This window comes from Ctenocephalides felis, unplaced genomic scaffold (genome assembly GCF_003426905.1).
Source record: "Ctenocephalides felis isolate EL2017-DRISC unplaced genomic scaffold, ASM342690v1 CF-g0.4_SCAFFOLD_01886, whole genome shotgun sequence".
Classification (NCBI taxonomy): domain Eukaryota; kingdom Metazoa; phylum Arthropoda; class Insecta; order Siphonaptera; family Pulicidae; genus Ctenocephalides; species Ctenocephalides felis.
The window spans coordinates 119,372,125-119,444,213 of record NW_020538040.1 but is presented as its reverse complement, the minus strand read 5'-3'; the positions used below and the strand labels follow the sequence as shown (position 1 = coordinate 119,444,213).

Below are 72,089 nucleotides of genomic sequence, written 5' to 3'. Positions count from 1 at the left end.
TAATTCGCCAAAACGAGTTTTGAAAACTAAATTTATAATATATTATAATATTTTTTATTATTTATATAAAATCTAGAATACTTCATAAATTGTGATAAACAATTTAACTTAACTAGGGATACGGAAACACAAAAAGCGTATTTATTTTGCAATGTGATATCTGTAGAAACAAATAACCGATTAATAACTCTGCAAATTAGAAAATAACAACTCTGTTTATTGCATAATCTGCTTATTCAATTTTTTCTTTGTTTGAAGTTACCGTGAAATCGAAAAGGAAATTATCTAGTGTTCAATCCCATAAACGCAAACCTGCGAAAGATTAAATTAATTATTGGGCATTATTAACGAAAAATTGCAAGCTGATTTAGTTTAAACAAATTTTAATCAGGAAAATAAAAAATGCGGAGTCAGTGCTTAGAAAATGACATGTTTATTCCGAAAAATTGAATTGTAACTTTTGTTTTTGTTGCAAATGTTTTGCATCTGATGAACTTTGAATGTTGAAGACATTCGTGGTTAGGGTTATGGAAATGGAACACACATGAAAAATTAAAGCAAAATTTACTCTGGATCAAAAATCTTAAGGTCTTTTTTTATACCTAGTGGCGTCATATACTCTAAATTTAATAATAATTAACTATGCAGAAGTAATTCATATCACAAATAATTAGTTTTTTTTTTCAAAATAATCAAGAAATGTGTAATTTCTTTGCATTTTTCACTGATTTTTGGACAATATTTCTAAATTGCGTTAAAAATGTAACTTTAAAACCTGATACTCTAAATATCACGGTAAAGCAAGAAATTAAAATTTAAAAAAATCCAACATGAAATACGAGTATTATGATTGAAAATAAAAAGCTAGTTTTTTTTAGCTCTGTTGGCATAAGTTGTTCAATAGAATAAATTGCATAATAAATAAGTAAAATGTTTCAAAACCCAAATATTAATATTATACATACGTTAAAAATAATTGAAAATTTAAAAATATTTGATTATAATCAAATAATTAAAATCTAGTAATTCCTCGATTTACTAAATAAATTTAAAATCAATGTATGTTATACGCTTTTAGATTATATCTAATTTTTTGTATACTAAATCCAGAATAATTAAAAATTAATTGTTAAAAAATGTGTAAATATTTATATAATTTTAATGACAAACTGTTAAAGAAAAAGTTGCATGCGGGCGTTATGGACTTTAGGACCGGCCTTGTCTGTATGGTACAAAAAAGCATTAAATGTAGCTCCAATTACATCGCATAAAACTTTGAATAATCTAGAGTTAGTAGCGCTGCCTCAAATATGATTAACAATTTTTACAACGTGTTTAGCAAATCTGGTGGAAGCGTTTTTACAGACAAAGCGAAATGGTATATCAGGCCATTTTCCTCAATGAACTCTTTTAGCGTTTGAAATACGTCTTCGCCGCGGGTAGTAGTGGACAAAGACTTGCAGAACAAATATTCCTCCTTTTCATCGTCATCTTTAAAATATCGTGTAAATATCAATAATTGTGAACACAAAACAACATCTGTGGACTCGTCCACTTGCAGCGCAAACATAGGACTTTCCTTAAATTTGTTTACCCTACTATTATTTTGTTTATTGATATTTTAATCCTATTTTGTGCCATCCCTTGTTACCCCTCTAGAATCTCCGTTTTACCCCTGCGGGGGTAATTACCCCCAGGTTGGGAACCACTGCCATAGAGCATAGATAAGTGTTGAAGATAAGGGTGCTGGCACACAATATTCCTCCCTCCTTTAGGAGATAATAGTTCTTACCAAATTCAGACATTTTTATAACAAAACATGAACTATAATCTATATGAAATATTTACATGACATGGCAAACATTAAGATTTACATGAAAAATTGAAAAAACATTATCATTTAAATTTAGAAAAGTATTATAACTAAAAATTTAAAATTGAATCACATTATAATTAAAATTAGAATTTTAATGTTACTTTTTGTTAAAAGTATTACAGTTAAAAATTAGAAATTAGTAAAACATTATAAATAAAATTACAAATTGGAAAAGTATTACAATTAAATAGTACAAACTAAAAACATATTTAAAATTAGAATTTAGTTTAAATTAGTTATTAAAATACATAAAGTTGAAGTTATAATTGAATTTTTTTTTTATTTCCGTATAAATTACAATCTGTCCCCAAGAGACATTCAGTAATTAGATTGTTGGTAGTAAAAATGGATGCTTAAAAGGATACCCAGTAGTAAACCTTTTAGTTATGATATGTAACAATTATGGCAAAATATTTATAAATATAGATACTAAAACCTATTGTAAGTCTAAACATGCATAAATAATATATGACTATAATTACATATACATATAAATAATTCTTACATAAACTAGCTTTACTTATTCTGTTAATTCGAGTAATGATTGTCTTTTTAATCTGTGATTATATGTGGTATTGTACAGTTCGTTTGCTAGGACGTTGGGGTGACTGCTTATTTTTGTTTTATAGTTTTGTGCTATTTTGTTTATCTCTTCATTTACTGTGTTGACGTTTGCGTCTTGTTGTATTAGCCATGTAGGCATGTATTTCGGTGCAGAGAGAGCCTCGCGCAGGATTTTGTTTTGAAATCTTTGAATGATTTGGATGTTGCTCCTTTTAGCTGTACCCCATAGTTGGAGGCCATATGTCCAAACTGGCTTAAGGATAACCTTGTAGATAAAAATTTTGTTTGAAGTGGAGAGTTCAGATCGTCTTTGTAGCAGCCAGTAGAGAGTTCTACGGAGGTGTTTCAACTGTCCTCGCTTTTTGAGGATGTGTGTTTTCCAGTTAAGTTTATTGTCCAAATACATACCCAGATATTTAGCAAAGTTTTGTCTTGGAATTTCGTTACCGTATATGTAAACAGGTGGACATGTACTCCTTTGCAGTGTAAAAGTAACTTGAACAGATTTGTTACTGTTGACTACAAACCTCCATAATGTAAACCACTTTTCTATTATATTAATGTGTGATTGTAGCATCGCAGTCGCTGTTGCTGGGTTTTCATGCTGATAAATAATGCAGGTATCATCTGCGAATGTTGCAAGGTTTGTGTTGTGGTGGCAAGGAAAATCTGCGATGTATAATAAAAATAGCGTTGGGCCTAACACACTTCCTTGGGGGACTCCTGCATTAATTGATTTGATTGCAGACTGGGCGTCCTGTATCTGTACAAAATATGTTCTGTGAGCCAAGTATGTTTTCAGTATATAGAATAAAGAATATGGAAGATTCTTTTTGATTTTATATAATAACCCCCAGTGCCACACTTTGTCGAAAGCTTGTGCGATATCCAAAAATACCGCGGAGCAATATTTTTTGGTATGCAGAGCAGAGTTGATCTCATTAACTACGCGGTGTACCTGTTGTATGGTTGAGTGCTGCTCTCTAAATCCAAATTGGTGATTTGGAATTATATGGTTGCTTTTAAGTGTAAATTTAATGCGTTTTAGAAGCAGCATTTCAAATATTTTGGATATGACAGGCAGCAAGCTAATTGGCCTATATAAATCTATAAGGTGAATGTCTTTACCTGGCTTGTGAATCATAATAATTTTGGCAATTTTCCAGATTGAAGGGAATGATTGAGTTCTGATTATAGCGTTAAAAGCAATGGTCAGAAATCGTAGCAATTTATCAGGTAACTAAATCATTTTGATTGTGATGAGATCAGGTCCCGGAGCTTTTCCAGATTTTGTACGCCTTATTTCTTGTGCAACTTCTGCAACAGTAATTTTTTTAATGTGCTCATTAGATGTGGAAACAGTATTGAGAAAATCGAAAATAAATTTTTCTTCATAATCTGCGCATTTCTGGGGGGCTGGCTGAAAGGTTTCAAATAGATGTTCAGCAAAAATGGCACATTTTTTTTTGGGGCTGCCTAGCCCACGTTCCGTCTTTTTTTCTTAGTGGTGGAATAGTCATTGTCGGCTGTTTCAATTTTTTAGCGGCTTTCCATAAGGAATAGTTAGAGTCTTCGGTATATGTTAGATTATTTAAATATTTTTTTACTGTTTCATTTTTATGTTCATAAATCAAGGTTTTCAAGGTTTTACATGCATTATTAAATTTTCTTCTGTCTTCAGGCGAACGAGTATTTTGCCAAATTTTACGTAATTTTCTCTTGACTGCAATTTGTTCCTTTATATAGTTTGGTGTATCTTGAAGTTGACGCTTAACAGTTTGTGTGGTTGATAGAAGTGCCGCATTGTGAATTTGTGTATTTAGATTTGAAATTGCATTATTTATATCTGTTTTGGTTTTAAGCGGTATATTACAGTTAATTTTGGCAAAAATTACGTAGCGGAATAAATCCCAGTCTGTATGATTTTTGGTTAAATATTTAGTAGAAGCAGTCAGCGCGTTGAAAATGTTTAGAATTATCGGAGAATGGTCAGAATTTAAGTCAAGTGATGAATTTATATTAGTTGATTGATTTGGTGTATTATTTAGGATAAAAAAGTCTAAAAGATCCGGGATTTTATTGATGTCACTTGGCCAGTATGTCGGTTCGCCTGTAGAAATATGTCTGTAATTGTGCGAGTGCATAGATTTAGGTAGTTCTCATCCTCTTGGTGTTATTAATCTTGAGCCCCAGTAGGTATGTTTTGCATTGAAGTCACCTCCGACAATGAATTTATTACCTAGAGTAGAGAAAAAATGTGAAAACTGTACTTCCTTAATGGAATGCCTTGGTGGACAGTAAATTGCTGAAACACATATGTTTCCCACTGGTAGTTGTACACATATGCTTGTTGCTTGCAAATAATCTTTTTCGTACGGTTCTAATTCGTAGTGTTTAATTCTGTTTTTGACTATGATAGCCGTACCTCCGTGACCTTTGCCGTCTGGATGCCTACATGTATAAGTGGTGTAATTGTGAAAATTAAATTAACTTCTACTGGTAAAATGCGACTCTTAAATTAACATGATGTCTATTTGGTTGTATAAAATGAATTGCTTAAGTTCCTGTGCATGTTGGGCCAGGTCGTTGGCGTTCCACGTGCATATTTTGAGTGAAGTGGCCATTATTTTTTACTTAAGAAACAGGTGAATAAATTGAGCATGGTGCCCATTTGGTTCATTAGTGTTTTCAACATATCTTTTAATTCTTGCATGTCGTTGGCTTGATTATTATTTTGATTTTGGACCTGGTCATTGTTGTTTGGGTTGAGGCTGTTTTCTTGTGCGCTTGGGCGTTGTCCAGTTGTGTGCTCCGTGTGTGTTTGTTTATTATTTTGAGTCATTTGTGAGAATGTTATGTTGTCCTGTACTAGTGAGTGATTGATGATTTGTGAGTTCTGAGCTAAAGTTTTTTTCCTTAAAGGTGGAAATCTTTGTAGTTTTTCCTTTTTATATTTGACACATCCTCTATAATTTGCAGGATGATGCTCACATAAGACACAAGTGACGTTTTCGTTTATTTTTTCAGTCCAGGAACAGTCCTTAGTGTGGTGATCTCCTGCACATTTTACGCATCGTGGGTCACGTGAGCAATAATTACGTGTATGTCCTAGATTTTGACAGTTTGTACATTGTGAGATTTGACAATTGTGCCGTTTCGCTTCAATAACTACCTTTGTTCTATACAGAAATTCAACTCTGTAAATATCTGTATTATTTTTGTTTTGTGCCAGCTCTACGACAAACATGTTTAATGGTCGTTTTGTTGAATATTGTTTCAGATTATAAATTCGTAGCACGTTGTATACAAGTTTGTTGATTTCTTCTTTCAACATTTCTACATCAGTACTATAATGCAGATTTTTAATTACGATTTTAAAAGATCGGTCTTTTTTTGGTTGGTATGAATAGAGTTGCGTACCCTTGGCCCTTAATAATGCAACGACTTTGTTGTAGGTTTGCGCGTCTTGTATGTTGATTTTCACTTGATTAGTTCCACAAATTTTTGATTTGTATAAGTTAGGTACATGTAAGTCAAGATGTCGTATTAATGGCTTTGTGTCAGTTACTCCGTGCATGAATATAGGTGGGACAGTTGGCGGCTTTTCGGCTGGCGGCTTTTCTGCTGATGTTGATTAAGATGGTGTCGTTTGGAGAACATCGTAATAATTTTGCGTCGGTACAGGATTTAGCCAGTAGCTTTTGTGAGTTACTTTTTTGAATTATTAGAACTTGCATCAAGGTCGCTATGCGGTCTTCTTATATTTATGGTGCTCCACCCCTTGTCTATTGTTGCCGGTGTAATGTTTGTTGAATTGACAGGCGTGCTGGTTTGACCGTTTGCATTACCGATACTCACATTTCTCATTGAAACTGATTGTTGTGTACATTGAATTTCAGTAATATTATTGGCATGATTTCCTTCGTTCATAACAATGTCTACAGTATTTGAACCATTATTGTATTGTTGATTGTTTACGATTTGTTGTTCTACGAAAGCCGCACTCGTAGTAGAATCGTCTTGTAGTATGTTTATTGATTCAACAATATGAAAGTTTGTTGATGTCCCTGGAGATTGGGACATGATTATAATTATAAAACACTATTTGATTTCAAAATCAAAAATGAATTACACATGATAATATTTCACAACACAGTACACACTTTAATGTAGCATATGAATGGCGTTCTTGATCAAACTGGCATGTCCCGTTACGGGACATGCGTTCGAGTTGTGATGACGTAAACAATGCAGATAACACTACACTATGTTGCGGTAAACGAAAGGTGTTTATTGGTTGGTCACTGAGTGCACTGTTTGGTTTTACGATCCGACCTCTACGGCGGTTGGCGAGCGAATGATAATTGAATAATAACAAACATAATAGTATTGGAAAAATTTTAAATAGCATATTAATCAATGAATTTGTTATTTCTATTGACATGAACTTTCCCTGCCTCCGCCCGCACAACAAAGTGTAATTCACGTCTGAATTTTTTGTTAAAATAGTATTAGGTCCTGTCCAAGTCATTTGTAACTTTTAAGACTTTCCTTTTGGATTGTCTCATTTTTTAACAGAACCTGATCACCAATATTTAAATTCAGTCATATTTGTATTTTTGTCATAATATAATTTAGATTCATTTTTACTTTCAATTAAAATTTGTCGTGCAACTTTATTCGCATTTTGCATTCTATTTTTAATTTCACTAGCATAATCATAGTGGGTATATTGGGATATGGTAATTTCGAATGGCTTCGTGGGAGTGTCTGTAATTACTATTGTACATTTATTTGATTTGAAATTTTTATTTCTTTGGCAAATCTCGCAATTTTTTATATAAACCCTTAAATCTCGTTTGAGGTTTGACCAATTATATTTTAAAACAATTCTTTTGAAAGTTCATTTGAATCCTTGATGACCTCTTATGGGTGTAACATGAAATTTTAGAAATATAGTTTCCTTATTACTGGGAGTAAGAATGTTGGTTAACGGATAATTAAGTATATGTATAAGTATATCAGTATCTTTAAAAATAAAACGGATCATTGACTTTATTTCAGACCATTCCACAATATCTGATGTATTTACTAAAACAGGTATAGCAATTGTGTCGATATTGTGTTGTAAACATAAATCTTTTAATTCAGATAGGGAATTTAATAAAATTTCAGAAGACGTGCTGACGGATTCTGTGACTCTAGTAACTAAAAAAAAAATGAATGAACCATTGTGTTTGATAAAAGCAACTTTGCCTAAATCTTTATTCTGTGCTTGAAGTTCATTAATTTTATTAAATTTTTCCTTAAATTTAGAAAAAAGAAGATCAGAAATTGTAAAGTTCTTTGGCATACCTATGGAAAATTACTGGTGTGAAAAAAAATTAGTATTACCCATAGAGCTCATACATAGAGCGGAATCCAATCCTAAAGGGTTGTAGTTCAGGTATTCCATAGAGGGATGGTAGAGTCCATAGAGCATAGGTAAAAGTGTTGAATATAAGGATGCTGGCACACAACACCATAGAGGTATGGTAGAGTTCATAGAGCATAGATAAGTGTTGAAGGGTGCTGGCATACAACAATAGTACGACAGTGCACGCAAGAATGCCTTTAGTTGATGCAAACCGGCAAGTAATAAAACATGAGATCCTATTGAGTTAAAATTTATCAAATTTAACCTTTCATGACCACTCAAAAGATCTGGAATTTTTCTCTAAGCTCAAAGTATGGTTCACATAGAAAGAAATGTGTGTCGTCGCACTGGCGTCCGCGACTCGCCTCTGAAAATTCCTGAAAATTATGAGGTTTTAAAACAAATTGTAACTAGGAATGTCAAATGGGATGTGAAGAATACAATACCCCCAATTGCCCATGAAACAAACAAGAAAAACCTGCTCCAAATAGGTGCAAAGCTGAAATTTGTCAGAAAAAGGTGATGGATGGAGTATGTTTGGTTATATTTTAAAGGAGTTGTTCACTTTTCAACTATTCCAGTATAACATAACGGTCAATTTGGATGCTTTATGTCATCCAAATGAGTTTGGTCAATCGTCACAAGCTTTTGTAGCTTGAATGGGACCCAATGACATATTTATCATATTCTCCAGACATGCCCTCATCGGACCATTATTTGTTCCGGTCACTAAACAAATTTTCAGGCGGTAAAACCTTTACCTCAAATCAGCATGTCAAAAAGCACTTGGATTAGATTTTTGAAAATAACGACCAAAAAAATTATGTTCTCAAAATTATGTTAATACCAAAAATAAGACAAAAGATGTTCGATCAAAACTGTGCATAGCTCTAATTAACAAACAAGTAGTTACAACATCCAGCCAATGTAAAATATTAATCACAAAGGTACATTCTTTACAAATATAGTACAGTAAATACCATTGATCTAGTATTTTGTCAAAAATATTTGCTAGAGTTGGAATAGCTATTACCTTGCCATAGAGTAAGTTATTTTAATCTAAAAAAATGGAAAGTATTTTTTTTATTTTATGTTTCAAAGCTTCCTGAACATTTTCGCATAACTTATAAAAATTGATGTATGTGCGTACGTGTGCATGTGTATGGGTGCGTGTGTGTGACGTTTTGATTAAGACGGTTTGAAAAAAATGCTTTTTCAAAAAATATCGTAATTTTTGAAAGAACGGATGCGCGTAAGGATCACACGCGATTGAAGTAAAACTTATTTGCTACTGTACAAGGTAGCATTTTTAAGTTAAGTAAAAATAAATACATCATATAACAATTCTGAATAATGATTATTAGTAATATGATTATTAGTAATATACACTCGCAATGCACACATTTATTAGTTTCAACTATTATGCATATATATATATATATATATATATATATATATAATGATAAATTATAAATTATATATTTATAATAGCATTAGAAATATGTATAGTATTTACAAACTATACTAATCTTTACAAATATGACATGATTGGTTTGCCATTGTGATTGCTGATGAATAAATTCTATAATTCACACAGTGGATTATACAACGCCTAAACAAATATTATTTTCGCACTCATCATATAATTGTATTTGAAAAACTTCATGTAATTAAAATTAACATACATTCATTGACCGCTTGTATTTTTTTTACTTTTTTTTACTTTTTTGCTGGCGATATAATCTAGTTCTTTGAACAGCTTCAATATTTGTCTTGCTTAAAAAATATTTTTCATTTTAATAATTTCAATGATTTATAGAAACTACGAATAATATAGAAACTAGTGGGGCGCATGGCATCGTGCCTTAAGGCAAATTGCTGGAACTTTCCGTACAGTAATTAAAAATTGTGGTACGGAACCCTAAAAAACTTACACAAAATGTATATACATTATTAAAATCTCTATAGATATTTTTGACCGCCAAAAGACATTTTTTTAACTTACTTTTAATGAGAGTCCATAACCGCTAGACCTGCCTTCTCAAAAATTTGATCAGTTCTTTATCTTGTCAATACAAGTAAAATGTTTTTTGAATTACTAAAATCGGACGCTCCGTTCTCTTAAAAACTGAGTTACCGTCTTTGGCACTTTTTCCCCTGTACCCTCGAAACGGCTAGACCTGCCTATGCAGAAATGTTTTTTGAATAATTGAAATCGGTTGAACCGTGTTCCCAAAATCGTCGACAAACATTTGTATCCGCACACACACACATACATCCATTTTTGGTAAGGTATGCTAAGGTTTACTTAAGTATATATATATATATATGTATATATATATATATATATTAGGGGGACCGGAAAGTAATGTCGTTTCTGCGCATGCCAATACTTGATTGTCATTTGTCAGCTCATTGTTTGGTTCAGAGGCGTACCAAAGACATTGTGAGACATAGTGATTTCTTTACGTATAGACATTTGAATTACAATTTGTTTTTTGTAATTTTGGGTAAAATGGCAGCCAAATACCAGAAAAGGTACACATCCGGCATTGCATGCTCTTTGAGTTTCGCAAGGGAAATAACGCAACAGTTGCTACCAAAAACATTTGCGATGTTTATCCAAATGCACTGGACATTCATAAATGCCAAAGGTGGTTTTCCAAGTCCAAATCGGGTAATTTTGATCTTTCCGACTCGTATCGATCAGGAAGACCATCAGCGTTAGACAACGACGTGTTAAGGGCGGAAGTGGAAGCAAATCCGTGTCAGACGATCGAGGAATTGTCAAACAGTCTCAACCAACCTTGGTCGACCATCCAAGAACATTTGAAGCAGATTGGGAAAGTAAGCAGAGCAGGTGTTTGGGTCCCGCATAATCTGTCCGAACAGAATAAGGCTAACCGATCAATCACATGCAACTTATTGCTCCAACGACACAACACAGAAGCGTTTTGCCTCATCCACCATATTCGCCCGATGTTGCACCATCGGATTTCCACTTATTCCGAGGGCTGCAACACTTTTTAAGTGGCAAAACATTTGCAAATTTGGATGATATCCAAAATGCCATCTCAAGACATTTTGCCGAAAAACCAATTAATTTTTATCGATCAAGGATTGATAATTTACTCACTGGATGGCAAAAGGTTATTGACAATGATGGGGAATACATCATTGATTAAAAATAAAGACTCGTTAAAAATGTATGTGTTTGTAGTTTAGTGTAAGAAAACGACATTACTTTCCGGTTCCCCTAATATATATATATATATATATATATATATATATATATTATACTCTAATATTGTGTAGGCTCATAAGTGAATTGAAATTTCTGACAGATGGCAGTTTTCGTTTATTAAAATATTTTTAATGTCAAACAGTAACATGTGGTTTTTTGCTATTTTTTCTTTTATTTCTACAATATTACTATATTTTTATAATCGTTTACATCATAAAAAATTCCTTTAACAAACTTCAAAAAGATTTATCAAAATCCGAATAATCGAGGAGTATCTCAACTTACACCCGTATAGAAGAATTTTATATATATTATATATATATATATATATATATATATATATATTGATATTATTTATTTCGACTTTGAAACATTATATGATAAAGTTTTTCAGCCACAAGTCGAAAAAATAAAACCAGAACGTAAATATAAATCTTTTTAATACGTTTCGAGCTATTCTGCTAGCTCATCATTCAGCTAAAAAACAAACAAAGTAATAAAACAAAGTAACAAAATAAAATAAAACAGAATTAAAATTATACATACCAAACCAGTTTTGCAAGCTATTAAACATACCAAAAATTATTTTATGTAAAATTTGACAAACATGAATATTTTGTTCTAAAAACAAAAAAAATATGTATATATAAAATTTTGAAAAATGAAATCAAGTAATCGACATATATCGAATTCTGAAAGATAAAAAAAAAATAAAAGAAAATATCAAGTGGTAAAAAATTGTTCAAATATTAAAAAATCAGATTTACATATATTAATTAAATTTTGATAGCTGTCAAAAAGTAAAGAAGAAGAAGTTCTCTTATTAACACATTCTGAATTTAAAAAAATGAAAACAGATTCAGCAAACCTTCTCAGGTCAACATTTTGTTCAAAATATAAAATAACTGAATTGTTGAAGTCAAATGTGTGTTTAAAATTTTGCATATGGTCTGAAAGCATTGTTTTATATTGATTTTTATTGTTTGAATTATATTTATGTTGAAGCATTCTTTTATATACTGTGAACTCTCCCCAATATAGAATTTTTCACAATCATTACAATTCACCTTGTAAACGGAGTCAACAATGTATATATATAGTATATTTATTTAATATATGTAAATCTGATTTTTTTAACATTTGAACAATTTTTCACCACTTGATATTTTCTTTTATTTTTTTTTATCTTTCAGAATTCGATATATTTTGATTACTTGATTTCATTTTTCAAAATTTTATATATACATATTTTTTTGTTTTTAGAACAAAATATTCATGTTTGTCAAATTTTACATAAAATAATGTTTGGTATGTTTAATAACTTGCAAAACTGGTTTGGTATGTATAATTTTAATTCTGTTTTATTTTATTTTGTTACTTTGTTTTATTACTCTGTTTGTTTTTTAGCTGAATGATGAGCTAGCAGAATAGCTCGAAACGTATTAAAAAGATTTATATTTACGTTCTGGTTTTATTTTTTCGACTTGTGGCTGAACAACTTTATCATATATATATATATATATATATATATATATATATATATATATATATATATATGATTTAGTTGTTATTTTTGATGTTAAGATATATGAGTAAGTTCTTGTGTGGCGATACATCAAATACATAAAAACACATGTTTTTTTTTATCTATTTAATATCTAGTTTCTATTACCTTTTCTATCTCATATATTTTGTTTGTTGTTAAGCGTTGCTGTTCTGTTAATTTTTCTCTTACATTAATAGTTTCTATACCAATCCACATATATTATAATTACCTAGTTATACTAATTTTTTATACTGTTTTTAGATCCACTGATGATGACATTAATTAAATGTCGAAACGTTTGGAATTAAAGATTAATTTATAAATCTTCGTTTTTTATTCTTTGATGTATCGCCCCACAAGAACTTACACACATGTATATATATATATATATATATATATATATATATATATTATATATATATGTGTGTGTGTGTGTGTAAAGAAAAATACCTAATTTTTTTAGTTTAAATTTCGCGCATTATGATCGTCATAGATACATCCATGCACGCTAGCTCCTATGATATTAGGATAGAAAAATAAGTTTCGGTTGTCTACAGGGGCGTAGCCTGCATTGGCGGGACAAAATTTGTTTGGAAGCCCCCAAGAAGAATTTTTTTTTGCGAAATATAAAAATACATAAATTTTAAAGAATATTTATTTATCATTCTTGTTATTTATCTATCTAATTTTCTATTATTTTCTGAATTTTTCACAAATTATTCCAGATATATATATTCACTTTCTTTGAATTTTTTTGAAAAATTAAATTATTTAGTAATCTTTAAATTTTATAAAGATTATGTCACTAGAAACATACAGGTCTGGTAAATATTTCTGTCCTAAAATTTTTACGTAATTTTTCATTAGTTTCAATTTTTAACTTCCCGTAGGGTAAGTTATAGTAATCGCAAAAAATCGAAAATCAAAATTTTTGTATATCTTTACGTTTCAGATATTTCTGGCATACATTAGAAAAAATGGATGTATGTGTGAGTGTATAAAAAGCCCTTTGGCGGTCAAAAATGATCATTACACATATGCACATCAAATTATTAGATATATTATAGAGATTTTAACAATAAGTATAAATTTTGTTTACTTTCCTATTCCTATGGGTTCCTATGGATTCCTATGGGTTCCGTACCAATGTTCATCCCTTATACGGCGACGCGGCGCCTACGCGCTTCGATAATTTGTTTCTATGCAGTTAAAGCAGAACAATTGCTTTAAAAAAGTTCAGAATTTCCAAAATATTTCAAAATAAAGAAAACATTTTTGTTTCAAATTTTTTCAAAAATGTTTATCTTTTTTAAATAAAATAATTTTTGGTACGGTAAGTTCCATCAATTTGCCTTAAGCACGATGCCATACGCCCCACTAGTAAAAATTTCTTTTAGCAGTTGCGATTATAACTGGAACGGCCAAGAAAAAAATGCATCCTGTTATTTCGTTGGGAAAACTGGAATGCAAGCCTAATGAATCCATCACATTTCTTAGATTTTTGAATTTAAACCTATTTCTAGAGCCATCAATTGGTCACGATCTTATGAGATATTTTTATAGTATTTCTTTACAGTAATTTAGTTTACTATTTAAGTCGCAAAGATTTTGAAATCTTAGTTTGGTTTGTAAAATTAATATATCCAAACAGCAATAGTACACATTAAAATATGATTTCGGGTCCAAAATTCTCTCATCTTGTAATAACTCATCATAATAACTTGTGATAACTCATCATAATAACGCTTCATTATCTTTTGTGTTTTGTTCTTTGAAATAGTTATTGCAATCTGTTTTTTTGCAAAATATTTCGACTTTTTAGCAAACTAGTTCACTAAATTCTAATGTTTTAATTTGCACAGTCTATTCAAAAGATTACTTAATAAAATGCTAGATTTTTTATAAGTTATTACTGTCATATTGTGAAATTTCAGAAATGGAACTAATAATTTGAAACAGCAAAGAAAGAAATGATTTAGTAGATGATATTTATCAAAATCTAACTTTTAAACTTACGCGTCTTGTAGACAATTCAAGTTTCAAAAACAAATATAAAAATGTTATAAATATAACTATAAAAATTCCAAATACCAATTTGCGATAAAGAATGTATAAACTGGATAAGTTTTATAGATTTGTTGGCAAGAATATGAATTTTTTGGATGTGCAAAAATTTTGCTAATTAAATTAATTGCTAGAGCTTGCAGAAATATTGCAGCAGAAATAAACGCTCTTAAAGCGTTAGCTTACATGTTGAAGTTCAATACCTCTCGATAATAAAAGAAAATGCAAACTACATTAAAATTATTCAATTTTTTTTTAATGGTTGTTTTGCTTTCTGATTGCGCTCGTTGGGGCCCCCCAGGCTCGGGGTTACGTCCCTGATTGTCTACGAAAAAGGTGCTCTGTGGTCTATACAAGAGATAACTTAAAAATACGTCACGGCGTAATTAATTTTGAAAAATAATCTCTAAAATAGAAGATATTGTTGTAAATGTATTTAGGAATTGACATTGTGATTAATAACTTTAAATGTCGTTTCTTTTCCTACAGGTATGTAAGGTTTGTATTTAAAACTTTGTCTTTGTTGGAGTAATGTGAAACTAACAATAAAATTTAAACTTGTTTTGAAGAGAAACTCTATTGTGTTTGATTGACTTTGTCAATTTAAGCACAAATATAATCTTATATATATATACTAGATGACCCGACAGACGTTGTCCTGTACCTACATTTAATTTTTTTAATATCTCATACTAATATTTACCGTTCAATTTAAAATAATAATTATTGTTACTAATTACTATTTACACAAGTATATGAGTGATCATCATCATCGTTCATTCAGAACTGCTTCAAATAAAATTATGATTCTCAATTTCTACAGTTAACACTTTAATTATCCCCTTAACAAATATTAAAATATGTTCAATAAAAATGTATATTAAAAATTGTACACTGCAATTTATAGAACAAATTTATTTCCAATAGTTCAATTTATTTCAATGCCAAGAATTATCCAATGTTTTTAGTCATACCTATAGATGTGAATGTACAAATGAATGATTTTTTGTTTATTTACGACTAAGATATTGATTTTTCAAATTTATCACACAAAAAATCATCGTCTGCCTTTGTGATTTATAGCATATTTTTTATAATTTTGTACCATATTATAACTGGCTTTTAGTAATTTTAATATCTAAATTACATTTTTCTCACTAATAATTCAATATACTCGTACATTATTACTTAAGTGCATATTTGAAGTGAATTAATTTGTCAAATTCTGTTCACAGGTGCTCAAATCAACCTACGATCAACAAAATTATTGCAGAAAATGGAGAGGAAAAAAGTGTTTAAAAATAACTCCAGAACGCACAAACCGATTTCGACAATTTTGCATTCGTTGGAAAGGCCTCGTGCTCCGCAAGGTTTATAGCTAAGAAAATAAGCGGTGCATGGCATCGTGCCCTAATGCTCATTGCTGGAATTTCACGCACCGTAATTAAAAATTCGAGTAATGAAAATAATCAACAATTGTTTAAAATAATTTCAAATAGATTAAATTAGTGGTGCATGGCATCGTGCCCTAATGCAAATTGCTGGAACTTCACGCACCGTAATTAAAAATTTGAGTAAACAAAATAATCAACAATTGATTAAAATAATTTCAAATAGATTATCTACATATATATATATATATATATATATATATATATATATGTGTGTGAAAATAAGTCGGGTTTTTCTTCCTGACGATATAACTCCAGAACGCACAAACCGATTCCGACAATTTTGCATTTGTTGGAAAGGTTTCGGGCTCCGCAAGGTTTATAGCTAAGAAAATTAGTTGTGCATGGCATCGTGCCTTAATGCAAGCTACTGGAACTTCACGCACCGCAATTAAAAATTTGAGTAATAAAAATAATCAATAACTGTTTTAAATAATTTCAAATAGATTATCTTCTATATATATAAAAATAAGTCGGGTTTTCCTTCCTGACAAAATAACTCCAGAACGCACGAACCGATTTCGACAATTTTGCATTCGTTGCAAAGGTCTCGGGCCCCGCAAGGTTTATAGCCAAGAAAATTAGTTGTGCATGACATCGTGCCTTAATGCAAGCTACTGGAACTTCACGCACCGTAATTAAAAATTCGAGTAATTACATTAGTGAGAATTATCAGAATTATGCTTGGTTAAGTCAACGAGCAATTCTTGCCGCAAAGAATAATGATGTACACTCACTGAATTGCACCATTCAATGAAAAATTGCTGGCGATTTGGTGACATACTAATGATTCCGCCTGGTCTTCCGTTTGACTTCAAACGATTGCAATTTCCAGTTTGCCTTGCGTTTGCAATAACAAGTCGCAAGGCCAACAGCTTAGTGTTTGCGGGATAAATTTCATATAGATTATTTAGAAAATCATTGTGTTTTACATGGGCAGTTATACGTTGCCTGTTCACGAGTTGGGAATCCATCCGCTTTGTTTGTGTTAACGTCAGACCAAAAAAAAAATGTGGTTCACCAAAGAGCACTTCAATAAAACGGATAATTTGCGGATTCACTTTCATTTACTTAGAGAAGTTCAACTAAAAAACACTTCTTTTTTGTAATCGAAATAAATTCATTACTGTTGTATAATAAAATTACATTTTTCCTTTTCGAATATAAAACAAAAAAAAATTTCTTCATCTTTCTCACGAAACCATCTGGTGGCGAAACGGAATTTGTCGGGTTTGCTAGTCTTATTATATTACATATTCTAATTTTTGGCAGATCTTAGCTGCTTTTTGGCAATAATAATGTGGACATTACAATTTTTAATATTGTCTTAGACCAGCGGTTTCTAAAGTGGGCGCCAGCGCCCCCTAGATTGTTAGATTGCTTCAAATGATTCTTTAGGTTTGTTGAGGTTGAGGTAGTAATGTATAGTGCGAAATTTAGCTGTCGATCAGTAGAAAATACTTTTTTGATCGGTTATGTAGAGTGTTTGTTAAAAGATGGAAAATCAAAACAAACATTTTAGTCAAATTTTGAATTTTTATTTCTGCAAATGGTAAAACGATCATCGCAAAGAATAGGTGCTGTTTATGGTGTCGAAGCCTTAAAAAATAGCTATGTTAAAATTGGTTTTGAAAACGTCATTCTGGTAATTTTCCACTCAATGCTGCTCTGATTGTCCAGTTAAAGTTTTGGACAAACCAATTAAAGCAATAATCGGTTGGGCTAATAGAAACAATTTGGCTATGTTTAAAAATTATTGGGGGTTGGTGAAAATTTTTCTCCACATTGACCAAATGTTCCTGACCACAAACCATCTGATTTAAAACCCTTGAATTTAAAAAAAATCATGATGGTGTCAAATTGTGTCTAATTTAGTTTTTGCTAATAAAAACTAGAAGTTTTATAAACTTGGGATGATGATGGACTTTGGAAAATAACAGAAGGCCATCGATCAAAATGGTATACATAACAAAGTTATTTAATTTCACGCAAAAATTGTCTTTGATTTTCTAACTAAAATGCGCACTTACTTAGTTGCCAACGATAACTATCAATTTCTAGAATAATATGCACACTAACTTAGTTGCCAATCTGATACCTAAAAAAGATTTAACAAAAAATATATAAAATATAATTCCGTTCTCAGTTAAGAAAATGTCAAGTAGATTCGTTAAAAAATGGGTTTATGAAGAAACTGAAACCAAATGCCAAAATGTAATCATATGTACACAAACTTGCTATAATTTATTAAAAAAAAACTTAGATTAGAACCAAATATAAAATCTTTGTTTTAGCTTAAGTATTGCATTAAATAAATTTCGAAAAAAACAGTAATAAAATTAGTTTAAAATTTTCGTATGTTGGCTTATTTCAAAATTTTACTTATGATGTTTAATAACAATTTGATAGCGATTTCATCTTAAAAGTTATCATTCACATTTTTTCTGGGAGAAAAACGAATTGTATGACGGGGCATAACGTTTTTATAAACCTCAAGGTAGGGCGGGGCCCAAAAAAGGTTGGAAATCACTGCACTGAGGCATTTATATTTTTTTACAAATGTACCATCTTTATTTCTAAATTTGTGAAATTATTCAATTTCGTTGAAATTTCATCAACACCGTGAAGCTTAAGCGAGATTTAACGCCCAATTTTTGGAATAGCGACTTTGATTTCGAAGATATTATACAAATTAACAAACTTGATTCGATTTTTGGTCCATTTTTAGGTGTAATTACAGAAGATTCTTCATAGCTACAAAAAGAATTGATAGAGATAATAACAAGTGATGAATTAAAATTTAAATTCTAAAATAACTACCAACAATTCTGACTGCAGAAAGAGATCCCGACGGCTTACCGACAAATTTGGTCTATCATTTAAAAATTTAATTTATTTTAATTTAATTTTAATTTTAATTGAATGGAAATGTTTGGCAAATGACAGTCTTCATTTGTTTTTAATGTCAAACTATGCCTTGAATATTTTCAAAGTCAAACAATGATAATCGGTTTTTTGTAATTGTTTACCTTTATTTCTACAATCTAACTATATTTCTATGAATCAAAAAATCCTAGAAAATTCCCCGAACAAACTTCAGGAAGATTTATGAAAATCCGAGTAATAGTTTAAGAGGATTAATCTTTCATACCCCATTGCAGAATTATACATATATATATATATATATATATATATATATATATACTAGATGACCCGAGGTACATTGTTCTGTACCCATGTCTACAATTCAAAAATTCCATTTTTTTAATAACCTATACGAATATTTACCAATTATTATGTTTTTTACATTACAGTCTATATACCGACATGTGTATAAATCCATATGGGTGATCTTTGTTTTACTATTAGTTTATATATGTTTAATTTTAATATTTATCGCTCCTTTTCATTAATTTTTAAAATCAGTATTAAGCACATTTTATGACACTTTATTTCATCCAAAAGTGCTTAAGGGGTTACATGGGTTTCACGGTTTCAAAAAATCGAATTTATGTTTTCTCTTATTAAATTCTATAACACCTCTAGAATATTGTTCAAAATTTTCAAGTTGATGCGACTATTAGTTTCGAAGATACAGCCTTGAAAATGTGGACGCTCGAGGTCAGGTATAGGCTGAGGGCGCAGTAGATAAAACGCTGCTGCAGCTCATCTATTCATCAAAGACGGTTGTCAAGATTAATCGCGAAATCACTAAACAATCTTGTAAAATTATACGCAGGTCTTCGAGATATCATTTACAAGGTCTTGAACGAAAGACTTTTTTTAAATTACAACTATTTAAAAAAAATGTCGAGAAATTTTCATCGAAATTTGCATTTATTTGTAAAAACGTCTGCCAAAAATCCAATTTTTATTTTCTTTCCTTCGTCCAATACCTAGTTTATTGTCTTTACTAAAACACGCTTTTTTATTTTTATTTCAGATGATCCTGAAAAAAGTTTTGCTGAGGCACCTTTTTTTGATGGACTGCCGGAACTGGCGTCGCAATGACCGCCATTTTGATAAAAAAAAATTATTTTACAAAATGTTTATTGAATATGTATATTAAAAATTTAAAAAATCATTAAAATATTTCATTTTTATATGTGAAAAAAATTATTGAAATGTGGGGTAATTTGTTTGTTGGAAACTAAGTTATTCACAAATTTATGAAAAGTACGGTTGATTCGGTCGGTGGGATCAGAGTTAATGGGGGAATATGTTTTTGTGGATGGAATCATTTCAGAGACTTTTTCTAGGTACGTAGTTTTATCTAAAACTAGCTGACCCGACAGACGTTATCCTGTACCCATGCCTAAAAACTACAATTTTTTGTAAAACCTATACTGGTATTTACCGTTTAGTTAAAAATAATCAATGTTTTTACACTACAATCTATACCGAAATGTATGTACAATTTCAATTATACAGTAAAAACCAATTCAGCTGCATCACAACATATAATATAACATATATCAAACAGACAAATATCGAAATATGTTGATTAACATTATATATAAATAATTTTACACGACATTTTTTAGAACGAATTGATTTTTAATATATCAATTAACGGGATATGCAATATTCTTTGTCAGACCTGTAGGTGCATAAATAAAAAAATTGTTTGTACTTCTAACTCTCAAGTAAGCCACATATAGTTAATAGTATATTAGGCCATGACTAAAACGTGCATTTTTTAAGTTAGTTCCGCAAAATAACTGTAAATAATTAACTGTATATAGCCGATTGGCGTTTGAGTATAATAAATAAACTAGCTGTAAGTGGAATTCTGTCTTAAGGCAATTAGGGCATCGTGCCTTAAGGCAAATTGCTGGAACTTCCCGTACCAAAAATTATTATATCTTTAAAAACGAGTAACAATTTTGAAAAAAAATTACTTCGAAAAAAATAGATTTGAGAAACTACAAATTTGACAAAAAATTACTTTTTTTTGAAAAAAAAAATTTATTTGAAAAAAAAAACAATTTCTTTTTGAGAACAAAAATTTTTTTTTGAAAACAAAAAGTTTTTTTGAAAAAAAATTTTTTCTTCATTTTGACATATTTTGGAAATTCTGACCTTTTTTTCAAAGCAATCGCACTGCTTGAACTGCATAGAGACGAAATGTCAAAGCTCGCAAGTACCGCGCCGCCGTCTAACGCATAAGCATTGGTACGGAACCCATAAAAATGTAAAAAAAAATTATACTTATTGTTAAAATCTCTATAAAATATCTGACAATTTGATGTGCATATGTCTAATGATCATTTTTGACCGCCAAATGGCTCATTTTTTTTTACTTTTTCCTCCATATCTCCGAAACCGCTAGACCTACCTCCATGAAATTTTGATCAATTCTACATCTTGTCCATACAAGTAAAATGTTTTTTGAATTATTCAAATCGGACGCTTCGTTCTCTTAAAAACGCAGGTACCGTTTTTGGCATTTTTTGCCCCGTATCTTCGGAACGGCTAGACCTGCCTTCGCCAAAAACTAATCAGCACGTCTCCTTATCAATACGAATCGAATGTTCTTTGAATTATTCAAATCGGTTGATCCGTGTTCCCGAAATCGTCGACGAAAATTTGTATCCGCACATACATACACACACATACATACATACATACATACATACATACATACATACATACATACATACATACATACATACATACACACACACACACACACACACACACATACATCCATTTTTTCTAAGGTATGCCAAAATGTTCAGAAAGGTTTGAAACGTCGAGAAATGCAAAAATTTTAATTTTCGATTTTTTTGCGATTACTATAACTTACCCTACGGGAAGTTAATAAATAAATAAGTAAATAAATGAATACAATAAGTTCATTGCCTGCCCTTGTGACTTGGAGTTCCATATAACAATTCATATTGTTTTTTTAGATAAATATCGAACAGTGTGACTTATTGCTCAAACCTAGCCGTACTTTGCATTTGAACAATTGAGTATTCACAAAAATTCCATACTACAGGCTAAACCGTAAAAGAATCGAAAACATTCTATTTGGATAAAAAATGCAGAATAAAATTACGAATAAAATGATATATAAATTGTTAAGTGTGTTCATATAATTTTCTCGAGATTTTCCAGTATTCCTTGAATTTTACTACTTCAACTCGCCTGCAGGCCACATCGTTAGGAATTCGAAGTTGTAATATATGGGAAAAAGATCTAAGAATTTTGAGATCTTTCTGACGATGTATAATACTTTATGTTTTCTTCAGAGAAATATCGAATAGTGTAAACTGTGAACTATTGAATATTCACACAAATTGCCCTCTACAATCCAAACCGTAAAAGATTCGAAAAAACTTTGTTCGTACGAAAGATGCAGATTAAAATTACGAATAAAATGATATATGAAACGTTAAGTGATTCTACGTTCTAGTTAGAAAACATTTGTTTGTAAAAAAGAAAAGGGCTGTTGTTAGGGTTTGCCAGCAATTATTCGATTTTTTCTGGCCGTAAAAACCATCCTTGGACTTCAACGAACATTTTCAAAAAAGAATTGGCCAAATTGGTCAAGTCGTTGTTGAGTTATGCGCTTACCAATACATTTTGCGATATAAGATAACTGTAGTGTTTCCCTTGTCGGCCCTCGGAATTAAAATGGTAGGGTTTTCTTTAATAAAAGTGTATAACTATGTATAACTGAATTTGGAGCTATGTTTTGAGCACTGAAAGTAATTCTCAGGTGATCAGCAAATGCTTCCGCTTTTTCTTTTGTACACTTCGCCCATTTAAAGTTGTTTTGGAGTGGTATATTTAGAGAATAATGCATTTGAGGTGGGTTACCATTTCGTTTAATAGGTTGCCAAATTAAGTTGTCGAATCTATTAAGTTCCATCAGATAGAATTTATATGAGAGATTTTTCCATTCCTTTATTTTTTTCCTCATTATATTATTGAGGTGGTTACGAGAAGTCTTATCTGAAGGCTTATGCGACTGTTGCCAAGTGTGTCTCGATTTTCTTTTTATTATTAATACATTTTTTATTTCAATAGAGATTGTTATTTTTTCTTTTGTTGCCTTTGGGGTCGGAGTAATTTGTTCTGTTGTTGTGCATAAGATTTATGTAAAAAATTGTAGTTGAGTTTGTATATCGGTCGTGTTCGTTGGTCTTATATTTGGAAGCGTTTTAGAGTTTAGAATTTTCAGGAATCGGTAATGAGCTAAATGTTAATAGGATTGAGGAATGGTCTGACGATAAGTCATAGCTTACAATTAGTTCAATAATCATTTGAAATTTGGGAATGCCTTTAAAGATAAAAAAATCTTAGAGATCTGGGAATTTACTTGGATCTGAAGGCCAACATATCGTTTTTTTTCATAGCAAACTATACACAGTACATTCAGCTATATATTATTACAGGTATATATTATTTGACTGCGTGAGAAGGATCGCTATCAAGAAAGGACGCAAGCAATTGGTTGTCATGTAGAGCTAGAATTCCTGTATCATCTGCAAAGGTAGCAATCATAGTTTCTGCATTTGTAGATGTATCAGCAGTATATATAATGTAAAGCATCGGACCAAAAACACTACCTTGGAGAACTCCGAAAAAAATATTTTTAACATTAGATGAAGCATCGTTGAAACTGATGAAGAACCTTATATCACACAGATATAATTTTAGGAAGAGATAATAGTTGTATGGTAAATTCTTCTTTAATTAGTACAACAGGCCGTTATGCTAAACTTTATCAAAAGCCTTACTGATGTCAAGAAAGAGAGCTGAACAAAATTTTTTGAAGTGAAAGGCTTTATAAATGGAATCAACAACTCTATGTATTTGTTCTATTGTTGAGTGTTGTTTAATGAAGCCAAATTGATGTTTTGGCATAAAATTATTATCTTCTAAAATATTAATGACTCTTCTGTGAATAACTTTTTTAAAAAAAATTGAGAGGCATGACAACAGACTAATGGGCCGGTGGAAAACCTCATCAGTAGGATTTTTTCCAGGTTTGAAAATTAAAAATATTTTTACCAATTTCCACGATAAAGGAAAATACTTCAACCGTATTATGGCATTAAATGATATAGTTGAAAATCTCTTACTTTTATCAGGAAGATGTTTTATTAGTCCAAATGTGATCGCGTCATTACCAGGAGTTTTTTCCAATTTAGCGTTACCAATCCCGTAGAGCACTTCAGAATACTTAATTTTTCGAATGGGCTCGTCTATGAAATTACCGTCATTCAAATAATCTGTGATGAATTGATTGTTAGGTACATTACAAGGATGAGGAGTGAAGACCTTATCAAGGTGATTTGCAAAGGTAATAACTTTATCTTCTGCTGATCTAGGCCAAGAACCATCATCACTTCTAATTGGAGATACCGTTGAGGTTGGTCTTTTTATATATTTCGTGACTTTCCAAATGGAATGGTCATAAACAGACAAATCACTTAAGTAGGACTCCATATGGTTATATTTTAAATTAAACAAATATTGTTTAAGTTCCATTATAGCTTTATTCAATTTAGTTTTGTCTTCACGAAAATGAGTATTTTGCCACCTTTTTCGCAGTTTTTTTTCACAGGCTATGAGTTTTTGAAGTAAACCTTTTTAGGCGCGACATGGGTGTAACTCCGTACAAATGCTGCGGAAATTGTTACGCCAAGCTGAAGTGAGAGTCAGTCGCTCTCGATAATATGATTTCTATACGGGACTTTATACGTGCGTACATAGATAAGTAAACGTGCGTACGTCACCAAAAGCGTGCTTTATAAGTTGATGCATACGTCACCGAAAGCGTGAAGTATTTTGTTCAAATTTCCGGTGTTATGTCAAAACATTTTAAGGTTAAATAGTGGATAAATCGTGAGTTAATAAAGATGTCAGGATCAGGATCAGAAAAATATTTTATCCCGTCCCTCATAAATAATTGTAATGCAAATAATCGCAAATAATAAAACATATGAAAAATCTGCGCTGCTAAGAAACGTAAGTTTATTGAAGTAATTTGTGTTATTCGAGTTTTTCGGGGTTACTATATACTTTTGAGGTTATTACTAAAATGGAAAATATTATTTTTATTTTTATAGGCAAGACGGTTACTACAGTTGCTCAAAGAATAAAACTGTATCGCCAGTCAGTTACTGCCAATTTATTAGAATATCTTGAGCCAGGTATCAATTTAGATGTTAATGTCAACACTATTGACATAAGTAAGAATCTTTTTTTGCTATTTGACTCCTGAAAAACGCTTCAACTATTCACATTTAAACATATTATCCTGTTATCTTTTTAGATAAAAGTACTGCTGTTATTTTTTCTGATACAGCAACTACATCACGTCAATTGCAAATTGATGCTTCTGTATATAATGTGACTAATAATGCGACAAGAACTGATCTTTTGCAAGAGTCAAATGAAGTATTTGAACTTCCATATAAAGACTTCAATGCACGAAATAGAGGAATGCACTAAAATTGTTTGAAATACAATTTACAAATAATAGCATTGGCTATGTATGTTTTGTGTGTGATAGACTTTGGTTTTAAAGTGACTTAAAAATATTAAATGAAGCTCAAAAACAAATTCCTAATGATGGTTTTCTGAATATTGATTCAAATAATCAGGTTGGATGTCAAACTTGTCAAAAGGCATTAAATTCGGGTAAAATTCCCACTTTGTATAAATTTAACGTGTTCGTACCTATACCAAATTATCTACCCAAACTAGATACTGTATCTGAAAGGTTAATTTCACCTATGTTGTGTTTCATGCAAATTATACGATTGCGACATGCAAATGAGCAATTTGGAATATTTGGCCAAATTATAAATGTGCCTGTTGACGTTAATAATATGGTTAATTTATTACTTCGTAATATTGATAATGATCATTGCATTAACGTTCACATAAAAAAAAATGATTCATAGATCAAGCTATGTGCAGGGCTTGATAAATAAAACAATTATAAAATTATGGCAATTTTTTAGGCAAGACAGATATTACAGCTGTTCAAAAAATGAGAGTATATCGTCAGCGAAAAAGTAAATAAATACAGTAAATGAATGTATGTTAATTTTAATTACATGAAGTTTTTCAAACACAATTATTACATGAGGAGTGAAGTTACGAAAACAATATTTGTTTAGGCGTTGTTTAACATAATCCACTGTGTGAACGAATATTATAGAATTTATTAAGCAGCAATTATTTTAAACTGATCATGTCATATTTTAAGTATGACTTTGATTTCATTATTGTTTATAAAAATTATACATATTTTTAATGCAATCATAAATATATAATTTATAATTTATCATTATATAAATGTGTATAATGGTCGACACTAATAAATGTGTGCATGACGAGTGTTACCAACAATTACTAATAAACATTATTCAAAATTGTTATATAAATACGTCAAGTATTTATTTTTAGATTGCAATTTGAACTTTGAGCTAAATGTAACAATGACTGGACTGTGGACAGAAGATAAGTCAAGACTTGATTCAGATTTTAGTTATTTATCTAATATACCCTTGAATATACAAAAGTGTAGAAGGTCTGAAATTTTAGAAGTGTCTCCATGCCAGTAAGTTGGTTCACCTGTTGATAAATGTTTAAGTCCGCAGTTAACCATGGATTTATAAAGTTGCTTACCTCTTGGATTGCTTAATCTCGAACCCCATAAACAATGTTTAGGGGGGTTTTTATAATCACTTCCAGCTAAAAAATTTGATCCCAAAGATGTGAAGAAATCACTAAATTTTTCATGAGAAATGTTATGTCTTGGCGGACAGTATAATGCACTTACAGTTAAAGCCCGAATCGAAGTTTCAATCATAACATTAGTTGCTTAAAGAAAATGTTCCGCATAAGACTGAGCCATATAATGTTTAATTGTTGATTTTATAAGCACAGCACTTCCGCCATGGGCTGTTCCATCAGGATGATTAGTTTTGTATAGGTTATAATTTGAAACCTTGAAAAAACTTATCGACGTGAAGTGGGTTTCTGAGACTAGTAGAATATCTATTTTTTGAAGATTAAGAGAATGTATAATTTCTTTAGTATGATTACCCAATCCATTTGAGTTCCAGACAGCAATTCAAATGAAATGATTCATGGATGAATCTTAGTAACCAGGGATGTTAATAAATTAAGCATTACACTCATTCGGTCGACTAAAGATTTTACGATTTGTTTTAATTCAGATATATAATTATTTTGGATTTTGGACTGAGAAATTAATTCTGGATTAGTAATCTGCTGTGTATTTACTGATCTAGTTGCCTGAGTAAATAAAAGGTTTTGTGGAATCTGGTTGTTATATATTGAGTTAGAAGAAGGTAAGATCCTGGGTCTTAAAGGAGTAAATTTGCGAGATATTATTTTCCTATAGACTCTGCAGCCTTTATAATTTGCTAGATTTTTTTCGCCGCAATTCGCACATTTGACAATTTCATTAATACGATCTTTCCATAAGCAATCATGAAAAAGGTGTTTATCACCGCATTTAATACATCGGGGTTTATGATTGCAATGTATGCCTAAATAGTTGACATTTTGAACATTGTACTTCATCTTTTGTAGATCTTTTAGGTTCTATCTTTACTTAAGCTCTATTAATGAATTCAACTTTATAAATCTGAGTTATTTGAACTCTGCTCAATTTCAAGTATGAAGAGATGAAGAGGGGCTTTTGTTATGCGATGTTTTATGTTGAACAAGTTAAAAACTTTATGCCCGTAAGAGTTGATTTGTTATAGCACACGGTGGATCGGTAATAATAATGAGATCTAATATTCGTCAATATGAGCTAAAACCAATATGTGAAAATCACATGCAAGCAAGATGTGTTAGTATTAACCGAACATTGTATGCGCTCACTGTTTAAGCTCTCTACTCTCTTCCGAAGCATATTATTTGAAAAAATCAATTTTTAATCTTTTTTAGTAAATTCGATAATAAATTTATAGCAGGAGGTGATTACAATGTCAAACACACTTCTTGGGGCTCAAGGTTAATTACCCCTCGTGGTCGTAAACTTCTTAAATCAATCGACTCAAATAACTATAATTCTATTTGAACTGGGGAACCGACGTATTGGCCAAGTGTTTTGAGTAACTTACCAGGCCTTTTGAACTTTTTTGTAGTTAAAAATATTAATGAAAACTTACTGAGGATTAAATATTGTCTGGATTTAAGTTTTGATCGCTCCCTGGTAATATTGAAATATTCAACAGTTTTAAAGTCTGGCCCAAGTGATCGCCATTTAACAAATTATTTGACAAACTGGATTGCTTTTAGAAATACATTTGGAAGCAAAGTAAACCGTAACATTCCCCTCAAACATGATCATGATATCAACAATGCAATATAAAAACTAACTAATATACTTTAAGATGCGGCTATAAGTTCTACACCCAAGTTCGGAGGCAATCGAAAATCATATTGTCCTATAAATATTAAACAAAATATTGTTAATAAAATAATGTAGATTTTGGCAATTAACGCGCTCACTGAAAAATAAAGAAAACTTTTATCAAGCTTGCAGAGGCCTGAAAGCACTAATTTTTCAACACAAAAATTAATAATTCGATATAATTACCTCAATAATCTTACTCCAAATCAGGATATCAATATTCATTGTGAAAGGCGACTAAAAAAACAAAAAAAAAACAATAAAACAAATTTTATTTATAAGAAAATCCAATCAATCTTGGGCTAGAAACCCAATAGATAAATCACAAATCTTTGCAAATCATCTATTTAATTCTTTTCATCCAGCTCCTCAGATGATGCTGAAAATTTTATCAACCAGAATCTACAGAATAAACCTCAAGACAAAGATTCTATTATAAAAATTTAATTATCAGAAGTAAAACGTCAAATCAACAAAAACAAAACTGGTAAACATCATGACCAAGACCATGAATCAATTAAAAAGTTAAAAGAATCGGCCGTTATTGTATTCAGATTCATTACCATTGTCTTTAGTGCAACCCTGAGAATTCGAAAGTATTTTACTGCATGGAAAATTGCAAAAATCATACTAATTCTAAAGCCTGGTAAAGCCCAACACCTAGCACCATCATATAGACCTATCAGCCGATTATATCAAATTTTTTTGAAAGATGTCTTTTGAGTCGAATAAATAATAATCTAAATTTCAATGATATAATTCCAAAATTTAACAATTTGGTTTTTCGGCAAAGCATTCGACCTTGCAGCAAGTTCATCGAGTTGTTAACCAACGCTGCCTTACACTGCAAGGAGTACTGTTTTGCAGTATTTCTGGTCGTGTCTCAGGCATTTGACAAAATCTGGTACAAAGGTCTTTTGAGTAAAGTTAAAATAAATCTACCTTATTCAATTCACTCACTGCTACAATCATATCTTTGCAACCAAAGTTTTATGTTGATATCAGTGGCATGCGGTCGGAGTTAAGAAAAGTGAACGCGGCAATCCTACAAGGAAGTTAAGTGCCTTAGGCTTTACGTTATTTTTACTTTACACTGCTGACTTTCCTTAATTCATCAATACTAATCTGGCTTTATTGGCAGACCGCAAATTTATAACGAACAAATTCCAAGCCAAGATCACGTAAGATATTTGGGTATATAACTGGACAAAAAACTAAACTGAAAAATACACACTAATAAAAAAAACTTAAACATATAGAACACCTTTAACAGTTGATGAATTGGCTCCTCAGCAGTAGATCAAATTTATCAATGTACAATAAAATTTCATTAAACAAGGTTATCCTCAAACGAGTTTGGATGTATGGCATTCATCTATAGAGTGCTGTTAAAGTCAGTAATATACAAATAAAGCAAAGTTTTCAAAATAAAATACTTAGACAAGCAATATTCGCGCCAAGATATATACCCACATGGTTGATTCATCAAACACCGATACACTCACAATCAGCGAAGAAATTAAAAGGAGTGCCCTAACTACAAAAGCAAAATTGTTCAACATCCAAATGAACTGATACCAAGTCTTTACAACACCATGTATAAAATAAGACGCATTCAATAGATTTAACACTTTAATCGATAATAAGCTGTTCTACCATATTTTATGTATATATTTGAGTTTCTTTTTTTTTATAATACAAACACTTAACTTAGACATAATTTAGTACATTAATAAAAGGTGAACCACTGGTTATTTATCAAATTAACTGCTCAATGTAATTTATAAAAAGAAAAAAAAAAAGAAAAAAAAACTTTATTTGCGGCCGAGATTTTGATACATTAAATGAATTTGAAGGCTCTCCTTGAAGATCCCTACTCCAAGTTTTTTCAAATTTAATTTAAATATTTTGGCGTGTAGACAATAACTTTTTTGATTCTGCCATTTTAATTAAATATTACGAAAAATCGAAGAATATTAAAAACAAAAATAATTATAATTTTCACCAAAACTTTGAGGGACGCGTTATCTGTTTACTTTACTAAATTATTAACCGTACAGATTATATATGGCAAATAAATGGCATCTAATATTAAGACAAGTAACTCATTATTATCAATTATAATATGTTCAACAATTATACTCATTTCAATGTAAAAATGATGAAAGCATTCACAAATACAACTAAATTATTAACAATATATATTGAATGTTTTCAGTTGGGTAGCGTGGTTGGTATTGATGGCTGGCATTGATAGAGGGTTGCTACTTTTCCTCCTTGTATGTCCTAGCCAATAATGCCTTGCAGGGCGGTTGTTATAAATTTATTAATTGGGAGTAGTACTTTGGACGCCTTGAGCTCTTAGTAAACGGTATAGGCTAAAATGTCTTTGCACTTATAAGAACAATACTGATTGATTACTTTAGACAGTACATTATTATTATAGAACCGCATACAACACTAAGCTAACGACTAATTCCGGGACTCTGCTTTGGCCAACAGCAATTTTGCTATGGCCTACAGCAACTCTGTGTTGACTTACAGCAACTTTGCTGACATTAGAGCAACTCTGACTAACTAAGTTCAGTAGTTTATATACCTGGTAAAATGAAACAGTAAACATCTTACGGTGGCACTTGCGGTATTTAAAATATTAGCTGATTATCATTAGATTGCCATTTGATATTTAATTGAATTTAAATCAGTCAGCATTACTGATTGCTATTACACAGTAATATATAAATAAATATATATCAATACATCTCTATAATAATATTCTTTCGGTAATGATATTAAATTTGTTTGCTTGACAAATTAAGCGGCATTGATAAATTATTATTCTAGTGAAATAGAAATTTTTCAAATAATGGAAATCTAGCAATAGAATTGACTTAGCTAGTATTTCTCTCTGCAGAAGTGCCCATTTGCAGCTTCCGACAAGTGGTGGTCAAGATAAATATGCTTGCGATGGTTAGATGAAACTTTCTGCAGGAATCAGCTATGTAAATTTATATATGTGAATGAAACCACTATTTAGTTTGATATATATTGATCTTTAAAATACAACGTTTATAATTTACTTTTATAATTATAAGTTACAGGTATTTATATTCATACACTTATACCCCCCTCCCCGAAGGGTCACGGGTTAATTCTTTTTTAAAAGATAAACGACAAATAGATTTTTGTTGGCCATGCATCAAAGACAAAGATTCCCTTTGTCGGCTCGCAAAAAAATTAGAGCAAAATCCTTCATTAACTGTCGTCAAAGTCGACCACGCCCTTGCTTGACTGACTGTAAGTCTCTAATGTTTTCGTTAATATGTTTCCTAACCTTTTCGTCGTACAATTTTTTTAACAATCAATTACAATGAAACGATTCCATTGAACTTTGGTAAAAATTAATCAGCACAATTTCCAAATAATATAAGGTAAACGTACCATATTACGGGATGTTAAGGAACGTTTGACTTTAAAGACGAATTTTAGAGACAATAGGAATGTGGACGAACTAAATCTGTTATATTTTATTAATTAGACCTTTAAGATTATTATAAAACAAGATTTTTTGTCGTAGAACGTCATTTATAGAAATAATCGGCATTTTGGTGAACTACGCGTTTGTCTCTAATTCCGTGATAAAACTCGGTTCGTGAATATAATGCCGGGAGTCGCTGTACACTATTCCGTGATAGCGCTCGAAGCATAAATTTTTGATCGTATTGCCTTGATAAATATAGTTGAATAGGTTATAAAAAGTACGGTAAATTATAAAATAATACTCTGATATCATTTTAAACATTTATTTAGTAGTATAAAAATCATAAAAATATAAGAAGTTGAAAAACTTCTAAAATAAAAATAAAATAAAAGCTGGTATTATTATAGTAATAGCAGTATAATAATCATTATCAATACTGTTTTGGTAAATCAAATAAATGAAACAATAAAGGAATAATTTTTAACGGCAATTAAACAAAAATATAAACTTAAAATAAATATAAAATTTAAACTCAAAATAAAAAAATTAAACTTGAAATAAAAGTTACAATTCTACCAACAAACGTAAATCTTTAAAGACTTTAAAATAATCTTTAAAGTCTTTCAAGTTAACAATAACTACTAGCTTAAATCAGGTTCGATTGGGAATTTTGTATGTTTTAGAAGTTTTAGAATATAAGTATATTCCAAAAGCTTAATCGGATCAAAACTATCGTGTTTACAAGAATGTCCCTAGATCTCTGCATACATACATACATACCAGCGCCCTATAAGTACCGTGCGCTATACGGGGTATACCTGTATTTTTATTCAATTTATATATTAGAAATAATTGATTATAGATGAAACGGTAGAAATAAATGATTCTCTTATTACTACAATATTCTAGGTATATTGGAACAATGCAAATAAGTGAAAAAAATCGTATACTTTCTTACTAAAGAGTAGTCATTTTAAACTCAATTATTAGGTTTAAAAATTTAAAAAAACATATACCGTAATTACGTTACAGTATTCTGTAGTCATTAGCAAACTTATTAACACCAAAAACACCGCCGAATTGAAGCACAGTTGAAAATAAAAGATAAAACTATTTCAAGTCTACTTCTCGTAATTGCGGGATTCTCACCGAATTACGTTCAGTGGTTTAGTTGTGTGAACCTAATTGCGGGAGTCATGAAATTGACAATTTTTTTACCAATATATGATCGATTTAACTATAAAACTAATTTCTTACTATTACTGATAAAAAATTTCACATATTTGAATCGATTAAGCTTATCGGAATCGAAAGAAAACCTTAAGCAATGGCACCGTCACATAACCTAACTCGCTAACAAGATAGTACGAAATGACGATCGTGTTACGACCGATGCTGTCAAAAGCTTTTTACGGCTTTAAAAACGAATATTTAAATTCGAAAATCGTACTATTTTATTAGGATTCAAATTATAATTGATGTGCTATTGAATAACATTATTTTTTGTTGATGACTCCCGTAATAATGTACTATCCCGGAATAGTGTACGTTGTTGTGCACCCCTGCATTAACAACAATTTATGTTGAGGCCGTCACCAACAGTTATGTTGCGTCCAACGATGCCAACAATTAAAATTTAGATTCTTCTGCTGCTAAGCTTTCACTGTGGAATATTTAATTAAACATCTGAAGACATTTATAAATTTTATTTAATTCATTACTTGGTTACACTTATTACACAATTGATATTTTGAATAAGAGTGATGTGAACTGTTTGGCGTTTAGTCGAGAAATAAGCACCGTTCGGTAGTCTCTCGGCTTTTTATAATCTCTGATGGTGACGCAATCATCCTTCCAGAAAAATACGTTAAAATGACTCACTCCTATTTACTTTAGACGTAGTTTTGTGGTTTGTTATCGAAGAAAACCGTTACAGGCTTGTATACAATGTTGCTTATCTGCAATACTTTGTTGCGTACAATATTGCAAGCTTAGTCATACCAATTGCGTTATTCATATTGACTATTACATCGAATTTATAATATTATTTATAACTATTGTAAAGGGTGAATACCACAACACCTCACCCGCCGAAAAAACGCGCGCCCTCGTGCGTTCACAAAAGAAAGCATTCCGGGTGCTTCAAAAAAAATGTTTGTGCTCATGCTATTACATTGTACAGATTTCTTATAATTACTTGTTTGGATATAATTAATATAATGTTGAAGTTCATATAATATTTCAAATACATTTTTTTCTTCATGAAATTTCGAAAAATTAAAAAAAAAAAAAAAAAAAAAAAATCAAAAATTGTATTTATTGTAGAACAATATCATGAATTTACAATTAAGCATAATTTTATTTCAATGGTAATATTTTTCAAAATTTCATGATTACAGTTGAGTTATATAACATCTTTATAATATTTCAAAATATGACATTTCATTGATTAATAATAATATAAACAGTTTTATAATAATTATCATGACTTATAATATAACAATGCTCTTTTTTTTTTAAAAAAACTTGATTTCATTTACATTATAAATTTTAATATTTGTGAAAAAAGTTTGAGAATCTTTGGTTGTGACAATTTTATTTTAATTCATTTGTTTTTTATCTCTTTCTAACATATAATTCATATTTTCTTTGTAACTTAACTTGTTGTCTATTTTGACAATTGTAATATTTTATTTTATTTTTGGTTTTGTAAATTTCAATTCGCAAAAAAAAATCGTTGTCAGTTGGCATGTCCTTTGTCGTTGATCCGTATGATCCGTCCTGTACCATTCGTCTCAACAACTCTGTATGCATCTTTAAATAGAGGCATCAACTTTTTAGATTTACTTGCATAAGGATTTTTGTCTGTTAATAACTCTAAATCATCGTTTTTAAATGTGCGTTGTGGTTTTACGTACTTGTCGTAGGATTTCTTTGATTTGGTTTCTTGATAAGGATGTTTGGTAGTAGTTGTAACTACCTCTGGTTTTTCAACTTTTTTGCTTGCTTCGTTTGTTTGTAATTCTGAATTTTTGTTCGTAAAATCTTTGTCTGTTTTTCTGTTTCCTGAGTGCGTTTCGTGCTTTTGTGAAATTTGTGGCTCGTTTGAAATTTTGTCTTTCTGTTTCATTTTGTTACTTGATGTTGTTAAAACATTTTTGTCATGTATTTCTTTGATTTTGTCTTTGTCTTTCAATTTCTGTTTATCAATTTTTAAATCTTGTTCTTTGATTGGTTTTTTGCAAAAAGTTTTGTTTTCTATTTGTAACGAAACGTTTTTGTTTTTGGAATTTATTTTCTTTTCTTCGGTTTTATTTATTGAAAATGAACTGAAAAATTGTGCATTTAGTTCACGTACTGTAATAGTTTTGTTTTCTGATGTTGTTGGTTTTGGGTTTTGAGTTTGGGAATTTGTGGTTTGTTGGTTTTCGTCACAGTTTGACATACTGTGGGTATGTGCGTTTGATGCATTTTCTGCATGTGTGTGCGAATAGTTGCACTCTTGTCTGTGTTCGTTGGTAGGGGTAATAAAAGTTTTTGACATGTTGTAATGATTTCGATTTGTATTAAAATTTCTTCGATTTGGATTTCTACATTCAGAAATTAAATGACCTGGTTTTTTACAATAATTACAAAACATTTGGTTATTATTTGAATTAGCGTTATTCTTTTTATTTAAGAAACATTGTGGAGCAATATGACCACGTTTTTTGCAAATGTAACATGTTATATTATTATTTTGATTATTTCTGATATTTGACGGATTTTGACCAGCTTCTTCTTGCAAAGCGAAGTCAATGGCATCTTTAATATCAGAAAATCGACAGCATTTTACTAAAGTTTTTAGAGGTTCTGTTAAGCCATTTTCAAAAACTTTTACACCTACTCGTTCGAATGTCACTTGTGTTGTTGTTGCATAGTCATGTCCTACTCTAATTGTGTTTGAATAATGAATTTGTCGTAAAATTTCTTCAATTCTGTTTCCAAAACTTTTTACTGTTTCATTGTATTTTCGTTTTAAGTTATTCAATTCGTTTAATAAACTAGAAATGGGTCGTTTTACAACATATTCTTTAGCTAAATAACATTTTAAATCTTCCCACGTTTCAAAATTAATAAATTGGATTTTTGCAAAAATTTGTGGGTCTAATTTCAATTTTATAACTGTAAGCAATTTTTCCGCTTCTGATGGACTCAAATCCACCGTTAAAGCATCACAATCTGTGATAAATGAAGGAAGATTTGAAGGTTCTCCATTGAAATTCGGAATTAAAGCTATAGCAGTTTGAATATTTAATTTACCTTCGCGCGGCATATCTACTAGTTCATTCATTTTTGAAAAAAATATGTGTAAAACTATTGAAATAGAAACGCAAAAATTTACAAAAAAATCATTAAAAATAAGCTTACTGACAATGAGTTGTAATCAATAATTTAATATCCTTTTGGTTCACTCGAATTCACAATCACTTAAACTTTTGTAACCTTGAACAATGATTTGTATCGCTTCATAACAATTTTATTTTATTTTTCACCTTTGATTTTCCACTTCACTAAATATAACACTTTGAACTTCTTGATTTTTTCTTTCTTGATTTATATTATCTTCTTTCTCTTCTTTGTTTCTTGATTATTAATTTGATTTTCTTGTTTCTTCTTGTTACGATTTTTCTCTTTTCTTACTTCTTGATTTTTGGAGTCTTCACTTTGTAATTTCAATAATATTCCCACTTCCAGTAAAGCTTTTTACCTTTTCTTGAATCTAATTATTGCTATATTTCGGCGTATTTTCTCAAATATCCGGTTTCCAAATATGCAATAATTCTATGTTCAAAACATGTTATGGTAAATAATTTAGCATTTTAAAAAAAAAAAATCGCAGAATCCCAAGCTGCCACCAATTTAATGTTGTGGCAATCCCAACGCTGCCAGCAATTTAATGTTGTTCACCCCTGGGTTAACAACAATTTATGTTGCGTCCAACGATGCCAACAATTAAAATTTAGGTTCTTCTGCTGCTAAGCTTTCACTGTGGAATATTTAATTAAACATCTGAAGTCATTTATAAATTTTATTTAATTCATTACTTGGTTACACTTATTACACAATTGATATTTTGAATAAGAGTGATGTGAACTGTTTGGCGTTTAGTCGAGAAATAAGCACCGTTCGGTAGTCTCTCGGCTTTTTATAATCTCTGATGGTGACGCAATCATCCAGAAAAATACGTTAAAATGACTCACTCATATTTACTTTAGACGTAGTTTTGTGGTTTGTTATCGAAGAAAACCGTTACGGGCTTGTATACAATGTTGCTTATCTGCAATACTTTGTTGCGTACAATATTGCAAGCTTAGTCATACCAATTGCGTTATTCATATTGACTATTACATCGAATTTATAATATTATTTATAACTATTGTAAAGGGTGAATACCACAACAACGTTTACCTTATTTTTAATTTTCAAAGAATTAATAGATCACGCTTTGCTATTAGTATATGAAAACATACTGGTACATTTTTTAAAAGTTCTTGATTTTTACTGGTTTTAATCTTAATAATTATCAATTTTCGTATATGGTACTTACAAGTATTATCTCGAAACAATTAACAGAAATTCACTGTTTACGGTCTTTTGATAACAGATGATTCGTGCACAAATTTGATTCGCATAGCGATCATAATCGATTATATAATATCAAATTATAAAATTGTAAATTAGTGTAAAATATTATCATGAAAAAAGTTTTTAACGAAGTTAACCTATGGTCTGACAAGACGCTGAAATGATTACGTGCTAATTATGTAAGCATGTTGAAATGGAAAAATGAATTGCAATATTTGATATTGTTTATTGAAGTATTTTTAGCGCAATATAATCAAAATTGCCTATAAAATAATTAATGTAACTCGTTAAGCGTTTACTAAATATTTAATAATATAATGCTGACAAAGCCAGATATTTTCTCCAAATTTTACCTAAATATTATAATGCGTTAAGTGCGTTCATTAAAATACATCATATACCTTAAATATATTTATTTCGTTTCAGCTACACTTGAGATAAAATAATTAATTGCTCGAAGTTTTGAAGAATACTTGATTTTGAATTTGTCTCAAGCAATTCGAAACATCATTCATCCGAATCATAAAAATCGGAAGCTATATAGCTCGAATCGTCACAAACCTCTAACGCATCCATCAGGTTCTGAAATTTAATTATTAATATTTTAAAATATATGTACAAATAAGTGCATTCATAAAATCTGCAACGTATAGGTTTGCCCAAATATAGGTTCAATAAGTAATATTATTCATTGATATCTTGTTCAATTATCATACATTTACTTAATTTGCTTTAATTTTCTCCAATAATGTTTTTAATGCTGCTCATCCACTAGATGATCAGACGGCCGAACACTCTATTTAACCTTATTTAAACATTCATTGCTGTTGGAATATACGTCTAAACTTGTAATAAGTTTTGATAATACGGGAATTTTAAAGTTCACTTATATAGTTCATACAAATGTTTGAATGATTGATAAAATATTCGGTTCGTACTCGATCGCGAGGCGCTTTTGCAAAAGACACGTCTAGCCGTTTCGGAAGTATTGAGCGCAAAGGGTCTAAAAATGGTCATGCAGTTTTTGAGAGAACCTATCATCGGATTAGATTAATTCAAAAAACATTCATTTAGAGAAAATTTCGTAATTTTTGAAAATTTTTGTAAAAATAAAAAATTTCAATAAAATTCAGTTATAAGAAATTTAATTTTTCAAATTTTCTTATTATTTTTACAAAAAAAATAAAATTTCAAAAAATATCAAAATTTAAAAAAAACGTTTTTTTACAAAAAATTTAAAATATTTTGAAATTTCAGTTTCTCAAATATTAAAAAGAACGATTTTTTTCAAAAAATTCTGAAAACTTTCAATGTTTTGAAAAAAATATTAATTACCAAATAAATCAAATTTAAAAAAAACTTGTTTGCATAATACGCTCGTCGCCCAATTTACAGTATTTATAATAATAAATAATATATTTGAAAATATAAGAACAATTGAAATTAATTATTGAATACTTTTCATTGATTATTGATCAATATGTTCAATTTATCAATAAATATGATACGGTACAGGAAGTACCAGCAATTTACTTTTAACGATGCGATGCGCCACTACTTATGAAACATTACTAAACGGGTCGAAAATGTTATTACACACACAAAATATCAACTTTTCAAAGAACTTATTATTATAATTATTAGTTTGTTAGTTTATTATAAGTTTATTATTTTTTTTAGTTTTATTTAGGTTATATAAATTACGATCCTAAATATGGATTCAATAGAAAGGAAGGAATTGTCGAATAACTTATTTCGAGTTATAACAGTCAATAACTTAAATAAGAAGGTTGCTGATGATACAAATAATGGATTTGGAACACACGCCTATAAAATTTTTATTAATGTCAATACACACAATTACAAGTTTTCTGGAATAAAATATTTTGAAAAATGATTATACAACTCGCATTCTATTAAATGTATCAATAGTTCCAGTATTAGAACGAGTTTAGCAGAGAAATGATTCACTATGTATATATTTTTACGGCTTGAAAAATGTCTTCAAGTTTTGAAGAAATTCCTTTCAAATGATATGTCAAACTCATCTATGCATTTAAGACACAGTCAGACATCGTTCATGTTTCATTAAATTACTCTACAAATTGAAAAAGATAAAAAAATCTGCTCTGGAAGTTTGTATAATAGTAAATAAGAATGTAATTTTCAATTGTAATGCAATGTAAAATATAATTTACTAATGGTAATTTTCCAATAATTTTGAAGAATAAACTGGCAAAACTTGCTATGATTTCATCGAAGAACGGATAGTTATATATGAAAGTTTGTGATCAAAAGGTCGACCATCAATATCTTAAAAACCAGTAAAGTTAAGCATTGTTCAACAACAATATTTGTAAGTAGAGGGAAAAGGATTATAACCAGCCAACACCTTGATTCTTACGACTTTGCTATCGGAAGATAAGCGGTGACCTTTGACAATCCATTACAAAAGTATTACCTTTTGTTGTTAGTTTTTTTGAATTACGAAATGTCAAATTTCAACCCTACTACTACTATAATCTAAGGTTATAATCTGAAAATATCGTGTTGTTTGTTCACAAGAATCGTAAGGTTTGTATTCTAATATACATAAAGGGTGGCCCATTTTATAGAATTTAATGTTGCTATAAAATAAAAACGGCTCAATATTTTTCAGTGGTTGAACATTTATTTAATAGGTTGATTCATGATATTTATTTATGAAAAATAATTTCGGTCAAAGGCAGTAGCCCTTTCGATCCGCCCAATTTTTGAGTACATGTTCGATTGTTTTGAACATTATCTTAGCAATAGCAGCTTGAACTACGCTCTTGAGGTCTTGAATTGTTTCTGGATTGTTGGCATAACATTTATCTTTCACCGCTCCCCAAAGATAATAATCCAATGGCGTCAAATCGCAGCTTCTTGGTAGCCAATTTACATCAGCATTTTTGCTGATTATTCGATTTCCGAAAATGCGGCGCAAAACATCGATTGTGGCGTGTACTGTGTGACTCGTTTCACCGTCCTGTTGAAACCAAATATCGTTCAAGTCTCCAGCTGCAATTTCTTCAAAGAACCAATTGTTCAACATTGAGCGGTAGCGATCGCCATAGACGGTTACGGCGGTTCCTTCTTCAAATAATTTAATATTTCCTAACTTTCTTCAAACGAATAGCGTTCCATTTCGTAAATGTCAAACTTTCAACTAAATATTAGTCACATCAATGAGATTATTTGATATTTTAAAGTAAAAAAATTGGTAGTTCAAATTCCAAACACTAAATTGGACCACCCTATAGTTGCTGTATTATATCTGTGAAGTGACTTCATTTGCAAATATTTTTCTAGGAAAGATAGATTGTACTGTAGTTTTTATTTCTACAGATATGTATATATAACTTATCATTCGGATAACCAAGATAAATATGTATGTAAAAAATTACATAAGAAATCAATTATTGATACTGATGACATAGTTCACGCTTGTCACGCTTGTCACATTCTACATATTCTCCATGTATATGTAGAATGTGACAATAATGATAAATATAAATAAAACTATACTTGATATAAGAAACTCAAAAGGAATGGTTTTGTTCTTTAGTTCTAATCCGCTCGAGCGCGTAGATTACTAAAATTTCAATTTTTTTTTTTGACGAGATAATATATGAATACAATAAAACTCATAATGAACAGCTTTTCTGTTTGGAATTATTTCTAGAGACCAGTATCAGTGGATTGTTTACTGTTTCTAAAAGTAAAGCCAAAAAATTTTTTTTTGTTTGCATAGTTTTATTGCCAATCAAAATAGTATACATTTGCTGGATGTAAATGCATTTAAGAGATTATCTCCTATTATTATGTTTTTTGACATTTTTTTTAAGATCGTATGGCCATTTTTTTTAATCTTCGAGTGGGATATTCCTCGCTTAATTCTTTTAAATATATGTTTGGGTGACCTGGTAGTTTTTCGTAGTAATTTTTGCTCCTTTCTTTTATCATTTTATTAATTGTTTTTATTTTTAGGTCTTTATGTAGAGTGCCATTTGTAACATACCAGGGTGCGTTCACAATGCATCTGAAAATTTTCGATTGCGCTATTTGTATTTTTTAAATATTTGAATTGCTTGCGCACGCCCATAGCTAAATTCCGTATGTCCAGATTGGGATAAATATCGTTTTATATGAAAGGAGTTTGTTTTTATAGCACATATTTGAACTCCTGCCAATTAGCCAATACAACTCTTCGAACGAATTTGAAGCTGGTTTTCTGGTTTTAAAATCATTATAACCTCTGAAATTTTAAAACACTTTGGCATTATGAATATATGTCAGCAGAACAATTGTTTTTCTTGACAATTTTTTCAAGACCCTTTTTTATGTTATCTATCCCTGCACTCTTCTTATTGTTTATAAGTTTAATAAACTCATTTATTTATTTTGGTGTTCCTTTTTTATAATTATAGAATTGCCATGGATTGATTTTAGAGCATTCCTTATATCGTTGTCAATAATATCATCATTTGGAGTGAACACATTCGATAAATAATTTGCAAACAAATTTGCCATTTCTTTGTCACTTTTGGCCAATGATAGTGATTCCATTTTTATTGGGGCGTTAAAATGAATTGGTTCAGAATATTTATGTAAAAATATAAGTTATTCTCTATATCTGCTTCAGATTTCAATCTGACTTTAAGGTCTAATTTAGAATCGATTTCTTGTCTAAAAGAGTTCCAGTTTGTTTTACTATTAAAAAGACCATATTAATTAATTATAGCTATATGTTAAATAATATATAGCTAATTGTTGCTATAATAGGTGTATGATCTGATGATTAATCTGAATTATCTTCTATGTTTGTGTTTAAATAAAAAATTCCATTTATTATATAAAAATCTAGAAGATCAGTGTGTTTGTTTCTGTCCGTAAGCCAATAAGTTGGTATTCCAGTCGATAAGAATCAATAATTTTTGTTTAACAGCATTTGTGCCAACTGCTTACCTTTAGGAGTGGTAAGTCTAGAGCCCGATAAGGTATTTTCACTGTATAAAATAACCACCCACTATAAATCTGTGTCCTTGAACATGCCTTTAAAATCATTAATAAATGTGATAAGAGCAACGGTTACCTGTGACTGATCGTTTTCGTTATTTCGTTGTAACTTTAATATTTCAGAATAGCTTCTATGGTCACTGTAAGAATTAGTTATTGGCCGCCTGGTTTCTTCTGTATTTGATGTTTTAATTCTATCCGTGGTTCGTCTTCTTTCTTGAAAGTTATAATTATATTGTTTATAATAATCATTGTAGAAATGACTTTCTTTGTAGTTAGCCGGATGAGCACCACCACATAGAATACATGTTGCTGTAGTAGATGTTTCTATCTTACATGCTGAAGTATTATGAGGTCCACCACATTTAACGCAAGCAAAATGTATGTTGCAATAATTTTTATAGTGTCCATACATTTGACATTTTGTACATTGAATAACACCTTTGCTTTTACGTGGCTGTTCCACCATAATCATATGATTAAGCAATTTTTTTAGTTTATATATTTTGCCATTGTTTTCTGCAGGTTCTAAATCAATAAAAACATGTTTAAGGGCAACTTGGTTTTGTGTTGTTTCATATTAATTATACTCCTTAAAAATCAAAGTTTAAAATTAAGTTTTCCTAATTCATTTTTTATTTCATTGGTGTCATATGTATGGTGTATATTTTTTATCACGACTCAATAAGACCGTTCCTGGCTTATCTGATATGTGTGATGTACTACATTTTTTTCATTTAAAAAAACTTGATTACTGCCCTGTATTGGTCTGGTAAATTAGTGTTTATTCTAATAATGTCATTTGGCATAGATTTAAATATATATTCATTTTTTTCTATGATTTTATTTAAATCACTTCTCATATCCGGGCAGTCTGTAATGCCGTACACAAATATTGGTGGGGGTCTTTGTATTTTAGTGGCAGTCATAGTGATGTTTTTATCAGTTTGGTTAACTGTATTGCAATTTGATGTTTCTGCTGTCAAATTTAATATGTGAATCTATTTGATACTTTTGTTGAATTGTCAAATGAATTGTTTAATGAGGTTTGCCTACGTTTAGGTGTTTCACTTGATGATTTTACGACTTGCCATGAGACAGTCGGCATAGGTGCAGTCCCAGTATCTTTAGTATCATAGGATTAATTCATCATAGGATGTTCGGCCACATGTATTTGATGGTGTGTTTCCTGTTCTGGCTCTGAAGAAGCCCCAATCATGGGGGTACATAAACTTTGTTTAACCTTTCAGTAAATTAAACTTAGAGCAATAATTACTAAATTTATGGTAATTTTATTAATTTATTAAAAACTCTGTTATGTCAAACTTGCGTAAAAATAAAATCAAGGCCGAAAATGAAATCGAAATATTGGTACAAACAACTTTCTAACAGCAAGACTCTTAACCCGCTAGACTTTCAACAGCAAATCAGTTTTGATGATATTTGACTATTGTTGTTCAAATATCAAAGCATACAATATCATACATGCTTGATCTCAAGATAAAGTATTACAAAGTTGTATATTTAGATAAATAATTAATGAATTGAGCTTTACTCATAAAACTAATCAAGTATTATAGAACTTATTCATTATAATCTACTTAACTTCTCTATTAAAGATCAAGGTCTTTTAAATACTATTTACAATGAGATACTATTACTTCTTTCTGGAGATTCCAATTTCAAGTTTCATTCGGAGGAATCTCTAACATCAATTGATTTTTTAGATTATAAACTAAATTTAACGAAGAATAATTGTTCAATTCAATCATCTGCAAGATATAAAACCACTATTGATGTAGCTTTCTCACGAGTAAATTTAGACAATTTGCTGACTGAAATAGTCTCAGCTTTAGTTATCTTAAACTAACCATGTCATGTTTGAAGTATGATAGTAATTAATTTATTGTTCTAAAATAGTGGTATAGTGGTTGACATTAATACCAATATTACCATATTACCAATAAACTATATTTTAATCATATCTAATAAATTTATTTTTAACTTAATTGTTCTCGCGTCCAATAAAAAAAGTTTTAATTCCATCGCGTATGTATCTTATGCGCACTTTTTTATATAACTACTTCAAAAGCTTACACGAGGGTGCGGTGAAGAGGAAGAACTGAACATTAACCCTGGCAAAAGTGTCAAAAATAAAAAAAAGCAAATAAAAAGTAGATTGAGTTGAATAAAGCAATTTACTAAAGATAAATTATATAAATAGTCATTTTAAATCTGCAAATAAATATTTCGGATAAAATACCATTCAAGGTAATTTTTAGTGTTATCTGTATAAACGTAAACCAATGAGACTTACATTTTGCATCAGTTGAATAATGTAGTTATTATTTTGAGAAATATATTTGAAACTAAAATAAGACATTGAACCTGTTTGCCACCTGGCCGTCAAAATGCCGCCTGTGGGCTAAAAAAACTAGATAACAATTTTTTGAGAAACAGCAAAAAACGCAATTCTACAATGATAAAGTAGTTGGCAGTTTTACTGAAAAGAGTCAAATAATTGTTCGTTTGATATGTGTTATTTGTTGTGATATAGTTGGTTTGGTTTGCATAATATAATTTATATTTGCTCAAAGACAAATTGGACCTTTGTGCCCCGTGCTACCCTATATATAATTTTTATTAAATTTATTTTAATTCGTGGAATATTATTTGAATTTTTTTTAAAAACAGGTCAAAGATGATAAATTTAATTTATTTTTTAGCTCTCCTCGCAGAAATTTGAAAATTTTGTATAAGCTTAGTAATATTATTTACATTTATACACAAAATCAGTATCCGATTATTTGAGTTTGTAATAGGTAGAAAGATTACAAATTAGATTATAGAAATAGAAGTAATATGTAATGCACAAAATTTATTGTTTGGATTGTAATTGTTCTTATATTTGCCAGGCTTGTCAAAACTTCGATAAAAGACTCAGACAGCAAGAATTACGATGCAAAAAATAAACAATAAAAAATTCGAAAGTACGCTTGTGGATCATGCTAATATTAATAACTTGATTTTGATATTCTGCAAATCTTATTCCATGAAAAATACTAATTTAAACGGAGCAAGGCAGAATCAATGCTGACAGTTTAGACTAACAATAGCGAAATTTTGAGAGCTGATACAAAAAAATTTTATGACTTTTATATAAACCTCATAAATAAATAAACATTTTGTTTATTGTTTTGAGTCATTTATCCTAATCTCTTTAATAAATTGCAGTGGCAATGCGCGCTCTCCTTTTGTTTGCAATAGAGTAATATCCATCGTTGTCTCTTCAGCTCTCGACACTTAAGATTTAGTTTTCAAATATTTCTAATTGTATTGAATATATCATTAAAAAAGAAAATTGGTGTTTCGGTTTAAAATTGAATATAATTTATAATAAAAATTTGATAATGTATTAGTTATATACTTTTCACTGTTCAAAATTACACTGAAAATGAGGCATATCATGATCTCGAAACGTCTGCAATGTATGAAATAAAGTAAGTACAAAAAACTGAGTGTAATGTGTTCATTTTTAACTATATATATATATATATATATATATATATATATATTAGAATGGGCCAATTTTTTGCATATTGAGGCACCTCGCTTATTTAACTTTTTACATCATTTGAAACAATATTGTAAAAGAAAGCATAACCCGCAAATGAATTTAAAGACAGCGAAAAATTTAAAACACTTTTTAATTTAAAAGAAAATTGAAAAATCTCATGAAAAATATATCATGACATATATCGAGTTATACATCATTTTATTCGTAATTTTATTTTGCATCTTTCGTACTAACAAAGTTTTTTCGTATCTTTTATGGTTAAGATAGTATAGAGTAATATGTGTAGTTGTTAACTTGTCAAAATGCAAAGTGCGGTTAGGTTAGAGCAACACTCCTCACGATTCGATATTTCTCTAAAGAAAACATATAAAGTATTATACATCATTAGAAAGGTCTCAAAATTCTTAGTTCTTTTTCCATATATCACAACTTCGAATTTTGCACGGTGTGGCCAACAGGCGAGTTGCCGGTATGAAAATTGGAAAATCTAGAGAAAATTATATGAACACACTTAACCATTTATATACCATTTTATTCGTAATTTTATTCTGCATCTTTCGTACAAACAAATTTTTTCGTATCTTTTATGGTTTAGATAGTATAGAGCAATCTGTGTAGTTGTTAACTTGTCAAAATGCAAAGTGCGGTTAGGTTAGAGCAACACTCCTCACGATTCGATATTTCTCTAAAGAAAACATATAAAGTATTATACATCATTAGAGAGGTCTCAAAATTCTTAGGGTTTTCCGGTATATTGCAACTTCGAATTCCGAACGGTGTGGCCTACAGGCGAGTTGCCGTCGTGAAAATTCGGGAAAATCGGAAAATCTAGAGAAAATTATATGAACACACTTAACCATTTATATACCATTTTATTCGTAATTTTATTCTGCATCTTTCGTACGAACAAAGTTTTTTTGTATCTTTTATGGTTTAGATAGTATAGAGCAATCTGTGTGATTCACTACATTGAAATGCAAAGTGCGGTTAGGTTAGAGCAACATTCCTCACGATTCGATATTTCTCTAAAGAAAACATATAAAGTATTATACATCATTAGAGAGGTCTCAAAATTCTTAGTTCTTTTTTCATATATCACAACTTCGAATTCTGCACGGTGTGGCCTACAGGCGAGTTGCCGTTATGAAAATTGGAAAATCCAGAGAAAATTATATGAACACACTTAACCAATTATATACCATTTTATTCGTAATTTTATTCTGCATCTTTCGTACGAACAAAGTTTTTTCGTATCTTTTATGGTTTAGATAGTATAGAGCAATCTGTGTAGTTGTTAACTTGTCAAAATGCAAAAGTGCGGTTAGGTTAGAGCAACACTCCTCACGATTCAATATTTTTCTGAGAAAACATATAAAGTATTATACATCATTAGAAAGGTCTCAAAATTCTTAGTTTTTTTCCCATATATAGCAACTTCGAATTCCGAACGGTGTGGCCTACAGGCGAGTTGTCGTCGTGAAAATTCGGGAAAATCGAAAAATCTAGAGAAAATTATATGAACACACTTAACCATTTATATACCATTTTATTCGTAATTTTATTCTGCATCTTTCGTACAAACAAATTTTTTCGTATCTTTTATGGTTTAGATAGTATAGAGCAATCTGTGTAGTTGTTAACTTGTCAAAATGCAAAGTGCGGTTAGGTTAGAGCAACACTCCTCACGATTCGATATTTCTCTAAAGAAAACATATAAAGTATTATACATCATTAGAGAGGTCTCAAAATTCTTAGGGTTTTCCGGTATATTGCAACTTCGAATTCCGAACGGTGTGGCCTACAGGCGAGTTGCCGTCGTGAAAATTCGGGAAAATCGGAAAATCTAGAGAAAATTATATGAACACACTTAACCATTTATATACCATTTTATAACTCAATAATTAACTATAATTCATATTATCTATATATATATATAAAGCTATTTGAACATCTAACAAAATTTTCGAAAAAAAAAATCATAAGGGTTCACAGTTCGAAATTTTCCCAAACTTTTGTCTTGACGATTCACACCGTAACCCGGAGCGACGCCTCGCCGCAGGTCAAAATCTCGTCGCTTGGGACTCAGTCTAATACTTACGCTGTGGCCGCGCGCCTTATATAGGGGGATAGGTCGTGTCGAGTGCGATGCGAGCAAGCTTAGGCTAAAGTACGCTATGTTGTTCAGGCGGGTACGGATATCATTCCCCGGTGTAGTTTTTATATCATATTCGATACTTTTAGTCTGTCAATGATATATTAGCGTAACTTTTAATAATGTTGTGAGCCATATCTAGAATTATATACCCCGTATATATTCGGATGCTGGTTTGCGGCTATAGATAAGTAGTGGAAGGATCATCCGTTTTTAAACGTTCGATCAGAGATAGTTGAAATTATTTGGGTCTGCCGACCGTAAATATGAAATCTATATATTTTAATAATATAGGATTTTACAAATTGACTACGCTCAAATATATGTGAAGTGCAGCAGAACTAGCAAAGCTTCTCGCAGGATCATTCGTTTTATGATTGGTGCGAGTTGAAATTATTTGGGTCTGTGGACCGCAAATATGAAATCTATATATTTTGATAATATAGGATTTTACAAATGGACTAAAGTCAAGGTGGGTGGTGCAGCAGAACTGATGAATCAAAAGCTTCTTGCAGCGAGGATTATTCGTTTTATGAACGTTCGATCGGAGCGAGTTGCAAACTGAATGTTGTGATTACTCGACAAATTATCGCTGTAATCAAGTGTGCTCCTATAGTATAATATACTGTGGGCAAAAGCCTCTGGCAATGATCATTCGTTTCATTAACGTTTGACCGGAGCTAGTCGAAAAATATTGCGCAGTGTGCAAAAGCAGCGTGACGCGGTTTACAACCGCTTAGCGCTCTTATGCATTGTGTGAGAGCACTGCCATGTATATCTGCTCGGTATCGTCAGATGCCTGAGCGAATGACGAAGTTCGTTGTGAAAACGGCGTTCTTTTTGAATATTATACTTTAAACGCATAGCTCAATCAATTCTTTGGGCGCTAGACGAACGTCTAGTGTTTCAAAATCGATTGTAGTAAACGCTTGCGTTAGTATTCTATATAGTCTGCACATTTTACTCAAGTTATGCGAATTTGAACATTTGCTTCATTGCGTTGTTTCAAGAAAATGAAAGATCAGCGAAAGCAGATTTTTCAATCTCACACACAGTGAAATATATATATTTCAATTTTGAAGCGAGGACGTTTGTTTTTGGACCACAACGTGCTCTAAAATTGCTAAAGTGGTTGCGCGTACTAGAGAATTTATTTTCTTGCGACCCGCCATATAGCCTGTCCAGACCATCGCGGTGATGGATCGCACGGTAACCCGAGGCGACCCGTCGCTGCAGGTCTAACTGTCGTAGACCGTGTCTAGAATAATATACGCCGTATATGTTCGGTTGTCGGTTTACGGCCGGGTTCTGGACCTTATTTATAAGTTTTCAACCATACTGTACAGCATATTCGCGGGCATGTGTCGTTGACGCAAAGACTCTTATGGGGAAAATAAAATATACAAATGCAATCAACTAATACTCTCCGAGCGAGAATAAAAGTTAATTATAACGTTGAATTCTTATGATGAATTCGCCCCGACGTTTTCAATCTAACGAAGGGTAAAGAGACTGTTTGAAATTAACTGGGTCTGCAAACCGCAAATTTCATGTACAGACCGCCGTTTTGAGGGTTGTTAAAGGTCTAGCCTCTGTGTAAGCGCAGAATATATAAAATATCTAGTCGCGATGTAAACTGTTCATTATGTTCAGGGAATATCGTACGAATCAGATATATATATGTAAGAAAATTCGTTGTTTAGAAATATTCATCAAACTTTTCTTTACGAAGTGTGGTCTCTCGGGTGACGCCAAGGGACATTTACGCACTATGCTATTATATATATAGCACCCTGGTTGATCCTGCCAGTAGTATATGCTTGTCTCAAAGATTAAGCCATGCATGTCTCAGTGCAAGCCACATTAAGGTGAAACCGCGAATGGCTCATTACATCAGTTATGGTCCCTTAGATCGTACCCACATTACTTGGATAACTGTGGTAATTCTAGAGCTAATACATGCAAATAGAGTTCCGACCAGAGATGGAAGGAATGCTTTTATTAGATCAAAACCAATCGGTGGTGGGCTTGCCTTGCTCACCGTTTGACTTGGTGACTCTGAATAACTTCGTGCTGATCGCACGGTCTAGTTCCGGCGACGCATCTTTCAAATGTCTGCCTTATCAACTGTCGATGGTAGTTTCTGCGACTACCATGGTTGTTACGGGTAACGGGGAATCAGGGTTCGATTCCGGAGAAGGAGCCTGAGAAACGGCTACCACATCCAAGGAAGGCAGCAGGCGCGCAAATTACCAACTCCCGGCACGGGGAGGTAGTGACGAAAAATAACGATACGGGACTCATCCGAGGCCCCGTAATCGGAATGAGTACACTTTAAATCCTTTAACGAAGATCTATTAGAGGGCCAGTCTAGTACCAGCAGCCGCGGTAATTCCAGCTCAAATAGCGTACATTAAAGTTGTTGCGGTTAAAAAGCTCGTAGTTGAATCTGTGTCCCACACTGTCGGTTCACCGCTCGCGGTGTTCAACAGGCATGTCTGTGGGATGTCCTACCGGTGAGCTTAGCCCGCATAAAAGCGGCACAACTCAAAATCCTACCAAGGTGCTCTTCACCGACTGTCGAGGTGGGCCGGTACGTTTACTTTGAACAAATTAGAGTGCTTAATGCAGGCTCATTCGCCTGAATATTGTGTGCATGGAATAATGGAATAGGACCTCGGTTCTATTTTGTTGGTTTTTGGAATTCCGAGGTAATGATTAATAGGGACAACTGGGGGCATTCGTATTGCGACGTTAGAGGTGAAATTTTTGGACCGTCGCAAGACGGACAGAAGCGAAAGCATTTGCCAAATGTGTTTTTATCAATCAAGAACGTAAGTTAGAGGTTCGAAGGCGATCTGATACCGCCCTAGTTCTAACCATAAACGATGCTAGCTAGCGATCCGCCGAAGTTCCTCCGATGACTCGGCGGGCAGCTTCCGGGAAACGAAAGCTTTTGGGTTCCGGGGGAAGTATGGATGCAAAGCTGAAACTTAAAGAAATTGACGGAAGGGCACTACAAGGAGTGGAGCCTGCGGCTTAATTTGACTCAACACGGGAAACCTCACAAGGTCCAGACGCCGGAAGGATTGACAGATTGAGAGTTCTTTCTTGATTCGGTGGGTGGTGGTGCATGGCCGTTCTTAGTTGGTGGAGTGATTTGTGTGGTTAATTCTGATAACGAACGAGACTCTAGCCTGCTAAATAGACGTACTTTCTTGTATCGCAAAGACCCTCCGCTTCGGCTTCGGTCGTTGTTGGTTGTGGTTGTCACTACTGGCGTACAAATATATCTTCATAGAGAGACAGGCAGCATTTAGTCGCACGAAATTGAGCAATAACAGGTCTGTGATGCACTTAGATGTTCTGGGCATCGCACCGCACGCGCGCTACACTGAAAAGATCAGCAGGTTTTTCTTGGCCAAAAGGTCCGGGTAATCCGTTGAAGCCTCTTTGTGCTAGGGATTGGGGCTTGCAATTCTTCCCCATGAACGAGGAATTCCTAGTAAGCGCGAGTCATAAGCTTGCGTTGATTACGTCCCTGCCCTTTGTACACACCGCCCGTCGCTACTACCGATTGAATTATTTAGTGAGGTCTTCGGACCGGTGCGCGGCAGCGTTTCGACATTGCCGATGGTGCTGGGAAGATAGCCAAACTTGATTATTTAGAGGAAGTAAAAGTCATAACAAGGTTTTCGTAGGTGAACCTGCGGAAGGATCATTAACGTACATTTACTATTAAGTGAATGAAACGTATGCTATATGTCGCAATATACTGTTGCAGACTAAATGTTGTGCGCTCCCATAGTATAATATACTGTGGGCAAAAGCCTCTGGCAATGATCATTCGTTTTATTAACGTTTGACCGGAGCTAGTCGCAAAATATTGCGCAGTGTGCAAAAGCAGCGTGACGCGGTTTACAACCGCTTAGCGCTCTTATGCATTGTGTGAGAGCACTGCCATGTATATCTGCTCGGTATCGTCAGATGCCTGAGCGAATGACGAAGTTCGTTGTGAAAACGGCGTTCTTTTTGAATATTATACTTTAAACGCATAGCTCAATCAATTCTTTGGGCGCTAGACGAACGTCTAGTGTTTCAAAGTCGATTGTAGTAAACGCTTGCGTTAGTATTCTATATACTCTGCACATTTTATTCAAATTGTGCTAATTTGAACATTCGCTTCATTGCGTTGTTTTAAAAAAATGAAAGATCAGCGAAAGCAGATTTTTCAATCTCACACACAATGAAATATTCATATTTCAATTTTGAAACAAGATCTCGTATCTCAGACCGAAAAGCGAAAGCTTTACGGTGTACTAATTGTAACCATAATAAACATACTAGTTTCAGAATCGCTCGAGTTATCTTAAACGATTTCGAGGGAATCACTATTGAAATATGTATAAATATATATAAAATCACCCTGAACGGTGGATCACTTGGCTCGTGGGTCGATGAAAAACGCAGCTAATTGCGCGTCGACATGTGAACTGCAGGATACATTAACATTGACATTTCGAACGCACATTGCGGTCCTCGGATACTGTTCCCGGACCACCTCTGGCTGAAGGTCGTATAACATTACCAGACTGCCGCTTGCCTTAAACGGCTTGACGGCGAATGATGGAGTTTTGCGTAAATACGTGCTCTTAAATAATTCACTCAACGTGTGAGCCAGTCCACTTTGCAACATCGGACATTACCGTCCGTTGACGTTCTGTGGGATTACGGCGGGTTATGTGTCCTAGAGATTTTATATTCTTGCGACCCTCCCAATAACCGGAAACCCGAACTCTTCGTAATGCGGTTTCGTTCGGCAAATTTGGACGACTCAAAGGTTTCTCGTCTTTTTTTTGTGCGCTTGCTTACTAACGTTTTCGAGCACATCATAATCATAATACGACCTCAGAGCAGATGCAATTACCCGCTGAATTTAAGCATATTACTAAGCGGTGGAAAAGAAACTAACTGGGATTCCCTTAGTAGCGGCGAGCGAACAGGGAAGAGCCCAGCACTAAATCCCGCGGCCGGAGACGGACGCTGGGAAATGTAGTGTTAGGGAGGATCCGATAATCTCGGTGCGTTGCGGCGAGTTCAAGTCCATCTTGAATGGGACCATTTACCCATAGAGGGTGCCAGGCCCGTAGCGACCGTTGCGCGTATCGAGAGGATCTCTCCTCAGAGTCGAGTTGCTTGAGAGTGCAGCTCTAAGTGGGTGGTAAACTCCATCTAAGGCTAAATATGACCACGAGACCGATAGCGAACAAGTACCGTGAGGGAAAGTTGAAAAGAACTTTGAAGAGAGAGTTCAAGAGTACGTGAAACCGTTCAGGGGTAAATCTGAGAAACCCGAAAGATCGAAAGGAGAGATTCAATGTTATCGTTGTCTTCCATTTATTGGCGTGCGATTGACCGGGATTCGTCCTGCGATACGTCGTCGGTTTATGCGTTAGGAGGCGATGGCATGCACTTCTCCCTCAGTAGGACGTCGCGACCCGTTTGGTGTCGATCTACGACTGCGGCGGTAGCCTGCCACGAATTTATTCGCGTCAGACCCCGCGAGCTCCGGTCGACTGCCAGACGGTATAAACAATATGGTATAGGGTCGCTTTTAAGCGTTCCGCCGGTTGCAAGCACTGACGGTTATCGGCCGTCGGACCTAGTCCGGCATCGATGCCGCCTCGACCTGTTAGCTATCGTGTACTCGGACGGAATTTATTACCGGTCAGCGATGCTATTGCTTTGGGTACTTTCAGGACCCGTCTTGAAATACGGACCAAGGAGTCTACCATGTGCGCGAGTCATTGGGAAATACAAAACCTAAAGGCGCAATGAACGTAAAGGTTTGCTTAAGTAAACTAGGGGATGACGGACCGCATCTACGGATGCGTGCTTGCAATCCCGAGGCGTCTCACTCTCATTGCGAGAAGAGACGCACTCAGAGATGCCCGGTCAGATCAAAGTCAGGGGAAACCCTGATGGAGGACCGTAGCGATTCTGACGTGCAAATCGATTGTCGGCACTGGGTATAGGGGCAAAAGACTAATCGAATCATCTAGTATCTGGTTCCCTCCAAAGTTTCCCTCAGGATAGCTGGCATTCGATGAGCGAGTCTCATCCGGTAAAGTGGATGATTAGAGGCCTTGGGGCCAAAACGACCTCAACCTATTCTCAAACTTTAAATGGGTGAGATCTCTGGCTTGCTTGAATAATGAAGCCAGAGATTTGGATCAGAGTCCCTAGTGGGCCACTTTTGGTAAGCAGAACCAAACGTGGGATGAACCAAACATCGAGTTAAGGCGCCTAAACGACGCTAATGGGATACCATAAAAGGCGTTGGTTGCTTAAGACAGCAGGACGGTGGCCATGGAAGTTGGAATCCGCTAAGGAGTGTGTAACAACTCATCTGCCGAAGCAACTAGCCCTGAAAATGAATGGCGCTGAAGCGTCGTGCCTATACTCAGCCGCCTGGGCATGAGAAACGTTCATAATAGTGTGTTTTGACGCCCTGATGAGTAGGAGGGTCGCGGTGGTGTGTGCAGAAGGGTTTGGGCGTAAGCCTGCCTGGAGCCGCCATCGGTGCAGATCTTGGTGGTAGTAGCAAATACTCCAGCGAGGCCCTGGAGGACTGACGTGGAGAAGGGTTTCGTGAGAACAGCCGTTGCACACGAGTCAGTCGATCCTAAGCCCCAGGAGAAATCTTATGTTGATGTTGGTGTATTTTATTTTAAATAAAATTTCACACCCATCGGGCGAAAGGGAATCCGGTTCCTGTTCCGGAACCCGGCAGCGGAACCGTTTGCAAGTCGGGCCCTCGCAAGAGAGTTTGTCGGGGTAACCCAAAATGACCTGGAGACGCCGTCGGGAAATACGGGGAGAGTTTTCTTTTCTGTATGAGCGTTCGAGTTCCCTGGAATCCTCTAGAAAGGAGATAGGGTTTGGAACGCGAAGAGCGCCGCTGTTGCGGCGGTGTCCGTATCTTCCCTTCGGACCTTGAAAATCCAGGAGAGGGCCACGGTAGGTGTCGCGCCGGTTCGTACGCATATCCGCAGCAGGTCTCCAAGGTAAAGAGCCTCTAGTCGATAGATAAATGTAGGTAAGGGAAGTCGGCAAATTGGATCCGTAACTTCGGGATAAGGATTGACTCTGAGGATTGGGGCGTGCCGGGCTTGTTTGGAAAGCGGGCGTAGACCGATGTGCCGGGCCTGGGCGAGGAGAAATTGTCCTTGTGACTTAGATCCGAGCTCGGTCCCCTGCCTAGGCCCCCGCGGATCATTCTTGCTGCGAGGTTTCTGTGCCGGCTTCGGTCGGTCAGTCGTACTCTTTGACCGCCATTCAACGGTCAGCTCAGAACTGGCACGGACTAGGGGAATCCGACTGTCTAATTAAAACAAAGCATTGCGATGGCCCTAGCGGGTGTTGACGCAATGTGATTTCTGTCCAGTGCTCTGAATGTCAACGTGAAGAAATTCAAGCAAACGGCGGGAGTAACTATGACTCTCTTAATTGGTAGGAGTGGTTGTGGTTCTTCGGGACCACGGCTAACAAGTGGCCTTCCTCCTCGTGGGTCTCATCGTGAGTACTCCTTTGAGGGGAAACCAGGAGCCACCTCTGTGAAATTTCGGCTTAGGGGCTGCCAACCCTTTCGCCTGTAACTCTATCGGTGCAACTTCAAACAATAAGCCTCGGAACAATATTGAAAATTTATAATTAAATTTGGGTGAACCCATTGGTTTACCCCCACCGATAAATATAGAAGGTCATAAATGTCGATTTCCTACATGTAACAAATATTTTGCAACTGTAGTAGGTCGGGGAGTTCATGAACAGAAAACACACAAAGAATCGTATGATGAAGAACTCGCCAAAATAGTACCAAAGAAAGCAAGGTGGACGGAGGAGGAGCAGAAAATGATGGCCAAAGAGGAGGCTCTCTTAATAAGGCAAGATGTGGGTCAAATAAATAAGGCTCTCCTCGCAGTAACACCAGGGCGGACGCTGGAAGCTATCAAAGGCCAAAGGCGATCCGCCAAATATAAAGGCCAGGTCGCAGAGTTTCTCGCTATGCCTGTGGACCAAAATACCAACAATGCATGCCCTCCAACCACTAATGATACCTCTAAACATGAGCTAGCTAATGCATTGAAGGCCGCTGCAGGACAGGATGCAGACAAATTTAATAGCTCTCTTCTAGTGAGCATTTGTTACAGAGCGGTTGAAATGTCACCGGAAGAAATAGAAAGGAATGTGACTGAATATCTGAAAGCCACCCTTCCAATTAAAAGGAAAGTAAAGCCTCAATCCAACAAAAGAGGTAATGCACCAATAATAAGTAAAAGACAGTTGCGTAAGATAGCATACAAGAACACCCAAAAGTATTGGGCTAAAAACCCTAGTAAATGTTTATCCTATCAAGAGGAGTAAAGATCGATGAGAGACAGAAAGTTTTCCAAGCTGTTGACGGGTGCGCATATAACATCTTTGCGCTTGACCAGTTGCTAAGGTACCACAGGCAAAATAATAAACCACTCTATTTAGCTTCTATAGACGTTGCAAAGACATTTGATTCGATCTCCCCTAGAGCTCTGACCGATACACTAAAATATTATAATTTGCCACAATCATTTTTCAACTATGTTAGTGATCTATATAGAATGGGTTGGACCAGACTCCGGTTTGGCCGCTTCACCTCGGATTCCATTAGTCCGAGGTGCGGTGTCAAGCAGGGAGATCCTCTGTTTCCGGTCCTCTTTAACATGATCATGAACAGGATAATTGAAAGAACCCCACCAGAGATCGGGGTCACTGTTGACGGATGCTTCTACAATATTTTTGCCTTTGCCGACGACCTAGTTTTGGTAGCATCGTCGGTCGGAGGTTTGTAAAAGCTATTAGATCATGCCGGTCAATACATGTCTAACTGTGGCTTGATTATAAATAATAACAAATCATTTACAGTCACGGTCAAGAACGCACGTCAAAAAGTCGATTATAGATAAAACAACTACCTTTAGCTGCAACGGTCAAACACTACCCGCACTCACAAGAGTGGACAGCTGGAGCTACCTCGGTGTCCAGTTCAATCCCGAAGGTGCACCCCTAGGGAATATGAGATTAAAATTACTAACAATCATTGATAAATTAACTAAGGCACCGTTAAAACCTCAACAAAGACTTTTTGCATTACGAACAGTAGGCATACCCAGAATACTCCACCAACTAGTATTGAGTCATGCAAAAATCGGGTACCTCAAAACGCTGGACGGATTGATAAGAAAAGCCATAAGATCATGGCTAAGACTACCCAATGATGTAACATTAGCGTACTTTTATGCCCACTGTAAAGAGAGCGGTTTATCAATTCCATCCCTTAGATGGCTCGTACCCCTTAGACGTAAGAATAGAATCCAGAACTTGAACTCTACCGACTCAAGCTTCCACAAGCTCGAGATCGCAAAATGTGAGAAAATGCTACATTACAACAACACCGTCATAGGCTCTCAAAAATAGTTGGATGAGAAATGGGCCCGCACACTTCATAAGTCAGTGGACGGAAACCCACTTAAACACTCAGCCAAAACACCATCCTAACATCGATGGATTACAGAGGGCAACAAACTTCTCACTGGCAGAGACTTCGTAAACTGTGTAAAATTCAGAATAAACGCGATGCCCACAAGATCACGTACAACGAGAGGAAAAATGGAGGACAGATACTGCAGGGCAGGTTGTAATGCCTTGGAGATACTGGATCATGTACTCCAAACTTGTCACAGAAGCCACCGTTAACGCATTGAACGCCACAATGCAGTAACCAACTATGTTAAGAGGGCACTAGAGAAGTCTCACGCAAAAGTAGATTTTGAGCTATCCTTCAAAACAACCGAAGGAACTAGGAAGCCTGACCTAATAGCGGCACATGACGGAAAGGTCATAGTATTAGACACCCAAATAGTCGGAAGCTCTGCTGACTTGGCAGCTTCACATAAGAGAAAGATAGATTATTACAAGCCGCTGGTAGACATGATAAGGACAAGGTATAATGCAACTGAGGTAAACTTCAACACGATAACCCTCAACATCAGGGGTGTTTGGTATGAAAAATCGGCAGAGTTCCTAACATCAAATAAAATACTTGGGAAGGACGAGCTCAAAATTGTCTCAACCAGAGTTATCATCGGAGGACTGAACGGGTTCGCAAAATGGTCAAGAACAACGATAGTTGAAAAGAAAAGACAGGGAATTGAATGACCAAATATATCAATGCGTGCTGCCTGCGCCACCATCCTCCAGGCACAAAACTAGGAGTTAAGTTTAGTGGGTATTGCTTTCGGGCCGAGTCCCACACTACCTGGTCAACATGGCGACCGGTGTGCGTAAACTGCATTCCCCTCCTAGCCAAAAAAAAAAAAATTAACCAAATGCCTCGTCATCTAACTAGTGACGCGCATGAATGGATTAACGAGATTCCCACTGTCCCTATCTACTAAAGGGCAAATTTAATGAAGGCAGACAACCGATTATTAAAGTTGACAACAATAAACTGAAATATGCAAAACATGTGCGATACTTGGGAATTACTATAGATAACAGGATAAACTTTGTAGCGCACACTAAGTTTCTAAGGGAGAAGCTAGTCAGCTTCATCCTGAAAATCAGGAGGGTTGCAAAGGAGAAATGGGGCCTTAAAAGAGGCACCCTTGCCACTTTGTACAAAGCAGTGATAATACCTATAGCAACATACAGCGCTGCTGCATGGTTCGACAAGTCGTCCCACACGCACAACCTTAGAAACTTGAACGCCGCGCAAAGAATAATTCTATTGACTCTCACCAAAGCGTGCCGTACCACCGCAACAAATGCATTAAAAACAATTAGTGGCAAAATGCCACTAGACTTAGAGATTACACAACAAGGCATCATAAACTTTGTAAAAAGAAATGAGAAAATTAGTTGGAACAATTATAATTACAATCCAATAGCAAACCCAAGCAGGGAAATCCGCAATCTAGAGGTTAAAATGATAGATGAAGCAATAAAGCTGGAATGGCAGAAAATATGGGAATTGGCATGTACGGGTAGGATAACCTACGGTTTCATTGGCGATATAACATACGCTACAAGAAACAAGTGGTTTAAACCTAGTAGAGTGTGCGTGTATATTCTGACCGGATACAGTCCGTTTAGGCACACACTTTACACAAGGGGCGCCACAGAAGACGACAAATGTCTCTTCTGTGGAGAAAGCGAGACAAGCGCACACATGCTGGTCATGTGCGACAGATATGATGAATTAAGAAGGCAAAGCCTCTTCGAAATAGCAGGGAACACAAACCTTGATGTGTACCTGGAAACCAAAGCCAATTACCTGGGGCTTGTTGCTTTTGCAGCACGAGCCATTAAAACCAGAAATGCAGTGCAAAACCAAAGCTAAAACCTATAATCCAGACTAAAGCTAGAAAGGCAGGACCGCCTCCACGTGGTTAGGGATGGAAACGCCAGCCTACTGACGGCCAAAGGTCCTGCACAATACCCACAAATATAATATTTAAATTTGAGAAATAAACAAATATTAAGTAGACGCTACATAGCAATGAGTAAAAGCTCGAGCTTTATGGAATAATAATAAATAATGAATGAATGAATGTCCCTATCTACTTTCTAGCAAAACCACTGCCAAGAAAACGGGCTTGGAAAAATTAGCAGGGAAAGAAGACCCTGTTGAGCTTGTCTCTAGTCTGGCATTGTAAGGAGACATGAAAGATGTAGCATAAGTGTGAGATAGTAATATCGTCGGTGAAATACCACTACTTTCATCGTTTCTTTACTTACTCGATTGGGCGGAAAGCGTGCATCGAAAACTTGCGTTCCGACTGTCACGGTTTTCTAGAGCCAAGCGCATAAGAGAAGTGTGAGGCATTGCGCCGATCGTCAACAATACTCTAGCGTGATCCGATTTGAAGGATCGGGCAAAGAGCAAAAGGGCAAATGCTGGCTCGATCCCGTTGTTCAGTGTGCACAGGGACTGCGAAAGCATGGCCTATCGATCCTTTTGGCTTGAAGAGTTTTCAGCAAGAGGTGTCAGAAAAGTTACCACAGGGATAACTGGCTTGTGGCAGCCAAGCGTTTATAGCGACGTTGCTTTTTGATCTTTCGATGTCGGCTCTTCCTATCATTGCGAAGCAGAATTTGCCGAGCGTTGGATTGTTCACCCACAAATAGGGAACGTCAGCTGGGTCTAGACCGTTGTGAGACAGGTTAGTTTTACCCTACTGATGAATCGTCGTTGCGATAGTAATCCTGCTCAGTACGAGAGGAACCGCAGGTTCGGACATTTGGTTCACGCACTCGGTCGAGCGGCCGGTGGTGCGAAGCTACCATCCGTGGGATTATGCCTGAACGCCTCTAAGGCCGTATCCTTTCTAGACAAAATAAGCAACGATATCTCTAAGAGTCTCGTGAGTCGAAAGGCTCAATACAATGTGATTTATTAGGTAATCGGCACACGCCGTTCATCGCACGAGCCACTTTTAGCCGAATGAGGCGCTGGACAGGGGCGATATCCGTCCGTTATATCTGTCTTGCCTATAGCGGTCGATCATGGGTCACTAGTTCGATGTAGAGACTCGGAATCGTTTGTAAACGACTTAGGTACCTGGCGGGGTGTTGTACTCGGCAGAGCAGTTACCACGCTGCGATCCGTTGAGACTCAGCCCTTGGCTTGAGGATTCGTCATGTTGGCTTGACGTCACCCCACGCTATTAGAGCATAAGCCTCAAGCCGTCGCATTGCAGCATGCCACAATCAGTAGGCTTGACAGTCGAAAGCTTGACAGCTATTTTGTACAGCGTGCGTAAGTCAGCACGTAAATCAAACCTTATCGACAAATTCCAATATAGAAATATTCATTATTTCTTTTAATAACCATAATGCTAAGAAAATAATTATAAATATTTTGTAAGTTTACAAAATATATGTTTTTAAGAGAAACTTTTCATATTTTTTATTATAAATATATGATATAATTCATTAAATTCTAAATAGGGAGAATGTTCTTTGCTAAATTTCTTGGAAATGCGTACAAGTTACCAATTGAATGAAATGCGTACAAGTTGTTAATAAGCAAAGTACGTATAAGTTATCTATAATGCAAAATGCGTGCAAGTTGTCAATGTGTAAAATACGTGCAAGTTGTCAATTTGCAGAATGCGTGCAAGTTGTCAATTTGCAGAATACGTGCAAGTTGTCAATGTGCAAAATACGTGCAAGTTGCTATTTTTATTTAATTTTTGTAATATACTCTAAATAATTAGTAACTTCCAACCTATAAATATTTTGATTCTTTTATAATAAAATATTCAGTATATTTATTTCTTTTTTAACAAAATATTCAGTATTTATATATAATTTCAAACTACATCAAGTAAACTTTTAGGGGACATTAGCGAGTAAGCCTAAGCTAGAATCTTGCATCGAAACAGGTTAAAAACATTTTCCGGCATTTTGAAATCAGTAACTACCGGGTACCTCAGACCACATCAAGTAGACCTTTAGGGGACCTTAGAGAGTAAGCCTAACCTAGAATCTTGCATTGAAACAGGTTAAAAACATTTTGCGGCTTTTTGAAATCAGTAACTTACGGGTACCTCAGACTACATCAAGTAAACTTTTGGGGGATATTAGCGAGAAAGCCTAACCTAGAATCTGGCATCGAAACAGGTTAAAAACATCTTGCGTCCTTTTGAAATCAGTAACTTACGGGTACCTCAGACTACATCAAGTAAACTTTTAGGGGACATTAGCAAATAAGCCTAACATAGAATCTTGCATCGAAACAGGTCAAACTACTTTTTTCGAAAAAAATTTCGAATTTTTACATCATTTTCAAAAAAAACTTAACTTTCAATTTTATTTAATTTAATTTAATACCAAAGGTTGTCCAATATTTTTAGTCATACCTGTAGATGTGGATGTACAAATGAATGATTTTTTGTTTATTCACGACTAAAACATTGATTTTCCAAATTTATCACACAAAAAATTATTATCTGGTGGAAATGGCACTCATGAACTATTTGATTTAGGTAAAAAAACATTGTATGCGTCTTTTATTTGCATGATAGCTCACTCATTTTACACGCAGAAGTACTCATTTTAAAGCTTATTTTGAGCACTATAAAAACCCATTTTCATATCTAGCTTAATATTGTTAACACTTATATAATTTTGTTCATTTCATTATTTTTGTTAAAATGTATATTTTTGAAGATATTAGCAAATAACGCTTTCAATTTTTCTTTAACGTTTAGTTAGAAATTAATAATCTGTAATTGAATTTTAATATAGGGTATGTAATTACATTGACCTGACATTTCACAACAGTGAGACGCATGCGCAGTCTGCATCACCTGTCAGACGCATGTTGACTATATATTATTATATTAATTCAATTTTTGGCACATCTCAGCTGTTTTTTGGCAATAATAATGTAGACATTACATTTTCCTTATTTATAATCATAAATTTATTATATTTTAATACTGTCTTAGCCTATAAGTGAATGGAAATGTTTGGCAAATGACAGTCTTCATTTGTTTTTAATGTCAAACTATGCCTCAAATATTTTCAAGGTCATACAATGATAAGCGGTTTTTTGTAATTTTTTCTATTTATTTCTACAATCTAACTATATTTATATGAATCAAAAATTCCCCGAACAAACTTCAGGAAGATTTATGAAAATCCAAGTAATAGTTTAGTAGGATCAATCATTCATACCCCATTACAGAAGAATTTTATATATAAGATTGGAGATGGGTAACTCAGTTCGGAGTTATCACTCCGATACATCTACTCTCTCGGAGTGAATCCGAGTGGAGTTGTCTTTTAGGATTTGTCATATCCGACTTCCCTAAACTGGTACTAAATCTGTAAACATGTGCAGATATTTGCTTTAGATTTTTCACTAATACAAAGATTTTGGTCGAAGAAAGTGGTATTTTTCTTGTCTCACAGCCAGTTTTTGGACTTTCCAGGTATATGATGTCTCAAAATAATGCTATTTTATAATTTTATATTCTGTTTACAATAATGTTTGTTCATAAATGAGCTCTTACAATGGTGTACAACCAGCTTAAAATATTTAGTATTATATTATAACTTTTACATAATTATGATTTTATAATTGTGTAAAAATAATAGTATGCTAATCAAACTACCTAATGTATAATTAACTTAAAAAATAAAAGAATGTGAGGTATTATTATTTTGTGAAAAATATTATATACAAAGATTTGTTCTTATTTCATTCACAAGGTTCACTGCATTATTTATTATATAAAAATAAGTCGGGTTTTCTTTCCTGACAATATAACTCCACAACGCACAATCCGATTTCGACGATTTTGCATTTGTTGGAAAGGTTTTGGGCCCCGTGAGGCTTATAGCAAAGAAAATTGAAGAAAAAATTCGACAGAAAAGCGGAAAACGTTTATTCTTTTTTCACATACAGCGCCATCTCTGATCCTTAGCATGTACTACAAACTAATATTTTTTGTTTGACTCTACTCATTTGTTTGACAGCTACGCATTGTTCTTTGCTCAGTTAATTTCATGTGACAAACCGACATTGTGTTCACTGTGAAATTGTGCAAAAAAAGTAAAAAAAATAAGTTATTTGTTTCCTAACATTTCAACTGGAAGCCATAAAATCAATCACGTGTATTGTGCAAATTTTTATTCAATTTCTACAGCAGGCAATTTTTTTCTTCATCTTTTAATCACCAAACCAAATGTGAAATAAAATGAAACCATCTGGTGATGAAACGAAGTTTGCCCGGTTTGCTAGTTTTCATATAAAAATGAACATATTCAAAGAATTCTTTATTTTCTTTTCAAAAATAATTACAAAACTGATTTTGATTACCAAGTTTTTTGTCAACTTGAGATTTGTATGCATATTGAAATGCATAAAATAGTAATTGTTATAATCGAATGAATAAGGATGTTTGAATTATTTGTAAACTATTTCCTATATTATTTATTTATATTTATTTTAAAAGTCTCAATAAATCCTTAGATATGTTAACAACACACTAGAGAACACATTTATGTTTCAATATTGTCGGAGTTGTGAGATGTTAAGTGGATATAACTCCTCTCTGAAGCCAAGTCAAATCCTAACCAATCTGGCTTCGGATATGATAAGCCCATCTCTATATAAATATATATATATATATATATATATATATATATACATTTATTCAATAGATAAGTCCTGGATTTTTTCAATATATTGATTGTTTCTTTTCCGAATAGTAAATCCAATGATAAAAAACAATTGGTTTTTTGAAGATGTTTAATAACGACGTTTCGGAACTAGATACGTTCCATCATCAGGTTTATTCTGTTAAAGACAATGTTTTTTTAAAACTATTGGTTAACATTAATTAATGATGGTTATTACCGATTATTTAGAAAAATTATAAAGGAATGGATTATGTACCAGTGTGAAGAGTTATAAAAATTAACTAAAAAAGGTTTTATATAGGTGTCTGAGATACACACGAATAGTTGTCTCAGGAGAGGTCCGTATTGCTTGCACTGTCATTTCGATAGCTTTGGGAGCTGCTGTATATTCTCTCAATGCCAGTCTATATGCTGTGTCAATCGACATGATTTGCTCATTTATTCTGCTATGAACATTGTACTATATTTAACATACTCCGCTAGCTCGTCAATTTTGGAGCCAAGTCTCTCCATCGGCCTTTGACGACATCTAGTCGATGGTGCAGAGTTTACTCTGTCTCGGTGATGATTAACGGGAATCTTCTTACCTCCTATTACTATAGCGGCTTTGGCCGCATTCTACTCGGCGTCCATAAATACGTCAACTGTCTCTTGTTTTATTGAGTTTTTATAGTTATCCATGCTGTTACAATAGTCCTTCAAAGAAAATGGTCCTCTCCAAACGAGGTGCCTCGGGAAGTGAAAGGGTGGTCAGCCTTACAGCTACCTCCATTACTGTGAGAGATTGTGGCCATTGGAGCGTGGGAAAAAAACATCCGCTTTGGCCGTGCATCTTCTTCTTGCATTGGCATCATCTTGCTCCCGTGGGAGCAGCACGTTGATCCCGGAAGTTTCCACGCACGGTGCGCTATATGGATCATCCACACATCTCCTTCGAGCAATGTCTCCTCATCCGTTTACGTACATGACACTAGGTCAGATGGTGTGATTAACCCTTCTTGCGAAAAGACAAATTTTTCATTAAAACGCGGACTGTGGCTAATACTCTTCAGCTCCGATGCCTAATTTGAACCGCAAGGGCTAATTTATTTCGACCCAATCCGCTGATCTTACGATCGGTTAGGAAACCCTCTAACCGTCACCTGGGGACGCGCCCGTTAGGAGTTTGGCTTCTCCTGACAGGGTGTGTGTGTGTATGTGTGTGTGCGGATACAAATTTTCGTCGACGATTTTGGGAACACCGATCAACAGATTTGAATTATTGTCGATTATTCTAAATAATTATTTATTATTTTCATGCACCTCACTAGTTTGAATTATTCAATATGGTTGATCGGTCGACGAAAATTTGTATCCGCACACACACATACATACATTTTTTCTTTGGTTTGCCAAAATATTCAAAAACCTTTAAAACGTTAAGATATATAAAAGTTTTCATTTTCGATTTTTTTGCGATTACTATAACTTGCCCTACGGGAAGTTAAAAATTTGTGAAAAAATAAAAACATAAAAATGGCATGATTTTTGCTACTACATTTTACTTTATTTAGTTCAAATGTTTCTCTCTCGCAAGTTGAAGGTTGCGCGTACAATTTGGCAATAGACTAACTACATAATTTTACTATTTGACTTTCAGCTTTTTTTTCTTATTTTATTCGATGGTTTGGATTTTTCATTAAACCGATATATATATATATATATATATATATATATATATATATATCTCATATATAAAAATGGAGCTCTCGATCAAATGATTCGATAAAACACGAAAACGGCTAAACCGATTTGGCCAGTCTTAGCCTTGAAAAATTCGTGCCAATCCAGAGATGGTCGGAAAAATAAGATATTTCTAATTTGACAATTTTTGTAGACGCTTAATTTAAATAAAACAATGGACGGTGGCTAATTTGTGAAATGTCAAACGTTTTGCGTGAATATTATTTAATTATGATTAAATTGTAGTGAGTAATTTTGTTTGTAGTTTTATTTATATACAAAAACGTTAGTAAACGGGCCGCAAGTGTTATTAGAGACTCAAAATATCAACTTTTTTGAAAAGTTAATATGAAAATGCACTTTTTGGCATATTTTTCTCAAACATGGTGCTCTGAAAGATCTCATTTGTATAATTATATACTCATTGGTATTTATAAAACATTTTCTAGGTTATATTATTTTTTATTTATGTTATTTAAATTCAGAACCTAAATTTGGTATCGATCAAATGGACATTTTGTCGAATAACATTTTCCCAGTTATAATTGCCCAGAATTTATCGAACAATAGATAGTAATATATGGAGGTCCGGGGTTAAAAAGGTCCACCACCAATGTGTCAGAAATCAGTAAAGTTAAGCATTGTTTAACAGCAATATTTAAAAGTTGAGGAAAAAAGATGTATAACCAGCTATAACCTTGATTTGAAAACGGTAATCTATGAAATGGGGTAGATAAACGGTAAACTATGAAAATCCATAATAAAAGTATTATCTTCCGTTGGTAGTTTTTTAACATTAGTTTAAAAGGTAATCATTTTGTAAAATCCTTTACTTTAAACCTGTTTGCCACCTGGCCGTTCCAAGTTACCCCGCCTATAGGGTAAAAAGTTCTAGATAACAAATTAAGAAAGACACAAAAAACACATTTCTACAGTGATAACGTAGAAGTCAGTTTACTGAACGTAGTCAGATAATTGTTCGTTTGATATGTGTTATTTGTTGTGATATAATTGCTATGGTTTTCACAATATAATTAATATTTGCTCAAAGTGAAATTGGCCCTTTGTGCCTTGCCCTGCTCTACATAAATACTTTTTATTAAATTTACTTTAATTTATCGAATGTTACTTGAAACTTTTCAAAAAGCAGGTCAAAGAAGAAATGCTTAATTCATTTTCTTTCTCTCCTCGCAAAAATTTGAAAATTTTGTGTAAGTTCAGTAGTATTATTTACAATTATACACGAAATCCAACATCCAAAAAGAATCTGAAAAACTTCAAAAGTAATCAATAAGTCGAAAGACCAAAAAAGACTTGGATGGAGTATACTATGTTTTCTATAGAAAGTGTATAAATCTTCCAGTTTGATTGTATTGACAAAATATAGACAAACTAATGAGGTTTATTATTTTTATAATATTTCATTGTATATAGCATTCAAACAACACATCCTTATACACTTGAAGTATTAATATTTTTTATTCTCTAGAAATCTTATATAAAAAATTCTTCTGTAACTATGTATGAATGGTTAATCCTCCTAAACTATAATTCGGATTTTCATGAATCTTCCTGAAGTTTGTTCGGGAAATTTTCTAGAATTTTTAGATTCATAGAAATATAGTTAGATTGTAGAAAGAATTACAAAAAAACGCTTATCATTGTTTGCCCTTGAAAATATTTAAGACAAGGTTTGACATTAAAACAAATGAAGACTGTCATTTGCCAAACATTTCTATTCACTTATAGGCTAAAACAATATTAAACTATAATATATTTATGATTATAATTAAGAAAAATTTAATAACTACATTATTATTGCCAAAAAGCAGCTGAGATATGTCAAAAATTAAAATAATATAAGATTTACAGTCAACATCTGACAGGTGATGCAGCCTGCGCATGCGTCTGTCAGTGATCGCACATCAAACTCAGCCTATAATTCACTTTGACTGATTATTATTTTTTAACTTTTAAATGCAGCCGTGTTTTGCCTTACTTTACTAAATCAGAATACAAAAATAATTTACTTCTTCAAGCAATTATTTAGAAGTTTCATTGTGTCAAAAATTCATATGTTTAGATTGGATACGAAATATTTACTCAAGATAATGGAGCATTTTGGGTCTGTATATTCTCAATGTGGTCCAATTACTAGTGGTCCAAAACATTATTAAACATTTTTCTCTTCTAATTAGTTCTTTTATCGATATCCGACGTTAGTTTGAAAGACTCAAAAGGGATGCCACCCCCCCGGAAAGTGGCAAATGATTCTAAATTATTTTTACTTTTAAATTTGAGAGTAAGATGAACCTAATTCCAGAATTTTAGGCAAATTTGAGCACATTGGAAATATTCAGACCCAAAATGCTCCATTGTCTTGAGTAAATATTTCGTATCCAATGCCAAACATGTGAATTTTTGACACAATGAAACTTCTAAATAATTGTTTGAATAAGTAAATTATTTTTGTATCGTGATTTAGTAAAGTAAGGCAAAACACGACTGCATTTAAAAGTTAAAAAATAATAATCAGTCAAAGTGAATTTTAGGCTAAGTTCGATGGGCGATCATTTACAGACGCATGCGCAGACTGCATCACTTGTCAGATGTTGAAAAATTTTATATTATTTTAATTTTTGGTACATCTCAGCTGATTTTTGGCAATGATGATGTAGTCATTACATTTTTCTTATTCATAATCATAAATATATTATATTTTCATATTGTCTAAGCCTATAACTGAATGGAAATAATTGGCAAATGACAGTCTTCATTTATTTTAATGTCAAACCATGCTTTAAATATTTGCAAGGGAATACAATGATAAGCGGTTTTTTGTAATTTTTTCCATTTATTTCTACAATTTAACTATATTTCTATAAATCTAAAAATTCTAGAAAATTTCCCGAACAAACTTCAGGAAGATTCATGAAAATCCGAATTACAGTTTAGGAGGATTAACCATTCATACATAGTTACAGAAGAATTTTATATATAAGATATATATGTATATATATATATATATATATATATATATATATATATATATATATATATATATATAATAGCAAACCCGACGAACTCCGTTTCGCCACCAGATGGTTTCGTGAGAAAGATGAAGAATTTTTTTGTCTTTTTTATATTTGAACAGGAAAAATCGGATTTTATTATACAACAGTAATGAATTTATTTCGATTACAAAAATAAAGTGTTTTTTAGTTGAACTTCTCTAAGTAAATGAAAGTGAATCCGCAAATTATCCGTTTTATTGAAGTGCTCTTTGGTAAACCACATTTTTTGTTTTTTGGTCTGACGTTAACACAAACAAAGCGGATGGATTTCCAACTCGTGAATAGGCAATGTATAACTGCGCATGTAAAAAACAATGATTTTCTAAATAATCTATTTGAAATTTATCCCGCAAACACTAAGCGATTGGCCTTGCGACTTGTTATTGCAAACGCAAGGCTAACTGGAAATTGCAATCGTTTGAAGTCAAACGGAAGACCAGTCGGAATCATTGGTATGTCACCAAATCGCCAGCAATTTTTTATTGAATGGTGCAATTCAGTGCGTGTACATCATTATTCTTTGCGGCAAGAATTGCTCGTTGACTTCACCAAGCATAATTCTGATAATTCTCACTAATGTAATTACTCGAATTCAGTAGCTTGCATTAAGGCACGATGCCATGCACAACTATATTTCTTAGCTATAAACCTTGCGGGGCCCGAGACCTTTCCAACGAATGCAAAATTGTCGAAATCGGTTTGTGCGTTCTGGAGTTATTTCGTCAGGGAGGAAAACCCGACTTATTTTTACATATATAGAAGATAATCTATTTGAAATTATTTTAAACAGTTATTGATTACTTTTATTACTCGAATTTTTAATTACGGTGCGTGAAGTTCCAGCAATTTCCATTAGGGCACGATGCCATGCACCACTAATTATTTTAACTATAAACCTTGCGGAGACCTTGCCAACGAATGCAAAATTGTCGAAATCGGTTCGTGCGTTCTGGAGTTATTTCGTCAGGGAGGAAAACCGACTTATTTTTATATATATAGAAGATACATATATATATATATATACATATATTATATATTGGCTTATCATATCCGAAGCCAGATCGGTTAGGATTAGAATCGGCTTCAGAGAGGCGTTATATCCACTTAACATCTCACAACTCCGACAACTTTGAACCATAATACTTGACATAAATGTGTTCTCTAGTGTGTTGTTAACATATCTAAGGATATATTAAGGCTTTGGAAATAGTTTACAAATAGTTCGAACATTTTTGTTCATTTTATTATGATAATTACTATTTCATGCTTTTCAAAATGCATACAAATCTCAAATTGACAAAAAACTTGGTAATCAAAATCAATTTTGTAATATTTTTGAAAAGAAAATAAAGAATATTTTGAATATGTTCATTTTTATATGAAAACTAGCAAACCAGGTGAACTTCGTTTCACCACCAGATGACTTTATTTTATTTCACATTTCGTTTGGTGATTAAAAGATGAAGAAAAAAATGGTTTGCTGTTGAAATTGAATAAAAATTTGCACAATAAACGTGATTGATTTGATGGTTTTCAATTGAAATGTTAGAAAACGAATTACTTTTTTTTACTTTTTTTGCACAATTTCACAGTGAAAACAATGCCGGTGTGTCGCATGAAATTAATTGAGCAGAGAATAATGAGTAGCTGTCAAACAAATGAGTAGCAGTCAAACAAAAAATATTAGTTTGTAGTACATGCTAAGTATTGGAAAAGTTACGGGATCCATCCCGCTGACATAGCTTATATCTAGCCACAAGATCCTCCTTGCTGATAAAGCATATTTTTAACTATATAAGTAGCAAGATCTCTACATTCGAGGAGGATAATCTTTGCCAGTATTTACACCAGTACAGTTATATAATTATAATTCATTATATCATTATATTGTAAAATTCAGTTATTTTATATATTTTATTGTAATTTTAAGAAATAAAGTTTTTTTTTATTTTATTCTCGAATAACGAGTATAAAATTGGCGCAGTCGGTAGGATTGAATTCGGGATCGTCTATCGCAGATATCCATTGATTTCAATCATTCAGAATTCAGAACCAATAATTAGTAAAAGTGATAGAAAAATCAATAGGATTGAATTCGGAAAGGCCTATCGCAGGATTTCCAATCAATTCAAAGGTGATTGTAATTCATAGTGTGCAAAAGTGCAAGTGAAAAAAATATATTGTGTGAAAAAGTGCGAAGAGGAAATTCGCCGAAACATCTGGAACTGGTGAGTGAAAAATTTTAATTGATAGTAAAATTGCCATCCTCCCTTATCCTTCAATCGCTGGAGATAAGAAAGCAATTTTTACAGTTTAAAATTTTCTTAATTAATTAATTGATTAAATAATATATATACAAGTTTATTTTATTTTTGCATTCCATTGAAACATAATTCCACGTACGCGAATTAGTTTATGGAAATTGGTATTGATTTTATAGAGAACTTAGCAAACTCATTAGCAAATATGTCCCTTCAAAACATTCCCAAATTTGATCATATATTGATCGACACTATTCCAACATTTGGCGGTAACCCCGCAGAACTAAATTCATTTATTTCAAGAGTTAGGGAAATCAAGAA

At 33.0% G+C, this 72,089-nt stretch overlaps 1 non-coding gene and 2 pseudogenes across 1 annotated transcript; all 3 read left to right on the top strand.

Moving 5' to 3' along the window:
* The first annotated feature begins 50,250 nt into the window (after nt 1-50,250).
* LOC113378933 lies at nt 50,251-52,184 on the top strand (annotated as a pseudogene).
* A 698-nt stretch (nt 52,185-52,882) lies between these two features.
* On the top strand, nt 52,883-53,037 carry LOC113378884. The gene has a single exon (XR_003367239.1). It is a non-coding gene; the product is annotated as a 5.8S ribosomal RNA (ribosomal RNA).
* Nucleotides 53,038-53,363: 326 nt separating this feature from the next.
* Nucleotides 53,364-61,196, top strand: LOC113378975 (annotated as a pseudogene).
* Nucleotides 61,197-72,089: the final 10,893 nt, after the last annotated feature.